The sequence below is a fragment of the Quercus robur genome, chromosome 9 (genome assembly GCF_932294415.1).
Source record: "Quercus robur chromosome 9, dhQueRobu3.1, whole genome shotgun sequence".
Classification (NCBI taxonomy): domain Eukaryota; kingdom Viridiplantae; phylum Streptophyta; class Magnoliopsida; order Fagales; family Fagaceae; genus Quercus; species Quercus robur.
Window position 1 is genome coordinate 5,911,720 of NC_065542.1, and position 71,915 is coordinate 5,983,634.

A 71,915-nucleotide genomic window follows, 5' to 3' on the forward strand; every position below is an offset into this window, starting at 1 on the left:
ACCATCGTCCGGTAACCAAGGCTTAGCCTTTCAAGCCTACGCTCTACAAATTATATTGTTTGGGTCTCTTAACGTTCGAACCCAATATCGTTTTGGGGTCGTTATAAATTGAGTCCTTACAATTATGATTATAAATTATAAATTACAAATTGAATAGATGAAAACCAAATAAAAAGGGACAAAACAAATGGAAATATGTATATTTTTTTGTTAGAGCAATTTCTCTTGATCCACGTGACCATTCACCTTTAGCTTTTAATTACTGCATGATTTATCTAAACAAATTAGGTTAATATTAACTTTTAATTGCGATTGATATCATAGATTATAATAATTTTTAAAAAATCAATTTAAAGTGAAATTATCAAATTAATTAATGAATTATTCTGGCAAAGTATTAGATAGAGAAAAGAAAAAGAAATGACTAACGCTCAAAGTCTAATTAAGTGATGCCCTTAGAGTATTTATTAATAAATCAATTTCAGAAAGTTTGGAATAATTTTTATGAAAAAATATATAAAAAACTATAAAAAATTATTTTTTAAATTTCTCATAAAAAAGTTTTTATAAGAATATTCACATCAATTCATGCTAAAAATTATGTCTATTTTAAATTAAGAGCGGAGTACTTAATTATACATATATATATATATATATATATATATATATTCACTTTTCAAAACATCCCACCATCTATTTTACACTACATTATATTAAAATATCAAATTTCCTAAATTTTTTTACTTTATTTCTCTTTCTTCATACACAATAACCACTATTCAATGTATTCATTATCTTCATTTAGTCTTGAAATACCTAAAAAAAGAATAAAAAAACTATATGCAAATTGAATAATATCGATATAAATTTACATATTTATTATAATAACTTTATAAATTTACATATTTTTAACTTGACTGATGTAGCGATTTTAGGAGTTAAACAGTAAAATTCATACATTTTTCAATTTTGCATTCTATAAATAATTTTTTACTGCGTCGGTTAACGTTTTTATTAGGTAACTTGTACTCCTCAGTCAGACACAGCAAAACCCTCTTCCCGCCATATACACTCTCTCCATCTCTAAACCTTCGTTCGTACTCGATCACTCCCAAACCTCAAAATCAAATCTCCGTCTCTATTAGGGTTCGCAGAGAAAACCCAATCCAAGCCTTAGCCATGGCCGATTTTAGGGTTTCCTCCCGCTCCATTCCCATCCTTCATCGTCGTTCGAGCGCAGGCATTATCAAGAACGTCCGAATGGAGAACTTCATGTGCCATAGCCATCTCCAAATCGAGCTCGGCGAGTGGGTCAATTTCATCACCGGTCAAAATGGAAGTAAGCCTCTCTCTCTCTCTCTCTCTCTCTCTCTCTCTTTCAGTGTTTGTATGTGTTTGTTTCAATTGCGAACTTTCTAGTAAATTATCGTTCTTTGGTTCTGAATTGGGGTTTTTGAATTTTATGTAGTATAATAGCGATAACTATTACTTGTTTGAGTTTTACTTGTTTTTAATGGATTATTTATACAACAACAACAATAATGTGCCTCTGTTTGTTTTGGCGGAAAACGTTTTCTGGAAAAATGAAACCTTTTTTTTTTTCTGGAAAGCTATGTCATTTTTCCTGTGTTTGGTAGTGACCGTGAAAATGAGCTGGAAAATGTTTTCTGGTGTTTGGGAGGTGCAGCAAATTATTAGTATTTTTTGTATAATTCAAAACATGTAACTATGAGAATTAGATTGTTTTCTGGAAAAATAAAAAGTGGTAAACAACCTCTTGAAAATGAGACAACTTTTATGTTTTCATTTGACCCACATTTACTGACGCTACCAAACACTGGAAAACTGTCTTTAAAAAAGGCTTTCTGTCGGAAAAAAAGAGTCCCAAAATTTTAGAGTCATAACTATGGATCATTAATAGACTAGTTAGAGTTGGCCACATGATTCTGTTAATTTACTCTATCTGGAGTTGTAACTCTTTTATCATTTGGGCAAGACTTAGGTACAGTACTTAGGTGCTGTTTCTTAGGTTTCCCCTTTTAAGATTATGCCATGTGGATTTTTTCTCATAGAATGGAAGTGTATTTTTTAGTTAAGTAGCCACATGATTGAATCTTAAGAGGGGAATCTAAGGAACAACACCTAAGGTACTGTACCTAAGTTTATTCATATATTAATTAATTTTTGAGTTTATTAGTGTATGGTTATGTACTAGTTAGGTTGGGGTTATGAATGTTGAGTAAGTGGTGGCATATTATTGGGTTAATTTATGTGTGAAACGTTGTTTGGTTTTTGGGGTTTACAGGTGGTAAGAGTGCAATTTTGACTGCTTTATGTGTTGCATTTGGGTGCCGAGCTAAAGGGACCCAGAGAGCATCTACCTTGAAGGATTTTATAAAAACTGGTTGCAGGTTTGTGAGTTCTGAATTTTTGTTTTTGCTTTTCCGTATTAATTTTTGTTTGGGGTCTTTTTTGCACAATAAAATGAAATATATTCCTTTACTTATTGGAAGTTTAAATCAATACTATAAAATCTGATGTGGATGCTGAAATGGAGAAGGTGATTGATGCTCTACTTGTTACCATTCCTTTGTAACCTCGTTGGGGTTTAATAAGCTCAAAGAGAGATTATAACACCTTATTATACATAATTTTCCAAATTTAGCATACACTCATATACTTGTATATAATACGCATATACACATATACTAAAATGTTTTGATAATGGTGTTGAATGGTCACTTGGTTTCACTTTATGTAAAAGGTGATTAAAATGTATGCAGCCACTTTAAATGGTGATCATTTATTTGTGGAGATGCTAAAAGTCTGAAAAGGAAGGAAAAAGAGAGCCTTTAGAGTCAACAAATGGATCTATGATGTGTTGATTTCCATATTGAGACTAAATTATTTTATCAAGTTCTTAGTTTATCTTCTATTTTTTCTTTGCAGTTACGCTGTTGTTTGCGTGGAAATAAAAAATGAAGGTGAAGATGCCTTTAAGCCAGAAATATATGGCGATACCATAATTTTAGAGCGCAGAATAACTGAATCTGCCAGCACCACTGTTTTAAAGGATCACCAAGGTTTCAATTTTCAGCTTATGCTATGTATTTTATGTTATGAAATACTTCCTCTTTTTTTTTTCAATAAATAGGAAGTTTATTTCTCATGATATATGTTTGATTGGTTGAAAACTTTTATTTATTTCATAATATTGTGAGAACCTTTTTTGATAAGTTGAATTCTGAACTGGTTAGATAAATATCTTTGATGACATGCTTTAGATAGATAATTTGGTGACAATGCCCTTGGTTGGAACAAAGTACGCAAAAGTAGACAAAGTTTATTAAAAGGGGCAGAGTAATTTAAATGATAAATAGAAGATTGTTGAAAGGGAAACTATTGAATGTAATTCATGAGAGTTGCATTAATGTGGCTTGCAGATGCTTTTGATTTTGCTTTTCTATTAGTTTGTAGCTTTGTATGTTCTCTATTGCCCAAAGTAGACAAGGTTTATTTAACATTTTTGGTTATAGCATCTTATGGAAGTTTTAGTTTACCTTGCTTTGTTTTTAACACATTTAACACCTAGAAGTTGATTATATGAGAAGATTGTTATGATGTGTGACTGTTGCTAATTTTCTTTCCAACTGCCTGTCTCTCTCTCACTTTTTTTTTTAAAATATTTTAGAAAATGAAGTTTTAGTATAATCATGCAATTTGTCATTGTTAAGAAGAGATCTGTGATCTTGCATGTCCCTAATTAATTTACTTCATTGAATAAAACATGATTCTAGCTTCCAACACTTTCTTTTTTGGAATTTGATGGTGTAATTTATGTTGCAGTACAAATTTAGAAAACCATTTATGTAATCAAAGTGTCAAGTTGTTTATGTTAAAAAATGTATTAATCTTTAACCCACAAATAAAACCATTATATGTGATGTCTTCTGCAAAGAAATTGTGTTGGTTAGTTTCATACTTCTTTCTGATGAAATTTATTTCTTTCTAATAATCTCTTCTGATTATATTTATTAAAATGATTGGTTGGTGAGGTTGTGGTACTTATTTGATTTTGTTTTCCTTCGGAGGAATTTTGCAGGAAGAAAGGTTGCTAGTCGGAAAGATGACCTTCGTGAGATTGTTGAACATTTTAATGTGAGCATATTAAGAACTCAGAAAAGCGATTTTCATTTTCATTTTTATTTTTTAATGGGTTAATATGCATATACATTGCCCCACCAGGTATTCAAATCAGCATTATTTGATAATTAGTTAATGTTATGTCTTTGCTTTCTAGGTATTTATACATGAGGGGCTTTAGTTTTGATTGCTTAGTTGATGAAAGTAATTAGTAAATACATAATGCACCCGACGCAAAAATTTTCGGGTAAAAAAATTATGCTTCTTTCATATGAATATGTAGAGATTTGGGGTTCGAACTATGCGTACTCCCAAAACCAATTGGTGCTAATGATAAAGAGTAATTATCATGGAGCAAATGTCATAGGTTCAAATTCTATTGTATTAATATTAAAAAAAGTTAGGAATTATAAACTTTGAACCTCATAGTTTCCATTTTTTGACCGAGAATTCATTCATTTATATATTTTGATAATTTAGTGTATTTTGTTCTTTGCTATGTCCTTATGATTTGGGGAGTGGCTATGTCCGACTTAAGTTGTTGTGGAAGCTTGATATTAAATAAGTTAGGATCACCATAAATTGGAAGAATCAGTGGCTAGGATGGAGTATATATCTTGGGAGAGTTCCTTGTTAAGGTAATGTATGTTGGGAGATGTTAAAAAAAATCAAAGAAGAAGCTTGTGATGGAAACCCTTTTGTCTCCTCTTCCCCATATATCCCACTTCATCCCTCTTTATTTACTTTGGCTTCTTCTAGACTTGACTTTCCAATCTGTAGCTGTTTAGAAGTTTGAAAGTCTTTATGATCAGAATTTGCATGTCTGTTTGTTAATGGAAGTCTGCATCAAAGTTGGTGATATCTAGCCTTTATTTTATATTATCCAAACACTTTCACATCTTATGTTTGTTTTCCTTCCTTCTCTCCCCCACCTTTTCTTTGATAGGTTTTTTTCCCTCTTTTCTTTTCTTCCTTCTCTCTAATCTTTTCTTTGATTCTTTATCATATTGTATCACATATTAGTGTTTCTTTATCATTCTATTGTTTCTAGATTCTCTTATTATTTGTACATAGTTTGGTTTTTTACTTTTTTATTTGGGTCCGTTTGGGATTTGCTTATTTTGCTAAAACTGAATACTTTTTGCTGAGAATATTGTAGATAAAAGTAAAAGTTAGCTGAAATAGTACAATGAGATCCATGAATAGTACTAAAAAGTGCAATGGGACCTATAAATAGTAGCAAAAATAAGCTAAATAGTAAAATAAGTTGGCAAAATAATGTTTGCCAAATAGACACATCTTCTATTTTTTTTTTTTTTTTTTGGGTATATAGGTTTTCTTTTGCTATTTCGTTCTCCTTACATGAAGCAGCCTTGTTTAATAAAACTTTTCTTACTAAAAAAAAAAAAAAATGAAGATTCACATTGATATTTAGTATTTACCAAAAATTATTGAAGTACTAGGTTTTTTTTTTTGGGGGGGGGAGGGGATCGTATAGTGGTCTTGGTGTGCATAATGGATGATTGGTGTTTTCCGTACTTATTTGAACTAAAGGCTCATGGTTGCAGATCTGATCTTTGTGCCACTTTCTTGATTTCCTACATATATGGCTTGTAATAACAAGCTTTTAGGCCTAAATACAAGCCTTCATATAGGGATGGAAAAAATCCCTTGCCCTACTCTATCCTGCACAGGTTTTCCTCATGTTGCCTTGTCTGGAATATTTGTACCTATGTTTTTATTTTATTTTTTTAGAAAGTTTGTACACAGTGCTCCTATTTTATATATTTTGTTAATAAGTAATTGAATGTTATTATTCAACATATACAGGAAGTATGCAAAGCTTAAGAAAACAAAAGAAACAATAAAAAAGAAAAGAAAACTATGAGATTAGCAGCATAAGTGCAATGAGTCTAGGAACTTTATCAGAGAAGATGTTGAGAGCGTAAAAGAAAGCGATGCCCACTTGAAAAGGGTTATCAGAAAGAAAAACTTGAGATGTGGCAAAGGTAACTCCTTCCCCTCAAACGTCCGCTGATTCTTTCTCCAAGTGCACCATAGAATGCAAGCTGGACCTGCCCCCCAAATTGCTCCATAACGACATTATCTCAACACTCCAGTCCAAGACTCCAGCACAGTGTTGACAGAATTCGGCATAACCCAAGCAAACCCAATTAAGCAGAAGAAAAAAGTCCACAAATCATAAGCAACAGGACAGTGTACAACAGATGACTTACTGTTTCACCATCTGATTTTCATGTATAGCACCAATCCGCCATGACAATACCCCTTTTATGGAGATTATTTGTGGTCTGAATTTTTCTCACAGCCACCTCCCAAACAAAGAAAACTCTAGGAGGGGATCCATACACACTTCCAATGGAATTGGGGATGCATGGGCTTCTCTAGTACGCAGCACTATAATAGCTTTTGATTTGAAACCCTTTATTGGGGAAAGCAAGACAAACCAATTTATCACAACCAGAAGAAGAATCTATGCAGCATACGAATCGTCCAAAAAACCCGAGCCATAGACTCCCAGTCTTGAGCTTCTCTATTAAAAATAGGTTTCCAGTGCACCTTACCATGTATTCATTCCATATAATCATTGAGCATCTTTGTTTCTCGCAAACCTGAAGAGCTTCAGATATTTATCTTGAAAGGTGCTACTGCCATCCCAATGATTCTTCCAAAACAGCACTTGGGAGCCTTCCCCTACCTCATACTGGATGTATGATGCAAAATGATCCCATACCTTTCTAATATGTTTCCAAAGTCCTGTCCCATATGTCCCATTCACCTCTTTGGGGTACCCCACATATATTTCTGTACCTCCAACCTGTCCTGCCTCCAACCTACCTGCTCCTGCACCATGTGGGTTTTCCTTGCCTCGAAGAGGGGACGGGGCACGCTTGATCCAACCTGCCCTGTTACATTGCCATTCCCACTTTCATAGGGTAAAATATAAAGAGGTTTTAGACAAAAATATTCATTCTCCTCTCCCCCCCCCCCCCCCCCCCCCTTTTGTGAATTTTTTTCTTCTTCTATAATAGCAAATACCTAAACCAATGTAACCCATGCCAACTAACTTGGATCTTTTGTTAATTCAAAACTGAATTGAGCCTACCCAATAAACCTTTGAAATATAACCCAATAAGCTGGTTTGATTGTAGAATTAATATAGATTCCTGAAGTATTTCTACCTAAAAATATAGGAAAACATAAATAAACTCTGAATCTGAAACATTTTGGTCTGGCAAGATGGCCTTTTTAAGACTGGCCGGATGGCAGGTGGTTTCCAAGTGTTAGTTTCAATCTGTTTTTTGTATGAACTTGATGTGTGCAGACTATAATGTAGTGAAATGCAGTAATATATGTTAATTTTTTCCCCTTCCCTTATTTATAAAAAATAAAAAAATTCCCCCTTCCTTTGAATCAGAAGTTGTACATGTTTTTCTTGGAACTTAAACTTTTTCCATAGGTACTTATTGATATCTGCTGTATACTGCAGATTGATGTTGAAAATCCCTGCGTTATAATGAGTCAAGACAAAAGCAGAGAGTTTTTGCATTCGGGGAATGACAAAGACAAATTTAAGGTAATTTTTGCAACTGGGTGGATGTTTAGTACTTTATGGATGCAATACTGACACTTGATACTCAGTTCTTTTACAAGGCCTCACTTCTTCAGCAAGTGAGTGACCTTTTACAAAACATTGATGAACACTTGAAGTCTGCAAATGCCCTTGTTCATGAACTGGAGGAATCAATAAAACCTATGCTAAAGGAGCTTGATGAGCTGCAAGGAAAGATTAAAAACATGGAGCATGTGGAAGAAATCTCTCAACGGGTACAGCAGTTGAAGAAGAAGCTTGCTTGGTCATGGGTATATGATGTAGATAAGCAACTCGAGGAACAAAGAACAAAGATTGGGAGGCTGAAGGATCGTATACCTGCATGCCAAGCTAAAATTGATTTGCAACTAGTGAGTAATGAAATCTTGCTAAGTTAAAAGTTGTTGGCTAATTTTTAATATGATGCTAATTTGTTTCACATCATGTTATTTTCTATTTTGGTGAAAAAGTGTCTTACTACTTCTTGAAGAGATGCTTGAAGAACTAGTGATTATTTGGGAATTTAGGTGGGAAGTTCTGAATTTTAAATGGTCTATACAAAGTTACAAACTTGGTTGGCTGTTTTGAAACTTTTTTTTTTTGGCTTCACAAGAATGCTGATTTATATTCAAAGTATGTCACTTTCCCAAAAATTATGTTGCTTTTGAAAGTATTGACCACAAAATGATTGGTCAGCATCTAGTGAGTTTTGTCACTTTTCAAATAAACATAAAGAACAAGTTTAAATTCTATTTTCCTAAAATGCTACAAAAGGACCAAACATGATTTTATTTTAATTTTTTGATCTAGTGAATTTGGCCCCAAGGGGAAAGAAGGGGGGGGGGGGGGCATGAATCAGTGACTTCATTACATAGGGTGTGGTTCTCAGCTGATTGGGCTACCTTTTGAAACATGACTAAATATGATTTTATTACGGTTAAGTAAGGTTTATTTTTTCTTGGAATCCTTCAAGTCCTGCTTCCTTTTATGTTATGTAAAACCTGATCAGGTGAACTATGTTATAACATTATGTATGTGTATTGACATCTATTGACTTTTACAGAGTGTAGTTGAGGAGCTGATGGAACGGATATCTAAGAAGAAAGCTCAAATTGCATGCATGGTGGAAAATACATCAGAAGTGAGAAGAATGAAGGATGAATTGCAGCAGACACTTTCCTTGGTAAGTTGAAATTTTGATATCTATTCTTTTTGTAAAAGATATAGGACTAGTGGCTTGCTGAAATTATATTATGTGAACTATAAACATGATTAATATTTCTGTATTTTGTTCCCCCCTTTTTTTTAATGTCTCCATATTTTCTCTGGAGTTGTAATATGTAAAAGAATGAGGAAAAGAAAGGGAAGATGTCTCACAGAGAGTGACCAATTCAATCTTTGTGGAACCTACTATGCTTGTGGTAAATGGTAATAAGTAAAGTGAAGTTTGGCTTTACAATGAAATGCTTTGCTTCTAAGCATTGCAGTTGGGAAGTATGCACACTTTGCCAATTAATTTACTCATATAAAAAACACTAATTAGTTTTACCTTGAGAGTTGTTTGTTTATATTAATTTTTTGCATTGCTGTTATCATCCATATTTCTTTGTTTTTTGGCCAGCTTTTGCCTTTATAATAGTCATTTTATTTGCTCTTCAACAATTGCCCTTCATTTGATTATAATAGTTATACTTGATTTGTTTAAATTTCTTAATATTATCTCTTCTTGATGAATTTTTTCTTTTTCTTTCTTAGGCAACAAAAGAGAAGCTTGAGCTAGAAGAAGAATATGGCCGCAAGGGTAACCAACTCCAGAAGATGGTGAAGCATGTTAGATTACTTGAACAACAAATTCAGGATATTCATGAGCAGCATGTTAAAAATACACAGGTTTCTGTTCTCCCGGATATAAATAATAGGTTTCTTGTATTGGTCTTTCCTTGTTCTGTTTTCTCTATCCTGTGTTTTCTGGCTATTACTATGATAACACTTGTAAAAAAATTAAAGATGCTCCTCTTTATTTTGTTACTGAAGTGACACTTCTTTTGCCATCCACCTGCTTTGTTCTTTCTACGATTTTATTTTCCTGTCCAGAATTCTTGCTTTGAATATAACGTGCCACATAACAAGGATCCTTATTTTGATGTCTTTGTTTGACAAGCATGAGTTGTCATACGTGATCATCTCTGAAAATGTGGTTGGCAGTATAACCAATGTTGAATGTTTAAATTTGTGGTTACTCCAATATGATATGGGCTTTATGCCTATTTTGATATACTGCAGGCTGAGGAATCTGAAATAGAGGAGAAGTTGAAGGGGCTTCAATGTGAGGTTGACGCTACTGCTTCAAGTCTTGCAAGGTTTTGAAAATTTTCATTTTATTAGTTTGCATTTTATTTTATTTTATTTTTTACCTTGCTTTCAAGGTAGATTCCACTCACTCCCAGTAAAATCAACAATCTTTCAGTTTGAAGGAAGAAGAGAGTGCCTTATTAGAAAGCCTAAACGATGGATCAAGTGAAATTCGAAGAATTGCTGTTGAGGTGTGGTGATAATTACCATCATTGGATAAATTGATTGTGTAGCATAATTTTTTCCTGTCAACTTTTATCTTTTCGTTTCTCTCTCTCCCCCCTCTAAGATTTTTATCGTTGAATCTGATTCTCTGCCGGCTGTTATTTTTACAAACCTTCGACGTTCTGCAGTACAAATTGTCTTGGACTCAGGCTGTTGGATGTAGTGCCCCCTGAAGTTTGGGCATGTGGATGTGACCATATATGGACGTGTGTAAATTTAGTGAATTGAAAATGATGTTGGTTTTTCTTTTTTTAACATGCACCCAGCTGATCTTTATTTTTTTTTGATAAGTAAGAGAAATTTTGTTAAACAAGGCTACTTCATGCAAGAAGAATGAATTAGCAAAAGAAAACATATATAAAAAAATAAAAACAGAAGAAAAAACCAAACTCTGTACAAAATTGCTTATGGCTGATCTTGAACCTATGACCTCATCCTCCATCCCATTATTATGGGAGGACGGAGTGGCAGCTGAGCTATAGCTCCTTGGCACTGTATATAAAATTTCTTACGGCTGTGTTTATGAATTCCAAGAATTTTGCTTTATGCTTGTTCCAATTCTTAAACCTCTTTCCTAGGTTGGTTATTGAGTCAAATAAATACACTTATATCTCTTCTTTTCACATGCTACTATTATGTATGTCCCTCTAACTGATTATATGGATTCCTGTTTTTTTTTTTTTTTTGTGGAAAAAGTAGGCCTTACTAGTATTCTTGCGCTCTGTTTTCTCCAATACTTTGTTAGTATTCTTGCGCTTTGTATTCTCCAATACTTTGAATTATGTTCTTGTTCTGCCCTGTCTTGATTTCTATCAATTAGGGAATTGATAATGAAATAAGTATTTGCTTAATTGGGGTATTCTACATATTTGATTGTGATCCTTTAAGCTTTGTTATAATGTGTCTGGTCTGCTATGGTGAGCTGAGTTTATCTTGTGCTGTGAATACCTTCTGAAGTTGTTGAGTGAGTGGTATTGACTTATTTTGGTTGACTTGAAGTCAATTTATTTATTCAAAAAAAAGAAAAAATAACTGATCAACTAAATTTATGTTATAAACAGGCGATGCTTATGGAAAAACCTCTTGTTGATGTGCTTTTTAATGTCACTGTTGTGAAATCAATTGTTTTTCAGAATTTTGGCTTGGTCATAAATTACTAAGTTTTGGTAATAATTATTTTGGGCAATCAAGTGCTTATAACTATTTTAATATACTAAATGGCAATAAATTATATCTTCATTTTCTAATTCATGCTTTCCTCTCTTTTGTGCTTGAGATAATTTATTTACTTACTTACGAAAATCTTATTCTGCTTACATGTATGAAGTTTACTCACTGGTTTTTAACTTTGTCGCATCCACCACTCATCCTAGTTGATCATAGTTTTTATTCATCACAAAAGAAGAAAAAGCTTGTTCTGTTTGATTGGATGACCAATGAGATAAAAGACGTAGAAACTTTTGAAGTGGATCAATTATGTTTACAAATTAATGTTTGTTGTTTGAATCTAAACAAGACCGAGCAAAATTGTATCTTAAATTCCATCACCAATTCCTTTCATTATTTTGTTGAAATGGTGACCCTTTTTACCCTGTTGTTGACAGAAATTTATTTTTTGGGATGCACCAGGAGAAAAAAAGAAGGGGGTGGGGGTGTTTCAAAAATTTCTAAAAGGCATTTCTGTAAAAGTTAGCTCCACTTTTTTGAAAGCTTACTGTGCTGGTCACTTAAAACTACAAGCGAAATTTTCTCTCATATTTTCCTGAACTAATATCTTCTAATTCGTGAATATATTCATACACTTTGGTTTCCTTTAGATTGAAGATTTTGAACGGAAACGTCGTGAAATCGAGCATTCCATCCGCGAGATCAATCAACATCAAATCAACAAGGTGCGGAGTACTCTTTGTCTTGCAGTCCTAGATGCATGTAATATTGACAAGGCCTAAGGGCATATGCAGTTGTAGATCCATGTTTACTCCAACCTTCATTTTTTTTTTTAAACAATATGATTGGGTTCATTTTGAGAGCTGACTGTATTGACAATTTTTTCTTTTCTTGACAGGTTACGGCTTTTGGTGGAGATAAAGTTATTAACCTATTACGTGCAATTGAGAGGCATCAAGAGAGGTTCAAGAAGCCGCCTATTGGTCCAATCGGAGCCCATTTGGTGAGTAACAGATGATTGTGTGTCCAAGTTTCAATAATTTCATAGTACTTATATAAATAAATAAATAAAAAACGTGTTGAAAATTTCATAATGTTTTCTAGAAAATTATTATTGTGTGTGGGCATGCTTACATGTTTCTAAGGAAGTTTGTTCTTTTGGGGATATGCAGTTCTGATTCTTTGTGCATCTCTCTTTTTTAAGTTTTTATGTGAAATTTTAGTAAAATGGCATTGAAAATTCTTCCTGATCTGTTATCTGAGATATTATCTTTTTGTGCTTCAAAGTATCTTTTAAATTATAATATACATTATGATACTTTTGCATGCCTTTCTGATTTTATTGTATGGTAGTAGTGCTCATTTTGGGATATATCTTCCATGATTGTCTTCTTCATAATTGGCATCTGCTAAGCTTTTAATCCAAATATAAGTTAGGCTTTGGTCATAGCTGAAGCTGTCTTTTTTGTATGTCTGATCATTGGGGTCTTTGGTTTTGAAATGAATGCTTATCAAACCTTGGGCACAGGATATTGTAAGATAGAAGCTGTTTGGATAATACTGGTGAAGTCTCTCAATTGTGCACACCTTCTGCTGTATTCTCTTTCCTCTATGTGAGAGTTTTGTTTTCCAAAATATTGAAACCCTAACCACCTGTTTTAAGAATTTGTTTGATAAAGATATGGTTTTACAGTTGGGAGCAAGATCTATGATTTTTTTGTTGTTTATATCTTGTATATATATTGATTCTTGAGCTCAATTTTTTTCCCTGCATAATTTTGATAGTATCTTTGCTCTCAAACACTTTTAATTGTATGACTATGTACTTCAGACTTTGGTTAATGGTGATACGTGGGCTTTTGCTGTTGAAAATGCCATTGGGAGGTTGCTTAATACATTCATCGTTGCTAATCATAAAGATGCTCTGGTTCTGAGAGGATGTGCTAGGGAAGCAAGTTATGGCCATGTTCCAATTGTCATATATGACTTTGCAAGACCAAGGTGGATGCATGCCTATTTATTTCGAGTCTCTTCAGGTGCATGCTATCTTGTGTTTGACTGTGTTAGTTCTCTCCTTGATGTACTTCTTACTTTGTGTAGGTTAGATATACGACCTCACATGCTTCCTCAAACAAATCACCCAACCACTCTCTCTGTTCTACACACAGAAAACCACATTGTCTATAATGTGTTGGTCGATATGGTAACACTTCATGCATCTTCCTCCGCTCTTTATGATGTCTATTGATTACTTATTAATTCTTGATCTCATTTCCTATTTTCATTAGCATTTTTTGTTTATCTTTTAAAAAACTTCCCCCCCTTATGCTATACTTTAAAATGGTGCTATTCTACACCTTGTTACAAGTTTGCTTGCATTTCCAGGGTGATGCTGAGAGGCAAGTTCTTGTTAGAGATTATGACATGGGAAAAGCAGTTGCTTTTGAGCAAAGGATCCTGAATTTGAAGGAGGTTCACACTTTAGATGGATATAAAATGTAAGTCAAAATTAGATTATTTATCTCTTTATCATTTTTTTCCTGGTTGATTTTTCACATTTACTCTAAGTAGGCAGTATTAGTGTATTACGAGGAGAATGCAAGGGTGCCAAAGTGCGTCTTATCAACATAAATTAGTAAAATAGATAACAAGTTGTCTGTGGGATTGTTGGAATATAGAAGAATATAGATGCATCTGTTTGAAATATATTGATTCTGCTACTTGCGGAATTTCATCACCAATTAGTTGATTTTGGTCAATGGATATTTATGAAATAGGTTCGAAACAATAATTATTATTTGTAGAAGTCTATCATTTCTCTGTTGTCTTGGTGCAAACATAAAGCACTTATTCTGAAGAATATGGGGTGTGTATGTTATAATGGTAGTTTATGAAAAATATGGGTTTTATAAGTGTTGTTAAAGGCATACTTAAAGCTCAAAGCTTGAAGCCTCAAGGTCTCAACTTTGCCTTACGCATGCTTTTATGGCGCTTTTTGAAGAAGCACAAAGCATGCCTAGGCACGCTTTTTTATTTTTATTTTTGCTAAAAAAGATATGAATCATGAAAATTAATTGCTTGATCTTGAAGGAAATGGCATGGACTAACACACATTTTTTAATTACATTTTTTTGGTATTTAATTTTTAGATGTATGTTGAATGAATCATATACATCATTTGATCATAGCTATCATGATTATATATTTTTATAAAGCACAAGAGAATTATATAAAATGTTATGTTTAAACTTTTAATGACTAGATTACTATGATATTGTCCATTGATACTTGTTTTCAATTTACTATATTAAAATCTTAGGGGGCGTTTGGTTTAAAAAATGGTGTATTCACTTTTCTGTATCCATTTTTAGAATTTGAATACAGAAAAAAGGACCAATTTTTCACATTTATGTTTGTTTGGGGATCTGTTTTGATTACAAAAGACACCCTTATCCAGTTTGGCAATTGTTCCCTATTTTAGGAAAAAGCACCTTTAACCTTTTTTCACTTAATTGAGTAGGACATGTTAGTTGGTGGGTCGCAACCATTTTCAACATTATAACAAAAATGCCACTATATTCATTTTTTGTATTCAAATTCACTTTTTTGGATACTGAAAACAAAAATTGAATACAAATAACAAAACCAAACCAGTTTGTTAGTGGTGGGTCCCACTAAAAACTGAAAATAAAAACAAAATACACCACTTTTTTAACTAAACCGAACAACCCCTTGGTAATTGAAGTAACTTACGTAGAATTCTAACTTACAAACATTATACAATTGCACTTACCCAATAAGTAAATATACAAAATTTGAGTTTATTTTATTTTATTTTAAATGTTACAATATATTTCTATTAGAGGTTATTAGATATTGTATGTGAAAAATGTGCATTTTACTTCAGTCAGGCGTGCGCTTTGTGTTTTGTGCCTAGGCTCTAAGAGGCATGTGCGCATAAGCGCACTTGATGCTTTTACTAACACTGGATTTATTTGACTGCTGCTTCTATTTATTATGTTTGTTTTTTTATTGGTGAGGGTGGGGTAAAAAAAATTGAAGGTCGAAATTTAGTTATGCAGGATTCCAAAGTGCAGTGGCCCTTTTAAATAAGCAAAAGTTCATTGGAATAATTTCATGTTGCTGTTTTTATATATATTTTATGAGTAAATAATTCATTAGAAAAGGGATGCTTTCCAAGTACATGGGGTGAATACAAGGAACAAAAAAAAAAAAAACATTCATAGCATTAAAAAAAAGAATTAATGAAAGCTCAAGGAATCCAGGAACACTAGAAAGTTCGCAACAGAAAATGTAGGAGATATTGAATTCCATTCACTTGGAAGGTTTGTGTTTTTGAAGGGATTTACTCCAACTTATTTACCTCCCCATGTCAAAACTTTATTTCATAAATATAATTCTTTAATTTTGCCATAGATTCTACTTCTCTATCATGTTCTTCTCTTCTCTAATAAATAGAGGATTCTAATAATAATGGTCTTTCTGTACTCTATATAGTTTGCCACTATAGCTTCTCTATCTCTTGCAATTAGAAAAAGATTGTGATATCTCTCATTTAAAGTATTCTCACCATTCCACAAATCACGTCAAAAACAAATTTTAGAGCCATCACTAACATCATATCTGATAATCACGGAAAGCTGTCCCACCCACTTATAATATGCTTCCACAAACTCACCCCAAACGGTCCCCTGACCTTGCCCAACACTAATTCCTCCAAGTAGTGCCATGCTTTAAATCTATTACCCTCCTTCAACTTTCTTCTAACACATATCGCCACAACCACTTTCCCAATAAAGCTTGATTTAAGAGCAATAACTTCTTAATTCCCAATCCTCCATGGCAAACAGGAGTACACGTATTTCATGAACTGAATTGAATCTAAATTTATCACCCAAACTGCCAACCTATTTGCCCCTCCCACAGGCAATGGGAAAATAGATAGAGATAGATGAGCTGTTTTGTATATAATGACAAAGAGGAATCAGATGCATTTAGTTATGAAAGTAGTAACATTTTGTGTTTTTGTTTTTGGTTGTTTAGTCAGGTATTGGGTTGGGCCTTGAGTGTGCCACTCAAACTCTATTATCTGCAACTGTTAATTGTCAAGTTCTGCTTTTGGATTGTTCATTTCTGTTTGTGCAGTTTCCATGCACCCTGTAATCTAATCCCTGTATTACTAGTAAAATGTAAGAATGACTTCTGGAGTAATAGTTGTAATGATTCCTTTCTAGGTTTTCTCGTGGTTCAGTCCAGACGATTCTTCCTCCTAATAGGAAGTTAAGACGCGGCCGTCTTTGTAGTTCTTTTGATGGTCAAATTAACGATCTTCAAAGGGATGCATCACATGTAAATGAAGAAGCTCAACAGCGCAGGAGGAGAAAAAGAGATGCAGAGGGAAGGCTTCAGGATCTTCAGGAGGATCTACAAAGTGTAAAGGTAATAATAGTTTGCAAACTTAGCATTAATGTATGCTTTATACCTTTAATGTTAGTATTTTGCTAGGTAAAGCTGTTGAGGCAATTTGACCCCCAAACATGACCCTCAACTAGGGAGAGAAGTGCCAGTTGGCCTAAATGCTGTTGGCATGTCAGTTTAATTACTTGTCCAAATTTTTTATTAGCTTGACATTTTGATACTATATATTTTTTACTCTCCTCACTTTGTTCATTTACAATCTTCTACTTTTAGCTTTTGTGATAGAGGAGACTTCTTTTGTAATTGGGTTGTGCCTTGGCATTTTTTATTCATTAGCATTGTCTAAAGGCTTCCATTGTAGTTTACTGAGAATTATAGATTTTTTCGATAAATTTTCATTAAAAGCTTGAAGTTTTGTATAGGAGCTCAAATGGACTTGGGCTTTGCTGGTCCCGATTTTGACTTGGCTTAGAAACTTGAATCACATTGCATGTTCATCTATTAATTTTCTTTTGAAATATCCATGTTATAGAAAAACTCAAAAATTTAAATATGAAACTTTGACTGAAGATGACCTTTGTTCTCTTCCTTTGTTGGACATGGTCATCAGGCACATGTCATGTCTGGCATTGTCACACATGTTGAAGCTTCCCTGTGACAGACTAATTTATAGCATTTTAACATGTAATGTTTGAGACTAGGGTTGATTAATCCCTAGGTACAGAAAAGCTTAAAAGCTTTTGTACATGGAAACTCAAATGCTAGGGAAGTGGAAACAATTTCCAAAAAAGATTATATTTTTCAAGTATTCTCATAGACTGAATTTTCTGAATGAAAACTCAATTAGGGAGCATGATCCTACCATTCATGTTGGCTCCAAACCATCTCTCTCTCTCTCTCTCTCACACACACACACACACTGTCATTCATCACTAGTAAGGGTTATATATATATATATATATATTTATATGATAAAGTAGTGAACCTTTTTAAAGAAGAGCCCTTTGGACTTGCCTCAGCCCAAACCTATGGGCAAAAAAAGAGCTACATATTCTACTTTTACTGGAATGTTCGTCATCTGCTGCTTCTGCTGTTTGTGTAGAGGCGGCGTATGAATGCAGAGCGTAACTTAATGTCAAAGAAACTAGCACTGCAAGATGTAAAGAATGCATATAGTGCTGAAGCAAATGCATCTTCTGCATCAAATGTTGACGAGCTTCATCAAGAAATCTCAGTTTGTTCACTAATACTCATAATTCCTTTGATTATTGTGTGGACACACACACACACACACACACATACACGCATATCGGTGTGTGTTCTGATCCATTATCATCTCATTGGAGTATTTTCTAGAAAGTCCATGAGGAGGTACAAGAGAAGAAGATGTTGCTGGAAAAGCTACAAGCTAGAATGAATGAAGCAGAAGCAAAGGCCAACAAGCTTAAAGTGTCATTTGAGAATCTATGTGGTATAGTAACAAGGTTTTTACATTTCATATTTGGTTTTTATTATAAATAATTCCAATTATACATTTTTTTTTGTCTATAATAATATTTTAGAGTCAGCAAAAGGGGAAATTGATGCGTTTGACAAAGCAGAGAATGATCTGATAAAGCTTGAACAAGCACTGCATGATGAAGAAGCGGTCTACCTTCTTTTCCTGGAATCTTCATTTTCCAATGCTTCACTACATTTGATATAATGTTGTTTCTGCAACTGTTTTTAATATTTTAAATTATACTTTTATCACAGAAGAAGGCCCACTATGAAGTAATAATGAATAACAAAGTCCTTTCTCTTATTAAAGAGGCAGAGGAACATTTTCAGGAGCTTGAAAAAAACCGTTTGGTACGTTTGATGCCCTTCCAAAGATATAGTGGTAAATGATTTTAATGATGCTGTGATCATTCTAACCCTCCCACAAAACCGCCCCCCCCCCCCCCCCCAAAAAAAAAAAAAAAAGATACTAGATTTTTAGCACCTACTGTTGCTGGTTACTTGTGTCATGTGTTTTGTAAATGACTAAATGCCAATGGGCAATAGGAATTTTTCTAATGAATTTTAGATAAGTGGGTCATTAGAGGATGTGTATCTCTCTCTTAATTTATAAGAATTTTGTTTAATAGAAATAGGAAGATTTCTATTTTTCTTAATTTATATTCACTCACAATTTAGGAGTGCTAGAAGCTAAAAATGGAATGCCAATATCATTGGCCTTTCTGTTACTGTTACTAATAGCATTTATGCTTTTCTGTATCCTTCTTGCTTTGTGGAAATAATTGTTTAAGACTGTCTGGCATAAATGGATTCGCATAGCTGATCTGTTATACACTGGGTGAAACTACAGGAAAGTTGTAGAAAGGCTTCTATTATTTGTCCTGAGAGCGAAATTGAAGCATTAGGAGGTTGTGAGGGGAGCAACCCAGAGCAACTTAGTGCCCAACTAACTAGACTAAATCAGAGACTTCAGCATGAGAGCCAGCGGTGAGGACATTCTCATCTGTCTTTGTATCACTTGAAGAACAGTAAAGTGCAATTTTTTAGTGAAATATCTTAGTTTTTTTTTTTTTTTTTTCAATGTGCAGATATTCTGAATCGATTGATGACCTTAGGATGTTGTATGAGAAAAAAGAACGTAAGATTTTGAAAAAAAAGAAAACTTACAAAGCATTTCGAGAAAAATTGCATGTAAGTATTATTTCGCCGTATATTAATAATGTTGGGAACAGCAAGCACATTCCATTATTTTAAGCTTATCACGATCTGTTCCTCATATTTGTTTCAGCTTTATTTTATTGGGACCTGTTTCCATTATGTATTCTCATGGCTCCCCCCCCCCCCCCCCCCCCTCTTCGCCCTATGGGGTTTTTTTATTTACTTATATTTTTTAAATGTTCATTTGCAGGCTTGTGAGACAGCGTTAGGATTGCGCCGGGTTAAATTTGATCGGAATGCATCATTTTTGAAGCGCCAATTAACTTGGCAGTATGAATTGCATTGTTTCCAATATAGTCACTTTCTTTAGGAGTGTTTTGTTCTCTTTCTCTCTCTCTCTCTCTCTCTAAAGAACTAGTTTTTTAATATATTTGAATATTTCCATTAATTTGTCCATCTCTTGAATTAGATTTAATCGCCATTTGGGAAAAAAGGGGATCAGTGGAAATATTAAACTTAGTTATGAGGAAAAGACCCTCTCAGTTGAGGTAAGAAATTTACTTTGGATTACTCCCTTCAGATCCAATAATTTTTTTTTTCATTCACTAAACTTCTTTAATTAAACTATTTTCAAATACTTTGCTTCTGGATATCTGGACAATTTTGAGACAACCCTTTTCTCTTTATGCTGTGTATTCTCTTTTTAGGTTAAAATGCCTCAAGATGCTTCAAGCAGCACTGTTCGTGACACTAGAGGACTTTCAGGTTTTATTTTTTTTCCTGCATTGACTTAAAAAATAGATTGTCTAACTTGTTTGTGCTTTTGAAACCATCATGGTTCTACAGATTTCTTTTAACTACAAATAGTTTCATGAATTAATAGAAATGATTTGATATTTACTCAGAATAATTTGGAACTTCTCAGTATTTTCTATCTGATATAGGGCTCTTTTTCACTTTATTTGGGGTATCTTATTAATTTTTTTAGTCAAAGTCAGGTATACCTCAATCCTTTATATGAGAGTAATTTTCCTGATGTTGGTAGTTGATTGATAATTAGGTGGCGAACGCTCTTTTTCAACATTATGCTTTGCATTAGCTCTTCATGAATTGACAGAAGCCCCTTTTCGAGCGATGGATGAGTTTGATGTGTTTATGGTAAGGATTCCTTTTCCTTTCTTTATAAGAACATAGGTCTCTTCTCTTTTTCTGCCTATGGGCATGCAAAATTTGATAATTTTACCTGGCCGGATATGCAGAAAATGAGTTGTGTAGGTTCTCTCTCTCTCTCTCTCTCTCTCTCTCTCTCTCTCTCTCTTATTTTATTTTATATGTATATGTAAGCACCTGGTGAGTCTTGGACCAATGACCTCACCCTCCACCTTTCTAATTGTTGTATTTGAAATGTGAATGAATGCTATTCCCTGTGGAATGTTGACAATTTGGAGAGGAATAGGATTTATGATGGTTTGAGCTTTCTTAGCATGTAATCAAGTCATAATTTTTGAAATCATTGTATGATTGGATGCTGCTTTAGGTAGTGTCCATTTTCTTCTTTGAAGTATTAGATCTTTCAAAATTTGATTCTAATTCTTTTGGAGTAGTTTTGATACGCTCCTCTAAGTTTTCTCCTTTTTATTTTATTAAAAATATTATTGCGAATGAGAATAGGTCATTCTTAAAATTTTAGTGCTTTGCATCTGGTCTTCAGGATGCTGTCAGTCGGAAAATCAGCTTGGACACCCTTGTGGATTTCGCGTTGGCACTGGGATCACAGTGGATACTTATCACCCCTCATGATATCAGGTATTGTATTTGATGTTTGTTTGATGATATAAAAACCATTTGGTGTTACTTTGCACTTTAGATACTAATAATGTGCGTTCTTGCATCCTTCATATCACGTACAGGTTAACAATAAATTATATATTTGGGTCAAATTATCTTTATAGTAAGACCTTGGTTCAAGGCTACTGCTAGTGTGGTTCAGAAAGTTATAGACTTGAATGGCACACATAGAAGCACACACGAACATGTTATTTGTTTGAGTGGTGGTGTTGCAATTTTGCTTGCACTTAACGGTCATATCAATCATGGAGATGGATGGAAGGACCATTTTGAAAACATGATCAAACCTTTTTTTGATACATAAAGAACAAGATCAAACTTGGTGAACCAAAATAAATACAACCCCAAACTTTAAGGGACTAAAGTGTAATTTAGTATATTTATAAGAGATGACTAGAGATGCATTTTCTCTGCCTTCAACTTTGGTGCACCGCTAAACCACAAAATGTATGAACATTCAGTTTCATATTATATTTGAGATAACTAGGTGCACTTAAACCACCTAATTGTTGCTCTCTTTGTTTCCTGTTCTGGTTTGTCTTGGGTTTCATTTGAAGTTTGCATGGTAAATCTTTTGGTAATTCTCGAGGTTTTTATTTCCTTCTGATTGTGTCTTCAGTCAATTTGGATGGGTTAGATCATGGTTTATGCTTGTGTTGATGTTTCCAATACCATAAATGGCCATTAGCTGCTTGAATACAAGAAAATGGTACGATCACCATCTCAGTTTTTGATTTAAAGGGTGGAATATACTGTTCTGTGACATACTAATTTGTCACCAGTATTGGTGACTAAATGATATTTGAGTAATGTCTTTAATGATATATGCATGGTTTTAAACACTGACCTAGATAGAGAATCGAAAAAGGGACTGGTTTCTAGTTTTTGGTCCAACTGGGGTCAGACCAGTCATTAATAGGGGAAAAACACAACAAAAATGAGAGATGATTTACTAGTGCTAGCATAAGTTCCTTGAAGAGCTGGTTTAAATTTCCCTTTTTATAAATAAAATTAACCAATATAAAAGCTGGTTCATGGTTGAACCAATTGGTCTGGTCTGATTTTTAAATCCATAATTTATGAGACCTTTGGACCATGCCACACCTGTCAGAAACGGTTTTGATGCTGGTTGATTTAAGTTTGTATCAAATATCTGGTGGTGGTTATCTAGAAAGCACGGGTGCGGCTCCAGGGTCGCCGCACCCGCACTGGACTCGTCTCGATGCGGCGTTTGACGGGCCGATTTGCTCTTTTTTTTTTTTTTTAATTATTTTTTTTTTCGATTCGCGCTGATTCGGCCCAATTCGTGCCGAAACCAGCTGATTCGGCCTGATTCCGGTGGAAACGGGAGCCGAAACGGCAGAATTGGTCCGATTCCTGCTGAAACGGCCGCCGAAACAGTCCGAAATGGGCAGCTGGCTGCCATTCTTCTGCTTCATGTGGCATTGTGAGAGGAAAAAAAGAAAAAAAAAAAAGAGAAGGAAGAAGAAGATGAGAAGATAAAAAAAATGGTTGGAAGAAGAATAAATGTATATAATAAAAGAATATAAATTAAATAGGTGGAAAAGTCAATTGTTTCATGTGGGTGGGCTTGGGAATTGGAAAATGAGTAAATGAACCTTTTTGAAAGGTGGTTTTTTGTTTACAATTACAAAAAATATTGATTTTATTAAAAACAAATCATAAATAATTGTTTTTTAATAATAAACTCTACCCTTTATTTGAATTTTTTTATATTAAAAATTTTAAATTTACTATATAAAAATATTTTTAATAATTTTTTTAAGTGCCGCAATTGCATCCTACTTTTTCAAAAATTGCCGAGTCCCGCACCTGCACCCACACCCACACCCGCACCCGCACCCAAATCTGGAAATGCACCCGTGCTTCATAGGTGGTTATATTGCCTTGTTCCATGTAGTTTCAGTTCTTGGTGGCAGTCATGAGTTGGACTAAAGAGATGTTCAACAAAATTCAGGTATTAAATCTTATATTCCTTGTGATGCTTTTTTTACAGCATGGTAAAACAAGGGGAGAGGATAAAGAAGCAGCAAATGGCAGCTCCACGTTCTTGATCATCTATTTACATGTTCAGGTAAAAGCTTCAGTAGATGATAATGTTGCTTGTAGATAAGTTATGCGATGAATGTAGTGGAGACTTAATTTTGTACAATGGCAGGCCTTAGAATTCTCTTAATTTTGTATGAAGTTATTGTTCATGGAATACTAACCATGTACCAAAATCTCTCTCTACCTCTCTGTTATTTTGTAAATTCACGCTTTTTTTGGAGGATTTTGGGCCTGACACATACTATGGCACTACTAACTGAACTCTACATCTTATTTATTTATGGGTCAAGCTATTATTATATAGAGCATTGGTTGCCCTTGGTATCAAGCTGGAAAATAATTCAACGTGGAAGGTTTTCTTGCAATTTGAGAAACATAGTTTGAACTTTCCAATAAAGGCCAGCTTGGTCATTCTTATTGCTCAGTTATTCACTTGTGTTGCTCATGCCTTGTCCTACATAACAAATTCCAACATACAACTTTCTTGAGATCCAACAACTTTAGATAACATTATTGTAAGCATAAAATCTTTAGATCTTTCTTTCCTTGTTTTTTAAATTAACTAAACCTCCATTTCAATTTCCTTATCTACTATTTATTTGATTCTTAGTTCACTTGTAAGGATATCTAGTCCAATCGTGCTTTATACTTGTCCTGCTTGATATTCTGACATTATTGAGGATCACTGTCATAAATTTTTATATCAATGATGCTGTTTATCTGCTTTGATCTCATACACTCAAGTCCACAGGAGCTTTAGATTCTAGATCACTTTAAATAATATGATTTCATTCAAGTGGGCATAGGTTGGTCTAGTTGTAAAACAGATTTTCTTGATAGTAAACTGGTAACTTTCATTGAGGATGAAAAAAATTCTATATTGAATTCAAGATATTCAAAGTAGAACACTGTTTGCTTCAAGCTGGATAACCAATCATCTTGTATGAGATGACTACTCCAATAAGGCACCTCTCGCGGCTTGATAATCAATCAGTTTGTCTTGGGTTCTCACTCAAGTGTGAGAAGGCTCCTGATGCTGGATCATCTACTGCCAACCATGAAGTAAGAGACCGATTGACACCTAATTTCATCTCAGGCAGAAGTGTGTCAGTGGGATGATCAAAGCTTTCCCACAACCACCTTCCAATAGAGCCATTGGATTTGGAGTAAACTTGTCTTACTATTAATTTAGTAGAGAAACTCTTGTTTTCAGTTTCACCTCCTTCAGAATGTGTTACAATAGGATCACCTCCACCATTGTACTTGATCATCAACTTTCCCAGGTGGTCGAGGGTAAGAAACCCTCTTGAATCATTTTGAAATAGATCTGTCTTGGTGAACTTTCGTTTGGAAGAAACGAGGTACTGTGAGGAATTAATATTATTGCCTTGCTTAAGCGTGTTGTCTAAGGCTAGAGTAAATTTCTATCTTCTATAAATAAATAAATAAATAAATATAATAATTAATGGTTGATTACGGTAGTTACTAGTTAAGTCTGATGTCCCATAATTTTGGGATTATTGTTTGATTTGTGTTGGCTTTCTTTTTGTTTCTTTCCAGAAGTATTTTTGACGTGATAAATAGGGTGATTTGAATTTCAATAACAAATATCAGATTAGCTTAGGGTTTCCTCAATAAATTTTCCTCAATTAAATGAAGGTAAATCATGCTGGGTTATATATATCAATCATCTTCTCCCTTGTGGGATTGATTTGTCTTTTACACTTTTTATGTAAATATTTAATTTGTAGTTGAAACACATAAATTCAGACCATTAATGGGGTGTGGCACTCCGTAACTATATCCAAAGTAAGTTATGGTGACTCTGCGTCATACTTCATACCCAATTGAATGCCAATGTGAAGGAAGGTAAAAGTTGTGTTATACATGGTTCAAAATCATCATGTATAGAATAAGGTGGTAGTGTAACCAAAACTATTAGAAGTATATTAGGAATGTTAAACAATTCATACCTTGGAATTCACAGCTTTTCATTCTTGTTCATGTTCTATTTGAATTTGAAGATCGAAAAGAAATATCTTTTATTTTATTTTATTTTTTTTCTGCTTGTTCTATTTGACAAGGAAAAATTCCCTTAATTTTAATTCTCACATGGATTTGATTTATGGTAACATAGATTATCATAAAGCATTTTAACTGACTCAAGGACACTACATCAATTTTATTAACAGAAGTGCTCCATGAGATCATAAACAATGTCAAATAACTAGTGCAAATTCCTTGCACAAAAACACTACCAGTATTAAAAATAATTGCATTTTTTTTTCTTCATAATTCGATAGTTACAATAGGAGAGGCAATTTAAACCTTGAATCTCTCCAGTAATTTTTTATTTTATATTATAGATAAATCTTAAATGTCTTTGCTGGAAATATAAAAAAGTATCAATCAGTTGAGTTACAGAACTTTTGACACTTTAACCATATTATTTAAGATCACATGCAGTCGTCAAACAGAAGGCCTTATTTAGTCCCACTATAGTGTAAAATGTCCTAATCTATCGTTAGCAACTGCCAAAAATTCAAATGAAAGAATCCCATTAAACACAAGGCAGCTTCAGCTAAAACCACAGTAAGCCCACGAAAGAGTTAGTTTTAGCTTTCCACAGCAATCTCAGACTTATTAAGAATCATTTGGCTAAGCCATAGCCTTAAATTGAATTTACCAATTGTTGTAAAAAACCAGCTACAGAAATCATGCTCTACAACCTGCTTGCTTGAGGGACTGAAATGGAAGCAATGGGAGGAGAACATGAAGAAGTAGAAGGCTGGAGGTAAATTTTCCCTTTTTATTTCCAGGAATTGGCAGCACCTAATGTGGAATCCCAATGTTTCAACCACAAAAATTGAGTTTCTTCATCACTTTGGCATAAGCTGCAGGGACAATTCCAGGTTGTCTAAGCCTGTGTTTTGATTTCTTTGACTGCATTAACACCAAAATTTTATTAATTACTTCAACTGCATTAAACACCCTAATTGCAATAAATGTCAAATAAATTCAGCATATACATTGTTATGTGTTTTGTATCAGGGATGAGCATTATGAGCATGAAAAGAAATGCAAATTTGCATGCGACGGTAAAACTCATTATTGAATAGTGAATTGTTAATAAACTATATTAAGAAAGTTTTGACATTATTTTCATGGAAAATATAAAACTGACAACATAATTAATTGTTTCTAAAAATAGTTTCTAAACTATTCCCCTTAGGGCATTCTTTAACATTTCCCCTTAACTTATTTAATTGCATCTTGGGACCTGCACTTTTTCATTCCTTCCACCTTTGCACAAGAAGCTACCTCAACCATTCTTATTGATCCTGTAGTTCTGCTCATCACTATTACTCCTCCATAACCTTTCATCTTCATTTCAGACTACCATTACCTTTTATTTAGGACTATTTTCACTTTCCAAGTGAGAATAAGATCTAGTGCCCCCAATCCTCACCGTTTTCAGTTTTCCCCTTTGCATAAGAACGTCCTACCAACCAGTCTGACAGAACTATTTTCCTCCATATCAAATACAAATAGTCTTTAGTAACTTTACCCAGACATCCTAATAAGAAATTTCACTACCCCTTCTAACAAGTAGCTTGAATTCGGGTGAGTTTGGTTCAGCTTTTTGTAAAACTGCATAATGAAAAAGTGGAGTTTTCTTAAAAGTGCATAATGAAAAAGTGGAGTTTCAAAAAGCTGAGTGTTTGGCTAGCACTTATAAAAGTGGCAGTTTGAGGGATAAATTACCAAAAAGGACAATGTATATATAAGAGAATTTATTTCATACTTTTTTTTTTAATTTTTTTTATTGTTTTATGTGAGTTTGTTTCATACTTAAATCAATTACTTCATCATATTTAAATCAAATTTTCTCTTTCTAAAAAAATTATTTTTTTCTCACCAATATTAGCTAATAATAACCTACCACTTAAGATTTATTATAAAAGTATTGTGAAAATATTGTGATAAAAATTGATACTAATTTTAATTTTAACATACTATTAAAATTATTTTTTTCTCTTTCTAAAAAAATTATTTTTTTCTCACCAATATTAGCTAATAATAACCTACCTTAAGATTTATTGTAAAAATATTATGATATAATTTTTTTTCTCTCTTTTTTTCTCTCCACACACACACGTGGGCTCTCCTTCCCTTTTTTTTTTTTTTTTTTTTTTCCCCTCTTTTTTTCTCCTCCACCCACGTACCCACACTCTTTTCTTTTGTTTTTTCCTTCGTTCCTCTTTTATTCCTACCACACCAGCACTATCCAGAACATTCATTCCACAGCTCTTTCTTTTTTCTTTTTTTTTCCTCTTAGCACTTCAGTCCAGAACAGTCGCTCTCCTTCTTCTTCTTTTTTTTCCCCCTCTTAGCACTTCAGGCTAGAACAGTCGCTCTCCTTTTTTTTTTTTTTTTTTTTCTTAGCACTTCAAAACGAAGGAAGGAACCAGCTCTCCTTCTTCTTTTTCTATTTTTTTTTTCTTGTTCTTGGATGATCGGGAAGATTGGATGGTCGGTAAATCTCTCCCCCCCCCCTTTTTTTTCGTCAGTCTTCTTGATCCGCCAGAGGGTCTTGATCTGCTGTTGTTCTAATTTTCTTGTTGTTGTTGTTGTTGTTGTTGTTGATTTGCTGTTGATCCGAAAGAGTTGTTGCTCTAAATTTTTTTTTTGTTCTTGATCTGCTGTTTCCGAAAGAGTTGTTCTATTTATTTATTTATTTATTTTTTCTGTTCTTGATCTACTGTTTCCAAAAGAGTTGATGTTCTAATTGAATGGGTATTTCCGTAATTCTACCGTAGCAACGGTAACCCATCTAAAACGCGCACTACGCGTTTTCATTTATGGACCCTCAGAGGTCCATAAAAATTTTCGCGTTTGTCCGCGTTTTTGCTCTATGCCCAAAACGCAACTTTTATCAAAAAGTTGCGTTTTGGGCTTAACCAAACGCAAATTTAGGACTGACTTTTTTCAAAAAGTCCTTTTTGAGCTCAAAATGTGGAAACAAACGGGCACTTCTACTGCCACATGAACAACTTCTCATGTTTCTCCTCAAATTTCCGTGCTGATTGTCTCACACTCCCCTTATACACTTTCCATTCACATCATGTGTCACTGTGTTCATTTTTTAACACTCGCTCTCTGCTTTTAAAAAAAAAAATCAAAATCAAGATCAAAATTGGGTAGGGTTCGATACTTGTAACTCAATAGGGCTAGGAAAGAAAACTTGGCACTAAGTTGGGTTCGAGCATTATGTTGGGAAAAAAGTATTTTTTGTATCACATGATACCACGTCATTCATATCAAAATCCAACAAACAAGAGATATGGTATGCAAAAATAATTACTCATTAATACATGTTTTTTATTTGTTAGTGGGTAGTTATTTTTTATAGAAATTTTTCTCATTTATTGGATTTTGATACTGCTGACTTGGTATCATTCAATACCCAATACCTTCTCTAGGGACATTAAAATCATGTTCGGATCATGTTTAAATAAACTTGCCCTGTACCCGACCCAAGCCATCTCAACCCAACAACAAGAAACCATCTAGAAATTCTCTCTCAAGTCTTTATCTCTTCCCCTTTTATGATTTATATATCCTTCATCTCCATCAATTGAACGACACAACAGTTTGTATTACTTTTATACCGATTCTTGCTCCATCGTGTGTGCTTACAACAAGCGTAAAACACGAATTCCAAATCGATTTCACTCACAAATTAAGGGGGAATGTAAGGACTGGTTTGCATTTCCTTTGAATTTATTTTTATAATATTTAATTCCTTTAATTTTTATCATATTTTAAAAGGGATAAAAATGTGTAACTATATAGAAATGCATAGTCATGGAAAGTAACTATGGTTGTACTGTTATCATAAACACCGAGCTCCGCCTTATCGTGTAGACCATCAGGACCCATATGTTTAAAGAATCCAGACATAAAACCGAACGTTTGGTTATAACTCCTGCAGTTTGGTTGAGCCCATTCCTCGCATCCTTCTTTTTCCTTACCGTAACCATAACAAAAATCCATTGTCATCATTGCTATATCCCATTCAAACATTTGGCCCATGCAATCTAACCGCCATGACCATTTTCCTCATCCTCTGCGTCTAAATATAATTCTTGATTAGCATCAGCAGAATACATGAAGTAATCCCCGCCCGCGTCTGTAAAATTATTGATAATGTATTCATGACCTTTATTGAAGGCAAGGTATTCTAGGTAGAAGACTATATGCTCCGAGCTTGATAACGAATCGGCTTGTATGAGACGTCAGACGAGTACTCCAATAAGGTACCCCTCGCCGCTTGATAACCAATCGGCTCGTCTTGGCTTCCCACTCAAGTGTGAAGGGTCCTGATGTTGGATCATATAGTGACAACGATGAAGTAAGAGACCAATTACGCCCAGTTTTGTGATTGACACCAAATTTCATCCCAGGCAGAAGTGTGTCAGTGGGATGATCAAAGCTTTTTCACTGGTGGCGATTTCAGGAATTTTTCCTAGGATATTCATTTAAAAGCATAAATTACACAATCTAATAAAAAGAGAAATTCATATATTGACAACAACAACAATCAAAATACACGCAAATATATAAAGTTTATAATTGCCTTCTATGAGTTTTTATATTTTAAAATCATTGCATGATAGTCTCATTATCAATGCTAGAAGTTACATCTCTTTCAATATACACAATCAAGCAACCATTCATCTACAAATCTCCATTTCGATTGTGCAGTTCATTCTTTATATATTTCATTGCTAAAAAACTTTTTTCTAATGTTGCATGATAGCGTCATTCATTTGAAATATTAGTAAAATTATTAATTATTGTTGTTTAGTTGTTTCATTAATTTGTTTGTCTTTTATATATAAACTATAATTTGTTATATTGTTGTTTCATTAATTATAAAATTATTAATTGTTGTTTAGCCTAATATAATTTAATTTGTTTGTCTTTTATGATGTATTGGTTAATTAAATTATTAATTATTGTTTATTAGTTGCTTCCCCCAATTAATTATTAGTTAATTAAATTATTGTTTATTAGTTGCACTAGCACACACCCCAGGTGCATTTACTTCCCCCAATTCAAATATCCCACCCCGGCCCCATGCCCCCATCCACCCCCCACTCAACATACAAGCCCCATGGCCCCCAATCACAAGAGTCAATCAGATAAATTCACAATCACAAATCACAATATACTAAAAGGCAATTAATTGTATCTCACCAACACCAACAGATAAAGCCAAAAACAGGGGTAAATATTAATAAAGTTATAAAGTAAAGCTAAGCAAAAGCAATCAGCTAATCATAGTTCAAAGAGAAATAGAGAATCAAATAAAGTCTTAAAGAGAGAGAGAGAGAGAGTCTTATTTCATTTCACTTTCATTCTTCAGATAAAGAGAGAGAGACTGAGATAGAGAGAAACCCATTAACCCAAATCCAATAACCCATATATGTAAGAGAGAAAAAGAGAGAGAAGTTAAGTGTAAAAATGAAATACCTTGAGGTTGAGGGAGCAGGGAGGCCTGAGACTGAGGGGCAGTGCCGTCAGGCAGCACGTCGAGGCAAGGAAGACCGATCTCTGATCCGATGTGTTCTACTGTTCTGGAGCTCGAGTTTGAGGCCTGATCTTTGTCCGTTGATTGTTGTTGTCTGTTGGTTTCTGATTTCAGTATATTGATGTGGGGTCAAAGAATTTGACAACCCCGGCCCACCTTATACTAAGCCCAAGGCCTATGCCGAGGAGGAAGGAATGGCCGAGGACGAAAAAAGAAAGCCCAAGTGGCCCAGAAACATTGCCAAGGACAATTCTGTCCTTGGCCAACCCAGATCCTAGTAGGGAAGAATGGCCCGCCATCAACGGCAGCCTCCCAGAGCGTCCCAAGAAAAATGACAAGTACTGTAGGATAGCCACGAGAGCATGATATAGGAACAGTTCAAGGAGAAACTGTCACCTTCGCATTAAATGCCCACAACTAACGTTCTGGCCGCATTAATGAAGAAATGACCCCTGAACAGTGCGGTCTTAGTTGTTGCAACTCACTGAAGGTTTGGGAAGGTAGCTGATGAGACAGGCACTCGAGTAGTGACCTGCATGATCAACGGATGGAGGGCCAAAATCAATTGGAGGGGGATATATAATGTGAGAAATCCTCCAGGAAAGGGGGCAGAAAAAAGAAAGGAGAATACGGTAGCAATTTGCATGATCTTGGAAACCTTTGTGACCTAGCACTGAAGAAAGAATAAGAATACTAAGTTCCTCGGATGAAATGCCCGAGGACATAATTTCATACTTTAGTCCATATCGTTGTTATTCAATCCATTCATAACCGTGTCTAGTTGTTGTAATCCTCACTAAGACCTAGTTTTTAAACCTACTCTCTATAAATTTATTGTATTGGGCTAGTTAGGCTGAAGTCCACTCATCTAGTAGCAGAAGTGCTCAAACCCAGTCCCTACAATTGAGTTAGGTTTTTTTTCTTTAGGTTAGGTTTCTTTCAACATCTATTAGTGTTTGGTTGCGCTGTCCGTTGGTTTCTAATTTCAGTATATTGAGTTTTGGTTTGTTTGTTTGTTTGTTTTTTTTTTTTTTTTTGAGAATACGTGGGTTTGCTACCATCTATAATCTGTTGGGTTTGCTTTACCTTTTTTTTTTTTCTTTAGATTGGGTTTGCTTAACCATTGTTGTTTAAGATTGATGTTGGGCTTTTTTTCCTTGGTGGGCTTGCTCTGTTACAATTTTTATTTTTTATTTTTATTTATTTATTTATTTTTCAGATTTTAGTTCAAAATTTTTTTTGGGCTTTTTTTTTTTTTTTTTTTTTTTTTTGTGTGCTTGAAAGTAGAACAAATAAATTTTTATTTATTTATTTGAGGGTGTTCCTATTTTTTTTTCAGGTCAGAGTGTTCCCAAGAACACCCTGGACTGAACGTGACGTCGCCACTGTTTCCCACAACGAACTTCCAATAGAGCCATCAGAGTTCACTTCTCTTACTACTAAGTTGCCAGTATCTAGTAGAGTAACAACACTTGTGTTTTGAGTTTCACCTCCACCAGAATATATTACAAAAGGATCTCCTCCAAATCCAGTGGAATTAATCATCAACTTTCCCAGGTGATCAAGGGTAAGAAACAGTCTTGAACTATTTGAAATAGGTCCGTCTCGGTTGGAGAGCCATACTGAGCGGTTGCCCCTATAATTTGTGTACCAAATGCTCAAGTAGTTTTTGCTGCTGTCCTGATCATAAGTGGGGTTGAAGAATCGCAAGGTGAACTTTCGTTTGGCAGAAACAAGGTACTGGGAGGAATTAAGAACATCGCCTTGCTTAAGCGTGTCTTCTGAAGCTGCTGACAACAACGATGACATGATAATTATAAGCAAGAAAGTTGGATAGAAGTGCCTTTCCTCTCTACCCATTGTTGTACACAGGCACAGCCTAGCGCTAAACCTTGGAACATATTAAAGGGAATAAATATTATTGGTGATATGAACCCGTACATTATACTAAATTCAATGGCCAAGCTGATGATGAGACTTGGCACGGGCAGACCCGGGCTTGCCCTCTCACCTCGCCCCTCGAGTTTTACTGACTTCTCGAGTTGACTGGCTTAATTCCTTTAATTAATGCAGGCCTAGGCGCTGCTTCGACGTTGAGGTGAGGTGAGGTCAGGGGCGGAAAAAATACAATATGTATGATAAACGTGGAGTCCACTCTCATGGAGGGCCTAGGGCTTGTTTGGTTTTTGTCAAGGTTTGTATTCATTTTTTATACTTGAATTTTGTACTCATTTTTTGTTTCTATCTATTTTTTTGTTTGATATTAGAGAGAGAAAGAGAGAGAGAGAGAGAGAGAGAGAGTGTTCTTTGATGTAACAAGTTAGTGATAGTGGGATCTATAGATTTGATTATTATTTTTTTTTTTTTTAACGAAAATCTCACTGTATTCATTTTCAAGAAAATGAAATTACCAAAAAGTTGTATTCATTTTTTATATTCAAATCCTATTTTTTATACTAAAAACAAAAACTAAATACAAATACAAAACCAAACAACTTTTTTTTGTGGTGGGTCCCATACAAAATTGAAAATAAATATAAAATACACTTTTTTTTGCTCAAACCAAATAGACTCTTATGCATCCGATACATAATACACCTTCTTGAGATGGGGGTTGAAGTTGAACACGTAACACGTTAGGACTGGCTTGATGCATTTGAGAGTCTTAGGTGAAAATTGAACTGAGATCTTTTATATATTTATATACGAAATTTATATATATATATATACACTACTTAAACTTTATTATTTTGTTTTAGATACAAAATTATTAATTAATAACCTAGATTTTTTTTGTTAAAAAATCTATAGACACACAAAATGAAAGAAGATCAAAGATCAATGTGGAAGATTTTCCGGCAATTAAAGAAGATCAAACAATAGTTAATTTGAACTTTCCAATGAAGGCCAGCTAAGAAGAATGGTTGGTCATTCTTATTGCTAAGTTATTCACTTGCGTTGCTCATGCCGTGTCCTGCGTAACAAATTCCAACATACAACTTTAGATAAGATTATTGTAAGCATAAAATATTTATTGAAGATCGAGGTAGTACCCAAGCATAAAATATTTAGGTCTTTCTTTTCTTGTTTTTTAAATTAACTAAACCTCCATTTCAATTTCCTTCTCTCCTATTTAAATAAATTTATTTGATTCTTAATTCATTTGTAAGGATATTTAGTCCAATCGTGCTTTATACTTGTACTGCTTGATCTTTTCTGACATTAATAGTCCCTAAAATTATTGAGGATTGCTGTCATAAAAAACGATGCTGTTTATTTGCTTTGATTTCATACACTTAGGTCCATAGGAGTGAAACCATTCAAACTCTTCATATATTTTTTATATTAAGTATAAATTTTGAAAATCTAACTGTTGGTTATATGTTTAGATTATATTCTTTCGTGTTTGCAAAATTTCAAGAAGATCAAAAATTAATTTCTATGTTGTCAAACAAATGTTAAAATTTCAAGTTTTTATAATCTAAATCTGTGTATAAAAAATAAGTTTATTAATTGAATAATAAATGGCATCTGATTTGAACGAAATTTGATATGCATGTTAAAAACAGTGGCGGCTCCAAAAATTTTTTTTTAAGGGGGTCAATTTTGACAATTTATTGGTCTTTATCATTATATTAACCATAGGGTTTTGAATTCTGTTCTAGTGAATATTCTGAGTTGACTGATGGAATGGAATATTCGAGTAATCGTGTATATACCGATACACCGTTTTAATATATATATATTAAACTTATTATCTAATCAAAAGTATTAAAAAATACCTCCTTATTTTCTCTTAAATCTTTCAATACTTCTATCAATGGCTTTAAAAATTAGATTGGTGGATCAAAAAATTAGAATAGAAAAGAAAAAGAAGAGTGATTCCTGGTTAGATGACATTATAATAGTTATTTAGTAATTTAATAATTTATAATTATACATTTACTATACATATTTCCTTCTAAAAAATTTACAAATATTAATTTAGTTGGTTATCTCTCTCTCTCTCTCTCTCTCTCTCTCTCTCTCTCTCTCTCTCTCTCTCTCTCTCTCTCTCTCTCTCTCTCTCTCTCTCTCTCTCTCTGGAGATCGCCAGCACGCCATAGCCCATAAGTGTCGTTTCCACTGCCATTTACAACTAGCATGGCCACCACTACAAGCCACCGTGATAGAGGGACCTCCTCTGTTGCAAAGCTGCGAAAAAATGATCTCCTCCATTGCAAAATGAACATTTCTCTAATCCTGTGTTGTGAATTTTTCTATATTGTCATCTTCATCTTCTTCTTTTTATTAGGTTAGAGTGTTCAAATTTATATTTTAGGGGGTTAAAACAAAAAAATTTTAAAATACACTATATAATTTTTTTTTTCTCTTCAGGTCAAGGGGTTTAGTTGAATCCCTGTCCTCAATGCAGCGTTGCCCCTGGTTAAGAACATAAGGAACATGAAATTTAATAGTTAGATTTTTAAAATTTACACTAAATAAAATATAAGAAGTTTGAATAATTTATCTCCAAATTAGTTTAGAGAAACTTTGTTCGTGAGTCCCATAATTTTTATAAGACATAGAACTAGGGGTATAGGTTGGTCGGGTTCAAAAAAGCAATCCTTAAGCACTCAATTACCATATGGTTAGTGGTTAAGGGCAGATCAGACACTAGTGGGGAGTGTGCTGTGTGTTATGCATAGAGTAGAAGATCAGGATTTCTCTCTTTCTCTCTCTCTCTCTTCTGAACAAATATGGAAGCAGCAAGTTAAGGTTCTAGACAATGGATGACCAAACGACAATCTGTACAATTATGCTTTCTGCAATAGTGTATTGTCTATGGGAGGAGAAAACCACTTGAAAATTTCAATAGCAAGGTGATGTGTCCAGTGTTTATGATGAGGGTGGAATAGTTCAAATTGCTTACGACGAATTTACGGTCATGTGTAATTAAAAAATTTATGAGTACTTAGACATGGCAAAACGGGCGAGTCGGGTCGGGTTCGGGTCGGGTCACGGGTCAAAAACGGGTCATTTTAAGCGGGTTGAAAACAGGTTCGGGTCAATCGGGTTGCGGGTCGGGTCGGGTTGACCCGTATTTTTCACATGAAATTTTTTATTTTTAATTTTTTTATTTTTATTATAAAGAAAACAATATGTATTTGCCATTTGGATAGTTATGCAACATATTACTTGATGTAAAATGCATTATTTTGAATTCACTACTTATATCATGAATAAACTCAGTTAAACTTATTAATACTTATTCAATAATTTTAAAATTATACAAATCCTAACATTGCTATCTAAAACAAAACAACACAAAGATAAGTAAAACAAATATACAAGTATTATTTTTACACAATATCAACATTCCCAAAAAAAAAAAAAATTACAAATGACTTATTGGATAACTCATTTGATAAAGAATAAAAACATATAAGAAAGTTACAATTTTAAAAATTAATTTTATAATCTATTATCAATTGTGGTTGACACTCTATTTCAATTTGAGATATACATTAAAGTTTGATTGCTTACTTATTTATACCTAGTCTCTTTTATGAAGATCGTATCATTGTTAAGCAGCACACACTCTAGGAAATATCATAATTTATTTTGAAAAGCCGTTTATTTTGAACATAAATTGTTAAAAAATAGATCTAAGCATTCATAATTTATGCTAATTTGATACTTTGGCTTTACTATTTTCACACTTGTGAATGTGTCTCACACATATTTACAATTTTAAATCTGTTTTTAACTTTATTGTAACCAGATTATCTTGGCATGTACTTTGCTATTTGATAGCTAAAAATCTTTACTCATTACAGAATGCTCAATCATTTATTTTTCAATTAATTTGCATGCAGTTATGTAAATGTATCAATTGTTTCCTTAAAACTCACAATAAACAATTAAACCAATATTGTCTTAATTTCACTATTTTTTTTTTACCAAAAAAAAAAGTTTAAAAAAAATGGTTCGGGTTCGGGTCGGGTCGCGGGTCGGGTCGGGTTGACCCGTACAAAACACGGGGTCGGGTCACGGGTCAACCCGTTTTTGCTTCGGGTCAAAAAATCGGGTTCGGGTCGGGTATTTTTCGGGTCGGGTCGGGTCGGGTCAGAAAATTCTGACCCGTTTTGCCATGTCAGAGTACTATCGCTTGTTGGTTGGGTTTACGCTCTCTCAAATGGGCCTCTATTAAGTGTATGGTTGGGTTATTCGTTTATCGTTCAATTGCTTCATCAAAAAAGTTACCGTCCCCCTTGTAAGTCTAGTTTTGAATCATGGCACGGCTATCTTAACGGCTATTTTGGTGGGACACTCTCTTTACCATCTTTAGCTATGAAAAAAAAGAAAAAGAAAAAAAAAGAGAAGAAGAGTGGCACCAGTGGACCACCCAAACAGCTAAATTCGGATACAATGAAACTATTATAATAAGGGAAATGTTAGTGCTGCTTGAGGATAATTTATTGTGGGGTTTACCTAATAAAAATTTGGTATAAATTAATAGGGTGACTAAAATAGTACTAAAGTGACAAATGAAATTAGAAAAGTTAGCTTTATTAGCTCTACACCGTATAAAGTTGGTCAAAAACCTGACATAAAACAAAATAACTTGACATAATAAATTAAGGCGAATCTGAGTCACATATCGTATGTGTATTCTAAAAAGCTTTTAATTGAAAAACATTGTGATTCATGTTTATTTAGTAATGTAAACTTCATGTCATTGTTAGCATATTTTGCTGATAGTTATCTAATTTGAAGAGAGTTTAAATTGAATTAATACACCTTGTTTGAGTTGGAAATTTTGTAAATCTAAGTAGGTATAATACATGTTTGATCTCACTTTGATTGTAGAAGAATGTTGTTTAATTTGTTTAATATTACTTTATATGTGGGAGAGTGTTCCTAACATGAGTTTCTTGAAATTGAAATTGTCTTTTTCAGGACATTTTACTCTCAAAAGTAGAGTTAATAGTATGGGTATTTTAGTAATTTGATATTATGAAAGAGAGAGAGAGAGAGAGAGAGAGAGAGAGAGAGAAGGGTGTAAAAGTTGAAAAGTTACCCTTTTAATTTGAAATATTGCGAGTGTATGTACAAAAATATTCCTTTTTTTTTTCTTTCTCTACTTTGACACCAATAATTTTTTTAATATAAACAATATAATTTTTTTTTTGACAAACTATAAATAATATAATTTGAACCTATAATGATCATCCTGCTATGACTATTCTTTATACTTTTCTTCCATCAAGTCAAAATATATTCACTTTTCTCCATTTTTAACAAAAACCACACTATTTTTACTTTAATTAAGTTGTGTAAAATCATAATTGCTTATAAAGGAAGTGATTTTTTTTTTTAAAGTTATAAATAACTCTTAGATATTAAATATAAATTGGCATTTTATAGTAAAAACTTACACCAAAATAAAAAATAAAAACTTTTTTTTATATATACAAATTGACATTTTCGTTGGTTGGTAAGAACTTTAGACTTTTAGAGTAAAAGATTAAGATTAAATAATACCTTAACAAACTGATCACTCATAGTAAGCTATTTAATTAATGATTCACTTGGTTTTTAATAAATAAAAAAAAATTAATGTTTCACTCATAAATACATAAATCAAAGTTAGAAGTAACCTCTCTATTACCTTTTCTTGCATAGTAAAATATTCAAACAAAATATCAGTCTCTCATAATCTTTTATTAAAAAAAAAATCAGACTCTCAAATTATAGATTTTCTTGTGTTTTATAGTTCGTTTAGCAAGCCCAAAAAATCAATTTTCTTTGTTGGGCTTTCTCTTTTTTCCCAATAACTTTTTTAAAAACGCCACGTAGGCGTAGCCCCCCCAAAATTCAAATTGTGAGGTAACAACAAAAAAGCGCCCCAACCAAGAAAATGATTGTTGGGAAACGTTCAAATCTCATTTTCCCCCATCAATTCCAATTCCGTTGTCCTAATAACCAGATAAGTCTTTCCCACTCCCACACACACAGAAAACGAAAGAATAGACCAGAGGAAATCTCTTTCACTCAACCAAACATTTTCAAGAAAATATCCCCACACACATTCACACTCTCACAGTAAACCCACACAGAGACTTTGAAAATCCAAGAGAGTTTAGGGAATGGAAAGAAAGAATATTAGCAGTCTTTGAGTTTCAAATCTGAGAAAACGATGTCGTTTGCACCAGAGAAACCTGAAAACCCTAGCCCAAAAAAACGACCACCAAGCTGGTCAGACCTGTGGCTCAAAAACACTAAGCCTCTCAAGCATGTTATCTTCACAATGCAACTCCAATCTCTCTCTTCTCCTATCACTCCCACCACTAAAAACAACAACAACAACAATAAAAACACCAAATCTCCCAAAATCCCCAAAACCCAAATCCCCATTTCCAATTTCCCCAAATTCCCAAACCCTAATTTCAGTTACCCGAAATCCGAGTCCGACCCGACCCGGAAACTCTCCGACCAAACCCTGCTCCAAATCCTCTCCAAACTCCCAGATTCCAATCACAACTCGATCTCCCTTGTTTGCAAACGCTGGCTTAACCTCCAAGGCCGTTTAGTTCGGTCTCTAAAGCTCTTATCTTGGCACTTTCTCGAATCGGGTCGGTTGGTTTTTCGGTTCCCAAATCTGACCCATGTGGATTTGGTATCTGGGTGTTTCTTCTCTCCTCGGAATTCTGGGATTTTGTTGACGAATAGGGTGTTTTCGATGCATTTGGGATCCGGGTTTTCGACGAAATGGAATGAGCTTTGTGAGGATAGTTTGTTTCCTGTGGAGGTTATTGATAGAGGGTTGAAAATGCTTGCTTGTGGTTGTCCTAACTTGCGTAAGGTTTCGGTTATAGGAGCTAGTGAGTTAGGGGTTTTGAGTTTGGCTGAGGAGTGCATGACATTACAAGAGTTGGAATTGCATATGTGTAATGATGATGTTTTGCGTGGCATTGCTGCGTGTACTAATTTGCAAGTGTTGAGGTTGGTGGGGAATGTGGATGGATTTTATGGGTCATTGGTTTCGGATATTGGATTGACTATATTGGCACAAGGGTGTAAGAGGTTGGTGAAGCTTGAGCTCTATAGTTGTGAGGGGAGTTTTGATGGGATTAAGGCTATTGGGCAGTGTTGTCAAATGTTGGAGGAGTTGAGTATTTGTGATCATAGGATGGATGATGGGTGGTTGGCGGGGTTGTCGTATTGTGAGAATTTGAAGACTTTGAGGTTTCAGTCATGTAAGAGGATTGATCCGAGTCCCGGGCCGGAAGATTATTTGGGTTGTTGCCCGGCTCTTGAACGGTTGCATTTGCACAAATGTCACTTGAGGGATAAGAAGAGTGTGGGAGCGATGTTTATGCTGTGTATGGCTGTGAGGGAGATGGTACTTCAGGATTGTTGGGGATTGGATAATGACATGTTCAGCTTAGCTAGTTGTTGCAGGTAATGGGTTCTTTTACTCTTCTTCTGAAAAAAGGGGGTTCTTTTACTCTGTTTTCTTTTGTTGCTACATAAAGCTACAAGGCAAATGAATTTATACTAGTGGTTGAAATTTTAGTATTTATAGTGTTTATTCACATTTGTAATGTTGTGTAAAGTTGATTCACTTGTTTACACAAACTATTTGAACCATGACATCCATGTGTCTTTTAGCTTCTAATCAATTTTATGCATAACATGCTGAATTACACTAATAATGATGTTAGGTTGTGGATTTTGCTATGGGCTCAACTGAATATAGGAATAACTATGTTTAGAGTTTCTTCCACTGACCTATGACTTGCCAATATAACGTGTAATTATCTGGTTAACATTTATTAAGATTACATATTAAATATCTGCATGAAGTGTTCTTCAATAGTAAGAATAATGGATCTTGTTTTTCTAACAGGAGGGTGGAGTTCTTGTCTTTAGAGGGATGCTCATTGCTAACTACCGAAGGTCTGGAGTCTGTAATTCTTTCCTGGAAGGAGCTTCAAAGCCTTAGAGTTGAATCCTGTAAGAATATAAAGGATAGTGAAATCTCTCCTTCACTCTCAACTTTGTTCTCTGTTTTTAAAGAGTTGCAATGGAGGCCAGATACAAAGTCTCTTCGTCCATCTAGTGTATTGGGGATTGTAATGGGAAAGAAAGGTGGTAAATTTTTCAAGAGGGAGCGTCTCTTCGTCCACTGATTCTTGTGGAGACTGGAATAGGAAAGAAAGGCAGTAAATCTTTCTAGAGAGTGGGAGACATGAAGTTGCACTTGAAAGCCAGAATCTGCAGCTTGAGCTTGCATAAGAGTTCTTGACTTCTTGTCGTGAAGGCTGTAACAATATTCTGTACTCATTATGGTAGTTTGATGGTTAGAATAGATGCAGATGTTAACACAGGAAGATTGTAAACACAGTACATTTTGCCTTACACCCGTCTTATAGCTCATGTTTGGGTGCCCTTTTCAACACAATTTTGATTTGCCACAGTGCAAATCTTCTAGTTCATGTCTATTCTCAAGTCGACAATGCTTTAATTGCTTATTACATTATCAAACAACCTTTTTCTCTAATAAATGCATCCCTCTCAGAAGTCGGTTTGTATTTACTAGATAAAAAGGTAGTATAAGAATTTAAAAAAAAAAAAAAAAACCATGATCAAATATCCTTGTTATATGTCTTGTTGCAGTTTATTATCTATCCAGGAGGCTTTTAAGCATGACAGACCTATATGCTAATAATAAATTAACCATAGCTGAAGATTGGTTTTTGGAGGTAGGAAATCCATGGTGCTTTATTGCAAGTAATGCTGCATTAGGTTATTATGGTTTTGATTTATGACATGGTCATGTTTTGTTTTAAGAATCAGCAAATTTGAGGGAGGCGAATTGAAAAGAGTGATGCTTATTTACTTCTCAAAAGAGATAAGAGATAAGAGTCAGGAGTAAAGAACCCTGGCTTTGCTAGAATGCAGGGCGGAGGCACATGTAACGTTGGGGGGCGATCCCCCCCCCCCCACCCACTACTTTGAAATCCCTTTATAATAATGGGAAATGCTAATTAGTGTCCTTAGGACACTGGTTAATAATTCATTTTAGGGAAGTTTTGATACCATTTTTATGGGAAATGAAAAAAATTGTCAAAATATTAATTACTTATTTCCCTATAATAATATATTAAAATAGGCTGGGTTCTTAAAATTGTAATGATTGGCTCCCACAAAAATTTCATAGATCCAGTCTACATGAGTTTGCCTATTCTTTCCTTTAAAATCAAACGATGACCCTTTTAGTTAGTTCGCTCTTCTGTTAGTTTATCAAGTAGACTCACCCAATTAAAGCATAAACTTTTACCAAAGCCTAACAAATGCCTAGATACCATGTGTCCTTTCTTTTTTATAAGTATATAAAAGTGCAGTGTATTGTGTTTCTTGCATCCAAAAGTGCACTGTATTGTTACCCAAAAAAAAAAGTGCACTGTGTTCCTTAGTATATTTTATGCATTGGCAGTACAAACTTATGAGTTTTTTTCTTCACAAATTTGATCTTTTCGTCATCATCTCATATTTTCCCTAGCTAATATTATTTTTTAATTTTAGTTTTAGATGCATTGATTTGAGTTTAGAAATGATATTATTATATTTTAAATTTGATCATTTTGTATACCATATATTTATAAATTTAACATAGGAATATATAATTTGGCCCCTCAAGCAAAATATCCTGGCTACGCCCTTGGTAGAATAGTGTTGAGATTGTAATTAACAATTTGATTGATTTGAGTACTGGAAGTGCAAAACTGCTTTTTATCTCATCCATTTAGTATGACTTTATTGGAGAGAACCGCTGGAACTAAATGTTTTTTTTACTCTTTTACAAATCTATACTAATTATTAATAATAACTAAATTATAGTTGAAATTATATTATTTAAGTTAATTACATATATTAATTTTCATTTATGAAATTATAAAAATTAGTTTTACTAATCTTGTATTGTTTAAAACTATATATAAGTGATTTCAAATAATAATTTAATATATCTTATGAACTTATATATTAATTTCACTTAAAAAAAACTAATTTCATTAACTTAATCTTAAGTTTATATAAGTATATTTTTTCGTATATATACACATATATATATTTTTTGTTAAACATTTATATTCACATAATTAGCTTATTTACAAACGCGTTATTATATTTGAGTTTAAGTTTGTTTTTAAATAAAAAATAGAATTTTTTCAAGGAAAAAGAAAAAAGGAAAAAAAAAAAGCTGTTCATTAACAAAATTTTTTGAGTGTAAAACGACGCTGGCTCTAAAGGTCAAAAATAACCGACCGAAACCATTATAAGTCCTTCTCTTCCCTCATTACTCTCAGATTTCACTCGCATCCGAGAACGGCGCGTCTCTTCCAATAAACCACCAAGAAAACGACGTCGTCAAAAATAGAAAAAAATTGTTAGGTCAGAAAAAACCGAACCCAATTTGCTCCATCGACAACCCAAGGTGATTCTTTTTAAGCTTTTTAAGGAGATGGTGAAGTTAGCCAATCATTATTTGTATCATATTTGTCTTTGGAATTTAACTTTAATTGCAAAATAGGTTCAATACCCAATTTTTATTCTTCCACTTGTAGAGCTAAAAAATATGGGTGCTCTTGGTATGGTTTAAGCATGTATGTTTGGAAAAAAATGTTAATTAAAGAGAAGTAATTTAGACCCAACTGAGGCAAGTACTAGACATATTGTGAATTGGATTAATTTTTCAACTTTAGAGATGAATCATTGGAAAATTATCGATTTTTTTGATAAATTATGCCAAAAAGGCAAAAATCGGTTGCCGGGTAATCCAAGGGCATTCACCTGTGACGGGCTAAGCAGTTTATGCTTATGCCCATGAGCTAAATTATTGATTTTTTTGATAATGTATGCCAAAACGGCAAAAATCAGTTGCCGGGTAATTCAAGGGCATTCACCCCTGATGGGCTAAGCAGTTTATGCTCACGCCCATGAGCTAAATTATTGATTTTTTTGATAACTTATGCCAAAAAGGCAAAAACCAGTTGCGTTGTTGGATAATCCAAGGGCATTCACCCCAGACGGGCTAAGCAGTTTATGCTCGTGCCTAGATGCTAAATTATTGATTTTTTATTGTTAATCATTGATCAATGTTGTTTGGTCACTAATAGTTGTGTAGCGTGTCAAGAGCCTTGTAGTTCAGTTGACACCTCTTGGTGTGTATAGTGGAACCGTCCAAGGTTTGTATGGAGGAATTGGTTGGGGAATTTTTCTTCAAATGTTTGGAATATGGTACCGGCTTGTCTTATGTGGCTTATTTGGCAAGAATGCAACTCTCGTATGTTTGAAGACATTGGGAGATCTGTAGATCTTTTAGAGTCTTTGCTAACTGGGACTTTGTTTGATTAGTCTCGTATTTGGGGTTTTACGTATTATATTACCGTGTCTGGTTTCTTAATTTCTGTTAGCTCTTCTATTTGATTTGTTTGTATTCATCTCAAGTGCAGTGGGTTTACTATCGTAAACACATTATACTTTTCTAATCAATAAAACTTCTATTACCTATAAAAAAGGTTCGAATTCCCCCTCCTCCAACTATTGAATTATCAAAAAATAGTTGTGTAGTGTGGTTGTTGGGAACTCAGTTTCTTAGTTGTGCTCTGTTCTTCATATGCTGCACATGTTTTTGCATTAGGCCATTGGAAGGTTTGACGTATAACGTAGGTAGACTATTGAAACTTTGTTGTTTATAGTTAGATTTACAGCAGGGCATGTTGATTTAACTCTGGGTCTGTGATAAGAAGTTTTAAACATTTAGTATGTAAACATCCTCATCACTTTCACTTCTTTCTGTTAGAAGAAATTGGAATTTGGGAATTGCTTATGTTTCCAGTAGACATATTCTTGCTTATGTGTTGTATGAAGTTTTTTAGTAACTTATTTTCTTGATTACTAGCTGTTTATTCTTCCTGAATTTTACATGTTATGACTCAAGTATTTAATTTTTGGAGTCATTGAGATGATTTAGTCTTCACTTTAATGCTGACCAAGTTTACAATCTTGCACTTAAAAGCCCTTTATCATATCTTTACTTTTTATTGGCGGGTTTGAACAGCCTAAAAGCAAATATTTTTATTTCTAGATGGCATTACAAGAGAAATTAGATAGATTCAAGAAGCAGCAAGAGAAGTGCCAATCGACCCTCACAAGTATTGCTGCATCTAACAAGGCCACAACACATAAATCCGTGCCAGTACCAGCAGCATCTTCAGTCGCAAGAGCCCCTGGTCCTGCAGTCAAATTTTCAAATGATACAGAGAGACTTCAGCATATCAATAGTATCCGGAAAGCCCCTGTAGGGGCCCAAATGAAGCGTGTTATAAATCTTCTACTGGAGGTTCATACCCAACTATCTTATCCTTCATTAATTTGTATGTGTTCCTTGATGCAATTATTTGTGTTGCCGTTTGATTTACAATGCTGAATGCTCTTAATGGATGGTGTTTATTGCTGACTTGAGTTGGGGAAAATTCAGATCCTAATGTGTCTTATTTTGTGCAGTTGTCAGGTCAATGTTAAGTTGGAAAAGAGCGAGATGGTCTAGTGTAGAATTGTGTTATTATCTTTGATTTATATTGATCTTTTTAAAGAGTAATTATATTATTATGCGCATTCACTTAACTGGCCTACTTTTTCTTCCTCAATTAATTGGGATGGGAAACTTGAAACCTTGTTTGTATGACATTGATTTCATGGGAAACCCAATACTACTTAATTGACTGATGTGCTTCCAATTGAAGGTAATTATAAATTATATAGATGCATGGTGGAAATTTGTAGTTGTATTTTTAGTTTACTGTAATAATGGGGTATGTCACTTGTCCCCCTTCTCCTGACTTTTGTGACATTATTAGGAGAAGGCACATGGCATTTCCGTTGCATGCAGCATTACAATCACAGTTTGTGGGCCGCACACACTGTGAGTGTGATGCTCAATGTAGTGGAAACATAATCTACTTTTTCCATCGTTAGAGGTCAATGCGAGTTACAGTAGATAGGACCAGGTGAATGCTATTAAGCACTAGTTTAATGCTCCTTGTGTTTGCAGACAAGGCAAGCCTTTACCCCGGAACAAATTAATGAAGTCACTTATGTTGATATCAATGCCAACAAAGCTGTATTTGATAGTTTGAGGAATAACCTGAAAGTCAACTATGATGGGAAGCGTTTCTCTTACAAGGTAACTTTAAAGTTATGTAGCTGCAGATCTTCATGGGCTGATAACTTTTAAGTTGCACTCAGCCTTTTTCTTTATACCTTTTTCATGGTAGATGACTTTTTGACTTTCCTTTGTCCACAGTCCAAGCATGATTTGAGGGACAAGGAACAACTTCTTTACTTAATAAGGAAATTCGTATGGGGCATTGCTGTCATTGATCTTAAGGACGCATACCCTACTGTGATGGAAGACTTGCAGGTAATGCAATATGTGTTGATAATACCATGAGAAATTTGTTTATATTAATCTCTGAAAAGAACTGCTGGCTCTTCTAGCCTAGCATGTGCTTCCTCCATTTTGTAAAACAAGAGAAAAGAGAAAGGGGGGGGGGGGGTGTCTCAGGGACCAGTGGGAGGTGAAAGGCTATTTGATGCAGCACACAATTTCTAAGGGATTGAGAATCAATAAGAACAGGGGAAAGAAAGTTAAAAAAAAAGGTTGGCCTTGGAGATCCAGGCAGAGTTTCCTTGTTTTTGAAAGAAGCCATTGAAGTATTTGTGTGTTTTTTGACGTTGGATGCTTAGATTAGTTTTCTCAAAAGTTGATTTTCCTTGCAAAAGCAGGAGTGGCAGCTTTTGAGGTGTATTTGAGGAGTGTGATTTCTCAATGGTTGTATTTTGATTTTTGTAATTTTGTTTGCCCCTTTATTCTGTGACTTTGTTTTCTTCCTTTTTTTTTTATCAGCTTTCTCTCTCTTGCTTGCTCTTTGTTTTAGCATTGAGGAAAGTCTTTTCCTTCTAATGATTATCTCGTATCTTGTAAGTGAAAACTATCAGCATCTTCATTTTTCAATAAAAAGTTTCGTGGTGGTCATGTGTCAGTTGTCTGTGTAGTGTAATTATATTTAGACATTGATACTAAGTGAGAATACAGTCACTTACCCGTTCCCTCTTGCCATAAAAGTTTGTGAATTCATTCTTCTTTAGGCTTTGAAAGCTGCGGGTCAGATATGGCTGCTATCAAACTTCGATTCACAGGAAGACATTGCTTACCCAAATGACCCCAGGGTGCCCATCAAAGTGGATGATGACCTTAAGCAGCTATTTCTGGGGATTGAATTGCCTCGTGATATGATTGACATCGAGAGGGATCTTCAGAAGAATGGGATGAAGCCTGCCACCAACACTGCTCAGAGGAGGGCCAGTTCAGAGGTTCAAGGCATGTCCTCCACGCCCAAGCCAAAGAAGAAGAAGCACGAGATCACCAAGAGGACAAAGCTGACTAATGCCCATCTTCCAGAGCTTTTCCGACACCTAGATAAAAAATCTTGATGTATTGAACAACAGATTGAAGCTCAATTGTAGGATGGATACAACATGCTCTTATGCTAGTTGCATGGGTTATGTAGAAGGGAAGTGTTCCTAGCAGCTTAACTCTAAATTGATGGCTCTTGCTAGAGTTGTACACAACAGTTCATTGCTGTTTTATACGTCTGTTCTTGTATTATTATTATTATTCAAGCCCAATAACAAAGGAATTTATTGCCTGGTTCTGAAGTTAAATTTGGAAAAATCAAAATACAAGTACATATATGCATGGCAAGGAAATGGAAAAATTAAAAGAAGTGCAGCAACTAACGAGACCTGTAATAGAAAGAAAGACGATGACTTACCTGTCCAAGACCACCTTCATTAGAATCATTGCAATTAGTGTTACTGTGAGCCATACATGCTTTATCTTTGAATCCGCTTGGAGTGTGGTACATCATTATAGCAACCTTCATCACTAGGTCTAGCCTCATCATATTCATCACAGCTTCGCTTAAGTTTGCAATCTTCTCTTACCACTGTTGAATTGTTAAGATCATATTCATGAGTAAAACCAACACCCTCATAATGAGGGATGCAGCTACTCTTGCAGCTTTGACCCATCATTTCTCCGATATCTTCAATGTCTTGCTTGTATACCATACGAAACCCACATTTCTTAACATCAAAGCAAGGGTTGTGAGGCTTTGGAATTCTAACCCCCATTTGAATCAATTCATTCTCATCAGTTTGACTCAATACTGCTCTCGCATTCTCATAAAAACAATGAGAGGGAAAATAAAGCATCCAAAGGTGAAGTGAGTCAATATGACCAAAAGTATTTACAAAATAAGCCGACTCTCTTGCACCTTCTTGTTTATTGACTTCAATATAACAATCAAAACAACAAAGACTGTTTGGATGAAGATCGTGGAATGACAAAATAGAGCACACAGCCATTCCCATCCACTCTTTTGAATGAGTAACTTGTGCATTCACTATATTCCCCACACTTTGATGGCTAAACCATTTTGAAATTTCACTTCCAGGTATAAGAAGTCTACAGGTAGCCCGAGGTCTTTTATTTTTAGGTGCACTGTAGAGTCCCTGAAACATACAAGCTTTTGATGTTTAGAATTTAGCAAGTTACACCTAATTTAACTTTAAGGCCTAAATTTTATACATGTTTCTGATTAAATACAAGATTTTTAATATGGGTAAATTGCACCACCTTCCCTTGAAGTTTTACCAAATCACACTTCACCTTTTGAGGTTTGAAACTTTGTATAAATAGTTAAATACAACTTTATTAGGTTTTTACAAATGGAATTGAGAGGACTTGGATTTAATTGTTGCATTTATGCAATCAAATGGGAGAATTTCATTATACAAAAGTTTGGGAGAGTGTCATTTTAAAAACCTCAAAGGAGAATGATATAATTTACCCTTTTAGTTTTGTCAATTAAAGTCCAAGTGTATGAACTCTTTTCAACATAAGTCATGTCCATCTCATTATTAATTTTTGTTATTTTGGACAATAACAAAGCAGATAGAAGTAGGAAATCATTTTTTAAACTTTGTATTTCACCCATGGTTTGTTGATAAATAAATTTGGCATTCATTGAATTGAGAAAATAGAGAACGAAAGCTTTGCTTGTAGTAAGAAAGTGATTCCCACAAAATCAAAATTGATTACCTAGATAAAATAAATAAATAAATAAATTTCAACAATTTCCCCTTTTTCCTCTTCTGCATTATTGCCTAGATTAAGGTATATGAATAATAGATATGGAAATATGCAACAAATTGAAACAGTTTCATATATTTAGGACTTTATTTGATAAAATTAAAACCTAGTACGTAATATGAAACAAACAATGTATAATCTCTTAGCCTTTTATATAATTTCCCCTTTATAATATATATATATATATATATATATATATAGAGAGAGAGAGAGAGAGAGAGAGAGAGAGACCTGAGCATCTGCTGAGAGCATTCTAAAGAACACGTTGCTTTGGTGTTGAATGTCAGCCAATTTGAAGCAATTGGAGAGAATTAGAGATGGTGGGTATAGTTTGTCTTGTGTTGATCTATTTGGTAATGTTTCCAATGAGGTACAATTTTCTGCAACAACAACTGAAGTGCTTGATGGAAGTTGTGGCAATGAACGAAGCCTCGTGCAATGCGTCAAATAAATATTCTTCAACTTAGATAATTGAATGATGCTTTCAGGAAGACAATCAAAATTATTTCCACTTAGATTTAAAACTTCTAAAGAGTATAAACAGCCACAAACATTAGGGATTGTCTGAAGATTGCAGTCACTTATATCCAATCTTGTTAAAAAACACAAACATGACAGGGAAGGCAACAACATGCTCACAGGATTTGGGATTCTTCTTGGCATTAAATTAAAAGAGAAAAGCTTGTTCCAGAGTTTAGGTGATGACGCTTTGCATCCTTGAAGAGATAGTACCTTAAGATTTTTCAAAAGAACAATAGAGAAAGGCGGCTCTCTAAAAGTAACCCCGCTCACATTAAGCTCTTCTAGACTTTTGACATTCAATAGGCTCTGTGCCAAATTGTCAAGTTTCAAGCATCCACCCACATTGATATCTTTAAGCGACTTGAAGCTACAAATTATGGTAGGAAGACATACAAGATTTTTACAATCTCTTAAATGCAATGAAGCAAGGTTAGTCAAATGTTCAATTGAAGAGGGAAATTTCGTAATAGTAGTGCCATCTAAGTGAAGTTTTGTTAAGCGTTCCATATTTCTCGCAAATTCTGGAATTCTCTTGATTTTTGAACAATCAGAAAGAATAAGATTCTCAAGACACTCCATTTCAAAATTTCTTGGAAGATTGTTAAGGTTTTTGCAGCCTTCAAGATTAAGAAGAGTAAGCTTTTTATGAGCCATAATAGATGGGTGAACCTCTCGTAAATTTATACAACCTTTAGCAACCAATTTCTCTAGATTGGGTACTCCAGTGAAGTCAGGGGTTGCAATAAGGTTTAAAGAATCATTCAATTCGATGGACTTCAACTTGTCAAAATGCTGTTAAAATCCAAATACAATAAATTAGAAATAGTGTATTAGGTGTCACAAAAATGGGAATTTATTGATTACACACACACACATATATAAAGAGTATCTAAATAACAATTGTACCTTTATTCCTTTCCAAAGTCTTTCAATTTTGCTATGGCACATGTGAAGTTCAACAAGTTCATTTGGCTGAAAACTTGATGGCAAAGATTTTGAAGGATATAAACTCCAATCAAGAAATCTTAAGCTATTAGAAAGATGTCTGGGGCCATGTAATAGGTGAACACCATGAATTATAAGCAATTTGAGATTAGACATCTTTGAAAAGACTTCAAGGTTCCAATGTGCCTTTTTGAATTCAACAAATTTAGGCAACCAAGGAAGCTCTAGGACTAGGCCTTGAATTGCTTCTGTTCCCTGATAATCAAGAAAATGGGATGGGTGATTTGCAAGATATATGATAACAAAGCTGTTCAAGCTCTAACTTTGTTAAATAATATGATAAGCTATATGCTCAAATTCAATAAATGATCTATTACCGTATTTGTCATCAGCACATGATCAATGTCCTTATATAGCCACAATTTGCTATGCTTTCCAGGTTCTTGAGGACAATCTTGACGAACTATATCTTGACCCATTTTTTGTAGTAGTTCATGCATCCAAAATTTATTTTCATATTCTTTTAAGAGAGACTTTTCAACGAGAATCCTTAATCCAATGCAAGGATATAGGCCAAGACAATCTAGTATTTTTAACACATAGTTTTTATCCTTCATATTAAAGAAACATGCAATATATAGAAATATTTCCTTCTCTGTTTCTTGAAGTCCATCAAAACTTGTTTGAAGTACTTTGATAATTTTTCTTTCAGGAAATTCTTTGAGTCTATCTAATGCACTATCCCATTCCTCCTTACTTCTATTGAACAAAAAAGAACCCAAAACTCCAATTGCTAGAGGAAGACCATTAGCATAATTTACAAATTGTTTTGACAACTTTAGATAATCTTCAGCAGGATGACTGTTGTTAAAAGCTTTCAAACTAAAAAGATAAAGAGCATCATCATCATTCAATCCTTTAACCTCATATATTCCATTTACATTATGTCTTATCAACAAATGCTTATCTCGTGTTGTGATGATAACTCTACTACCTGAACCAAACCAATTATGCTCTCTAGCTAACTTTTCTAATTGGTCAAATTGGTTTACATCATCAAGAACAAGAAGAATCCTTTTATGATACAACCTATTCTTGATCATAAGGACTCCATCATCAACATCCCATATATTGATGCTTTTCTCCATCAAAATTTCACTAATAAGTTTTTGTTGTGAAGGAAGCAAACCATATTTTTCAGATACTTCCCTAATATTAGTGATAAAACTACCACCTTCAAATTCATTAAAAACCATCTGATAAACAACTCTAGCAAGAGTTGTCTTACCAATCCCCCCCATCCCCCAAACACCTATAATGCGAACATCGTTTGATCCTATAGCTAAAAGTGACATCAATTCCTCCACTCTAGAATCTATTCCTACTAAATCTTTGGTATCTCTTGGGAATGCATAACTTAATTTTTGCAATATCACTTCCACAATATCCTGGATAAATTCTGATTCAGGCCTGCAAAAAAGAGAGACAATCAACAAATGTGAATGCACCATCCCTAACACCCCCTACCCTGTGTGTGTGTATATATATATATATATAGTTTTAAGGTTTGTTATGAATTTCCCTCAAATTCTAGCAAATCCCGCATAGAGAAGTGGAGAACTAAATAGATGCAAAAATTCCTATACGAGTGTAGTATCTAGTAATTCCATATTACTCGAAATTGAGTAATGATTTACTGTTGTAGCCATACATTCAATTCTACAAGGGTTTGATGGCTAATAGCTTTGGTTCAAATACGGACTTAAGCTTGCAGTGGCCTTCCCATATGGGGAATAATAAGGTTGAAAGACGTTCACGTTCAAATATACACATAGTACATATAGTATGATTGTGTTTGGACTTTGGAAACTGAAAGACACGACAGTTTTTGGGAAAAATAATTAAAAAGCAAAGTGTGTGATTTTTTTTTTTTTTTTTTGAGATAATATAGATAAAAGACACAGAGGATGAGAAAAATTATACTCTAAGTACAATACTTAAGAGTTTGCGAATGTCATTTGTAAGAGTAAATGATGTGATTGTAATTTTGTATTGTTGATAATTGATTTTAGATAATGTTATTTAAAGATGTTGACCTGGAGCTTTTCGAGTTACACTATATGTATCATTGCATTGAGTAGATAATTGATTTTAATATTGGGTTAAAATCAAATTGATCACTTGTTCTTTTAATTTGAAATGATAAGTCCCTGAATTTTGAGAAATGTTTAAATTGATCAATTTGTTATTATTCTGTCAACGGGAATGAATGGAAAACACATCATGTGAGGAGAAAGTGTTTCCTTTAAATATAATATTCACTTCAAAGTAAAATTTATTTGAATTTGTTAACTATATTATGACAGAATGATCAATTTAGACATTTTTCAAAGTTGAAGAACTTATTATTTCAAATTAAAAGAACAAGAGGCCAGTTTAATTTTGACTCCAAGTTCAAGAGGATCTTTATGTATTTTTCTTTTCAATATATTCAGTGAAATAATGTTACTCATTGAAATTACCTGTCTTGTAAAGACCATCCAGAAAGATTGGCCACTTCTCTCAAAGTAGCTCTCCACTTGTGAACCTTCTTCATGTTCTCTTTGAAATGTTTTTCATGTTCAACAAATGCTTGTGCATAAATTTTTGTCTGTTTGCGAACTTCAGATGGATTCACATCATAAAAAATGGGTAGAATTATAAGCCCCATCTTTTCTTTGCATTCCACAATTTTTACAAGTTCATCCAAACACCATGGCGATGATGCATAGTTTTTTGAGAGAATGACAATAGCAAACATTGATTCTTCTATTGCTTTTAAAAGCTCAAGTGAAATGAGTTTTCCTCTCTCAAGTTTTTCATCGTCCTTGAATGTGAAAATGCCCTTTTGCTTCAAAGCAGCGTATAAATGGTCTGTAAAACTCTTACGAGTATCTTCACCTCTAAAACTTAGAAAGACATGGTATTTCCACTGATGGCTAGAAGAGAAAGATGGGCTTTTTGTATCCATGACAGCCAATCTAAGTTTACAAGTAAATCTGGAATATAGAATTATAGATAAGAAATGGTATGTATGCATGAAAAAAAAAATCATTCAATTAGATTTTGAGGAAAAAAAACAAAACAATTTAGTAATAAAAGTGAAACTACGAGCCTGTTTGGATGGAAGGGGAAAGGAGGGGGAGTGGAGGGGAGTAAAGTAAAATTAGCTAAAAAGAGGCTAATTTTGGACCAAATCTACTCTACTTTACTCTACTTCCCCTCCCTCCCCTCAATCCAAACCAACCATAAGGGGGAGAGAGATAAAATAAAAGGATGTGCATGACAAATCAAAACTTACAGATTTTGGAGAAGGATGCTCACAAGTCATAGCTTATACAGATTTTGGAGAATTGTAGTGTTAGTAAAGAACCATGCAATTGATGGTTAAATAGGAAGAATAAGGTTTGGGTATAATACTATTGTGCATTGGATTTGACACGATGTGTGAACATGACATTTTTTAGACACGTGTATAGGTCTAATATATTAGAGTAATACACTCAAACCGTATTCAATTAGGAATGTGTGAAGCAATTGTAGTTATATTGACACTTCCTTTTCTTGTTAGTCTTAGGTGAAACTAAAAATATAAATCCTACTACCGTGCACCCTTGGTGTGGTGGTCACTCCACAAGTATAAATGCTTATGGAGTGTGGAGGGCAAAGGTCAAGGTTCAAGTCTTCAGGAGGGAGCTTCATATACATATACACTTAGATTAGGTTAGAGTATAAATTCTATTTTGTATCAATATATATATATATATATATATATATGAGTTGGGTTCAAGTTACACCTGGTGTAACTCTAAGCAATGTTACATCACTTAATTTTTTTAATTGAGTGCAAATTTTGACAAATCTACCGTTAAATTACATTATCTTTGTATATTCTCAATGCTTGCAAAATTTCAAGGTGATAAAAAATTAATAGGCATGTCATCAATCAATTATTTTAATTCAAATTTTTGTAGTTTAAAATGATGCATAAAAAATGAGTTTGTGGATCAAATGGTAAATTACATTCAATTGGCATGAAAATTGGCATGCATGTTAAGAACATATAGAATATGTAATTCAACAGTTGGATTTTCAAAATATGAATTTTATAACAAGTTATTGGATGGTGTAACATTACTTAGAATTACACCAGATGTAACTTGAACCCAACTCATATATATATATATATATATATATATATATATTTATATATATAAATCCTACCATTTGCCCAATCCTTTTCTCGTGAATGTCATACTCCAAAGTCCAAATATTAACGAAATTCCAGATCTCCTCTAACAAATCCCAAATCACCACTATATTTATAAAATAAAATAAAAAACATATCTGTCTACACCATCGTGGAGCTGCCTTGCCATGCTGTCTGCCAATCTTTCGCTCAACTCCACTCCTAAACCAATCCAACCAGTGGTACATCTCTCTCAAGCTATCACTCTCACTTTATTTCTCTGTCTACTAATAACACTGCTGTAAAGTAGTTTACAAAACAAATGACACTGGCTTATTTGGCCAAGCAAAAGTAAAAGTAAAAGTTGGCTGCAACATGTGTCAATTTGGAAATAACTTATTTAGTTAAAATTGAAATTTTTTTACTGAAAGTATTGTAAATAAAGCTTAAATGTAGCTGTAGTTTCCAGTTAGCTCAACTGGTAAAGTCTCTGATGGTTGTATAAGAGATTTGGGGTTCAATCTCTTACACTAAAAACTGATTGGTGTCTTGGTCTGATAATAAAGAACTATTATCAGGAGTGAATGTCATAGGTTGAAACTCTCTAAAAAAAAGCACATATTATAATTACACCAAAAACTAATTAGTTTTTTTTTTTTTGAGAAATAATTACAACATGCTGCTAACCCTGCAACTTGAACCATTTCTCCCTTAGACTCCCAAGCACTTTGGGTATGGGGAGGTGCCAATTTAGCTACAAGGCCTTTGACTCTGATTAGTGTCTTGGTTTAAATAAAGAACTATTATTAAGAGCGAATGTCATAGGTTGAAAATCTCTAAAAAAAGCACATATTATATAAAAAAAAACAAACACTAAATAAACTTTTAAAAAAGAGCACGTATTATAATTACACAAAAAACTTATTGGTGTCTTAATCTGATACTAAAGAACTATTATCAGAAGCGAATGTCATAAGTTGAAATTCTCTAAAAAAAACTGATTAGTGTCTTGATCTGATAATAAAGAACTATTATCAGGAGCGAATGTCATAGGTTGAAACTCTAAAAAAAAAAACATTTATTATAAATAAAAAAAACACTAAATGAACTTTAAAAAAAAGCACATATTATAATTACACTAAAAACTGATTAGTGTCTTTGTCTGATAATAAAGAACTATTATCATGAGTGAATGTTATAGGTTAAAAAACAAACACTAAATAAACTTTCAGCAAAATAAGCGAATAAGCGAATCTTTGAAACTCTCTAAAAAAAAGCACATATTATTAAAAAAAATAAACACTAAATAATCTTTTAGCAAAATAAGCAAATCTCAAACAAACATGTAAAAGAAATTGGGTTTTCACGCCAATGCCAAAGTCAACCATTTTGTAAATTGTGATTGTGAACTGCTGTGCAGCTGTACAGCATTTCACATATTATATTATATATAAAAGCATATAATAGTTTTGTTTTTGTTTTATACAATAGTAATAATTTTATATACTATCAAATAATATAATTCGAGTCCCAAAAAAAAAAACAGTATAACGTTATCTATTTATGTTTGGTGGGAAAGATTCTATAGAAGTTAAGTTTAAGATTATTAAATAATTTTTTAAGTGATTGTTTAAAAAATTATTATAAAACTTAGTTCAAAACCAAACATAAATAGTTTTAATACAATGAAATAAATTAAGATATAATTTTATTGAGTCAGAGTTCATTTATGAAATAAACTATTTGGTTTGGGTCATGGATTTTTTTTTTCTTCTACTTAAGAATTTTGGTTCCTCCACTAATTTTAGTATTTCTACTTTCCTAATAATTATTTAAATTTTTAGTAAATATTATTAGTTATAAACTAATAATGAATTTTATTTATTTAATTATAATTATGAATTAAATTCTCCAAGAAATTAGTGGTTTGGCCATTAATCCAACCTTAATTGAAACAAAAAATCGGGTATTTTCCAATTCCTTTTCAGACCTGATTTTTAAAAACAGAGATGAAGCCACAAAAATCTTATAATGTGCTAGGGTAGCAATTAATGCAAGCCTAATTATTAAAATACTTGTTAAAAGTCCAAAAACTTCGAACATGAAAATCTTGTCCATTCTTAAAATAACTTATCCAGGCTTAATGAAGCCTTTTTGTCTAGAGTCAATATGCCTTGTTGAAAGTCCAAAAACTTTGAACATAACCTCCAAAATGGTGTTAGAACTCATTTTCCTCTCCCATGTGTGTGTGCGCTTGTTTCTAAAAAAATTAAAAAAAAAAAAATGACCTCCAAAATGACCCAGGGGTTGGAAGCTATCACTTTTCAAGATTTGTTAGAGTAGCAATTTCCAACTAATATAGCCCTAAACTCAATTAGGGATTATATTGGAAACTAGAAAAATTTGGTGACTGAATGTTTTTAAACATTAGCGATCATGGCATTTAATCTCGAATAGACTTTGATTTTTCTTTAGTTGTGATCAAGCATATACATATGTACTCAATTGATGGACTAAACAAATGCACACACTCAAAAATTATCATAACTTTTGATAGAGTTTAGAGCATGTTTTGTGCTAAAATCTCATTTCTCTCTCCTATGTGTGTTTGTTTCTTGAAAAAAAGGAAAAAAGTTAGTAGACAAAAGATCAAGGGCCTTGTAATTAACTCGATAACATACCTAAATATTTTCAATTAGGATGGTCCATCAACCCAACCCACCTGTCCGATCCGGTCAGACCCGAAGACCAACGGGTGGATCCGACTGCCAAAACGGGTCAGTTGCGGGTCAGTTAGAGATAAATTTTCGGGTTTTCGGTTTGGTTTCAGGTTCCACAACTCATAATCCGTAGAAACCGACCCGACCCGTAAGAAGTTTAAAAATAAGGCAAAAAAACCCAACCCGTGAGAAGTTTTCATTTTTCAAATTTTTACGCTCTCTCTCCTTCAGTTTCATATTTTCACGCTCTCTCCTTCTCTGATATCTCTCTCTCTCAAATCCCTAACCCTATCCCTTCTTACAGCCGCCGCCATGGTCAAGTTTTCCTATTGCCACTGCCGCTGTCATCAAGCTGCTCAAACCCGTCTCGAAGCCTCGTCTAATTTGCTTGAAATATCCTTTGATCATGTGCATTTGATGGTGGGTCAGTAAAAAATGTAATTTTTTTTTAGATTTCGCACTGATCTTGTGATGATATGGTGATGATGGTGAGGGGTGTGGTGGTGGTGCTGGTTTAGTGTGATATCTCTCTTTCTTTCTTCATTTCAATCCATAGATCTAAGTTCTTGTTTGTGCTATGTGATTTTTGCAGTTTGTGTTTGGGTTTATGTCCTTTGGGTTTTGATTTCTCTGTCCTTTTTGGGTTTTTACTTTTGTGTTCTTTTGGCTTGATTTCTCTATGTCCTTTGGTGTCGATTCTGTGTTTTTGGCTTGATTTCTCCATGTCTGTGTTCATTTGGCTTTTGATTTCTATATTGTTTGGGTTGTGATTTCTCTGTTTTCTTCTTTTGTTTCAAACCCAATATTACCCGACGGATCTAAACCAGTCAACCGATGACCCGAGCTAGTTTCATCCGAACATATGGTTGGTTGCGGGTTCATTTTATGTTCACCCGAGCCAATCGGGTCGGGTGCGGATCAACCCCAAACCCGATCCGACCTGACCCATGGACAGCCAAAGATGTCCTTAATTTGAATTTGCCCTCCCTCACTTAAAAAAGTGTATTTAAAAAACAAAATAAAATAAACTGGACCAAGAATTTATCTTTAGTGGACCAAGTCAAAACTATTATTATTATTGATGGTGCACTACAAATTAACTCCAAACTCGTCCATGATGGTCGTCCAAGGCAAGAATGAAAAAAGTGACCTCAACTAAAGTGCTCGTCCAGATAAGGTCGTCCATCCAAAAGGTTGTTTAGACGACCTCCATACGTCCCAAAGCATGTTGCTCTTTGTATATGCTTTGGATGACCTTATTGCGAAACACAAAAGTCAAGGTTCATTATTGCCAAACGCTCCCAATAGCGGTTATGAGAAATAAGACCAGAAAATATGACTTCCATGGCAGTTATAGAGGTTAACTCCGAATTTTTCGAACTCCACAAATGTGGGGGAAGTTACGAGACAAGTAACCGCTTCCATGGCATTATATAAGCCGTTATCTCCCAACAAAGAGAGGTAAGTTTTTCCAGATACAATCATGAGAAGTTTGGAATTCCATTTATCAGAAGAGAGAAACTAAATCAGAAGAGAGAAACTAACTTCACCATCGGAGGGTTTGTGGCCGGTGAACCCCGGTCTTCTCTGACCTTTTGTTTCTTCTTTTTCAAGCCCTTGAATCATCAGAGCCCGCGCCATCCAGTCTACTGATTTTTTGAGTATTATCAATTATTATTATACATGTACACTATATATATATATATATATATTATGATAAATAGTAGTATAAAAAATTATAAATATAGTTCTAGACATGAAAGAAGAAGAAGCTATTTGTGTGCTATAGTAGACTCAAATGAGAAAACAGATCACAAATTTTAAATCTACTATAAAACTTAAGTGGGAAAGCAATTGATTTGAGTAAAGAAAGGTCATTTGAAAAATAAACTCAAAATCTGATAGAGATCGTTTGATGGAAAGTGTGTCACATTCGGTCTACGGAAATTAACAGGGCATGAACGCAGTCGGGAGAATGTTTTGTAGTACGGAATTTATTTGAGGTAACCAAGACGAGTATGCAACATTTCAAAAAGTTGGGCCAAAGGGCCATACCCCCTTAATTCATGCAAATCCGTCCCTATCTAGGGCACCGACATTAAAAAAATTTCTATAATTTTGTTGAATGCATGTCTATGGAAATTATTATTGACGCATAATGGGTGTCATCTTACTTCCGTCAAAGAGAAATTTATTGGGTCCAACTATATTGGAATGCAACAAAAGCATATAAATAAATACCTTTTTTTTTGAGAAAAATATAAATAAATACTAAATGCCTTGAATTCAATAAAACCATTAAAACCCCTAGTCCTAATGACCTACATGCAGGTTTTTTTTTTAATCGTTTGTGGATGATTGTGGGAGATTTTGTAAAAGTGGAGGTCAAAAATATCTTTGCTAATAAATGCATCCCCTAGTATCTAAATAAAACCTTAATCTATCTAATCCCAAAAGTAAATAGCCCGAAACCATTAACCTATACCACCCCATAAGCCTTTTTAACACAATATGTAAAATTGTGTCCAACATTTTGTTTTAAGATTAAGAGAAAAATTAATGGATGTCCTAAGGGCATTAATTTAGGAAATATTTTTAGAAATTTTTTATGAGAAATAAAAGAAAAAAAAAAAACCAATTTTTTTGACAACTTTTTATATTTCACATCACAAGGGTAAAATTGTAATTTTGATCATTTGATTTTTAATTGGACTGCATGAGATAAATCTTGAAGTTGTCTAGGGAGAAAAAAAAAGTGAGAATTTAACCTAAACTCCAAGTCAAGGGAGAGAAACAAAAAGAGAGAGAACTTAACTAGGAACCCCAATGGATACACACACATACATACATATATTTATATATATATATATATATATATATATATATATACTCATTTATTTAATTCCAACGAAAACTAAAACACCTAAAGCTACAGCAGTTTTAATTAAACCTCACTAAACGACACCTTTGGGTTTCTTTTCTTTTACTTATGAACTTTGATAACTCAATATGAAACTTGAAATTTGCAACTTATTAAATCATATATATTTTGTAAGGATTGGGTTCAAGTTACACCTAGTGTAACTTTAAATAATATTACACCATCTAATAATTTTTAATTAGATATGAATTTTGATAAATCCATTACTGGATTACATTATCCTCGTATATTCTCCTTGCTTACAAAATTTAAAGATGATCAAAGATTAAGTTTTTGTAGTTTAAAATAATGCATAAAAGATGAGTTTATGGATTGAATGGTAAATTACATCCGATTGGCATGAAAATTGGCACGCATGTTAAGAACATATAAAACATGTGATTCAACAGTTGAATATTCAAAATATGAATTCAATAACAAGTTATTGGGTGGTGTAACATTGTTTAGAGTTATACCAATTGTAACTTTTTTTTGAGAAACTATACTAGTTGTATCTTGAACCTAACTTGACGTTATAAATTTAATACTAATTTGCTTGTTTATGTCTTATTATTTACTATTATACTTTGGTGGAAGGAGTATTATTTTTGTAATATCAATTAATCTAGTTATATTTTAGTATGGGAGACGTTTTGCTGCATAATGGGTTATATGGTAACAAAAGAAAGCAACAAGTGTCCAAAGGTCATGTGCAATGCACATGATCAAGTGGATCCTTAGACACTTGTCACTTTCTTTTTGCTACCACATTACCCATTATGCAGCAATTGTTGCATACAAGTATGCAACAAAACCTTTCCCTTTTAGTATTTCTACTTTCATTATAATATATCATATAAATTTTTAGGAAGTATTATTAGTTATAAACTTGTCATTAATTTTATTTATTTAATTATAATTATGAATTAAAATCTTCATGCAATTGATCCAACCCTAATTGAAACAGAAAATTGGGCCTTTCCCAATTCTTTTTCAAACCTGATTTTTGAAAACAAGCCTGATGAAGCCACAAAAATCTTATAATGTGCATTGTGTCAAATACTTGTCAATTCTTAAAATAAATTATCCCGACTTAATGGTGGTTTTTTGGCTAGAGTCAATATGCCTTGTTAAAACTCCAAAAACTTCGGACATAACCCCCAAAATGACCTGGGGGGTTGGAAGCTTTCAGTTTTTTTTTTTTTTTTTTGGGCGCTGGAAGCTTTCAGTTTTCAAGTTTTGTCAGAGTAGCAATTAATGTGAGCGTAATTATTTATAAACCAATTTCCAACTAATATGGCCTTAAAGTCAATTAGGGTTTGTACCGGAAACTAGAATAATTTCATAACTGAATGTTTTTAAACATTAGCCATCGTGACATTTAATCTCGTATAGACTTTGATATTTCTTTAGTTGTGAGCAAGCATATACTCGGTGGACTAAACAAACACACACCCACACACATTAAAAAATTATCACAACTTTTTGGTAGAGTTTATGGTGTGCTTTGTGTTAAAATCTCATCCCTCTCCCTTGTGTGTGTTTATTTCTTGAAAAAAAAAAAGTTGGTGGACTAAAGACCAAGAGCCTTATAATTAACTCAATGACATACCCTAATATTTTCAATGGAAATGGCCATAATTTGAATATGCCCTCCCTCACTTAAAAAATGTGTATTTAAAAAAAAAAAAAAAAAAACTGAACCAAGAATTTTTCTTTAATGGACCAAGTCAAAACTATTATTATTACTTGATAATTTTCCATGCAATGCATGAATACTTTGCAAATGAATTTAAAACAATTTTTATGTTTTTTAAGACCTATTTATAATACTCATTTTGCTATATAATATTTATGTTTTACCAGAATATTGTTAAATACTTTGAAACTCAATTTTCTTAATTCATATTTTATATAATAAAAAATTGTCATAGAATATGTTCCAAATATTGAGTGGAATTGCTCTACTAATCTAAAATTTTGAGATTGGATCAGTAAAGTTTTTCAGCATTTGTAGGAGACTAATATATTATATTATTTGTAGAATTTACTTTTTAAATCGATTAAATGATTTTAAAATTTGAATTTTAGAAATTTAAATTCAAAGCATAAAATCCTTTCATATCCTAAAGTTACAAAAAATCAAGCAACCTCCCAAATACTTCCTCAACTACTCCAAAAAATCAAGAGATGTAAGAATATTCTGAGACTTGACTCCTAAAAACTTGGAACTTCATTCCTGTGAGACTAACTTTGCCATCGGAGGGGGTTTGGCCGGTCTTCTCCGGTCCCCTTTTTGACAGCGTTTGCTTTTTGTAGGTCTTCCACCGTTCAGTAGTCCACCGAAGCCAGAGCATCCACCTTACTGATTCAGAGCAATATCACAAACTATCTATGAAAAACCGAGCAGTTTTGTATTGAGGTCCAAAGTTTGAACTGTCGCTTAACACAGCAGTGGATGCAGCCATTCTGAGTACAGATTTAGTTTTGCCAATTTTAAAGCAACTATACCTTTTGTAGGCACAGTCATGCTTCCGCATATATATATGCATCTTTATGCAGGAAGCATAAAACTAATGAATTTCAACATTTTAACCAACAATGTCTAGTATTTCAACATTTTAACCAACAATGTCTAGTATTTCAACATTTTAACCAACAATGTCTAGTAACTGACTAACCAATTTTGCTTATGAATCATGGTTCAGGAAAATGGACAGTAACTGTACGGCTGAAATAAAGCTTCTAAGACTATCTGTGAAAACCGAGCAGTTTTGTAGAGAGGTTTAAAGTTTGAACTACCGCTTAACACAGCAGTGGATGTAGCAATAGCTTCTCCAGCTTTAACAAAAGTAGAGATTATCACTGACCTCATTAATAATAGACACCCAAAATCACTTTGAGTTGCGAGAAATACTTCATTGTTAGTCTACTAAAAAAGCATACACCCAAATCCTATTTTCCCTAGGATGTTGATAAATTATTTGATTAGTTGAAAAATATACGTGTGTAAGGGAATTATATATAACATAAGCAAATTGAAGATGACATGGGAAATTGTGCATATTTAAGATCACTTGTAACATCTGCCATAAAGCAATTAATTCATTGTATTGGAATCCTATATACCCCTTAAGAGATTAAGATGAAATATGAGAGAGTTCCAATTACCCTTAACAGAACAGACAAATCATGAGAAAAGCTTTATACTATTCGTCAGATATAGCACCTGAAGCAGTCCACAAAATAGGGCAAAAGACACTAATGTACACAGGGTGTATACAACAGATACCCACAAATTAAACATGAAAAGTACAACACTTTATTGATTTTCATAAAATATAGCATCAAATTAAAACATATAATTAGGGTAGTAGGAACCCAAAAAATGATGTCATTAAAGCAAAAATATCCTAAATCTTGCAAGATATTAAAATATTTGGTTGGGTATACAGACTGTAGTGAAAAAAGAAAAAAGAGAAATAGAAAAGAGAAAAATCTTTGAAAGGTCAACTTTAGTCAAACATATCAATACTTCTTCTCATGAAATCTATTTTCACAGTCATTTCTTTTTTATTTCATACTTCATTTTTTAATCCAAAAAAATCCTTTATGACTTCTAACTTTTTCATAATGATGTCCAACTTCTAGTTTATTATTGGCCTATCTATAGAAGAATTTTAATTACTCTTATATTTCATGGATACAGCATAAATATGGTATGATACAACACAAACACAGTGTAACATGGCATAGATATGACATGGCTATAGCAAGTATATGTTTGGGAGTAATAAACTGAATTCTTACCCAAAAAGAGGGGCTTAATTATATATTAATTAGGACACATTGCACACATCCATGCACTTATTATTTTTTTCATAAAATTCTTACTACTGTGAAAAGGGGGGTTTAAATGTAAAAGATGGGATCTTGTGGCTAGAAGAACTTCAATATTCCAAATCTCTATAAATGTCAAACATGGATTATGAGTTATGTTCTTATGGGTTGTTTTGTTATTTATAACTTCAAAAACCAGATATTAGCACACTTTTTTAAATTAAAAAGAAATTAACTATGTATCAACAATTAAGGCCAATTACACAAAAAAGCTTTGCATAAAGGTGTAATATATGCCTTTTGATTTCTCAAGAATAATGCTGTAAGAAATTGCAAACGCATCCATATATCAGTAATCCACTTTCTCATATGCTTTGACACCTAATGGTCTTAATTAACTTAATTCCACATCACTAACCCAATGCAAGTTCACCAAAGACCACAAAATATGTATATGAAAATTAATAGTTTTAATACTTTACATAGATCATAACAATAACTTTGAGCAATTTTTTAAAACTTGAGCAATTTTTTAGAAACCTACTAATATGAACTCAAGCACAATAAACATAAATATTGTGGTAAACTTATATAATCTCTCAAATTAAACCCTCCAAAATATAATTAAACCACACTCCGAATAACCATCAAACACCAACCATTTGATTTAGTCCTGCAACTTAAAGATCTGATTCCAGCTACTCTTTGCCCTCAAGAGCCAATCTTTCAAAATCCAAATCACTTTTTAGACTAGTTCATCCAATCACTTGAATCTTCATTGCTTATAACCACTAAAACCTTGTCATAGTTCTTTTCTTTTAATGTGAGCTAAAAAAACCCACAGAAGAAAGATTTTAGAGAAGGGGAAATTTGAAACAATAAAAAGTAGTCCTTTCTCATAATAATAAAAAAAAAAATAATAATAATACTCTATCAATACTGACTTTAGACTGATCAAGCTTGCGGATTGGGTAGAGATGTTCTTTAGTAGACCACTTCTTTGCCAAGTTACCGTCATCTATCAAATATAGATAGGTCAAAAAATAGTTAGCTGACTAACCACCAGGGATTGTTGAACCACCATGCTGTCCTCAGCAATGGAATTGAACGTGTGGTGACCCACTATGCTTTAACAGATAAACAAAGCCATTCATCAACCCAAAAAAAAAAAAAAAACGAATTTTGAATTTTGAATTTTTTTTCATTATTGCATCAATACAAAATAAAACCAAGTCTAACCCAAATGCAAACCAAAATCTAACCACCAAACCTTTAAAACAAGCCAACCAAAATATCTTGTAAAAAAAAATCCAACAAAAATACCCATAAAACAATTAAAACACATGGTTAAAATACTGTTTTAACAAAAGGGTCTACCGTTTGGTTTTCAACCATTTCAATATTAATAAAACACAAACAAAACAGCATGAACAAACAAAAATTGATCGAAGGGCAGGGGTAAAACGAAAAAAAAAAGAAAAAAGGAAAACCAAAGAATCCATATTCCTTATGGCGTAGAGAGAACAGATAAAAATACCACCAGACTACCATCACTGTCAAGCAATTGAAATCATTAGAGGAAAAAAAAAGGTTGCACAGTAGTTGAATTGGAAAAGAGTATACCATACTTACCTTCCTATAATTGCAGAGAAGGGATGGGCACTGTTGCAGTTAGAACGAATATTGAAATGATGGAGTGAAACTTATTTTCTTGGTTGGTTTGTATTTAGTTCCGATGAACTTTGTGTCTTTAACACCGTATCAAGCCTTCCCAACGTATTTTAAGATTTAACCGGTTAGTTTTCCTTTTATATTGAGAGGCTATTAAATAGTATTCTTTTTTCTTTTTCTTTTTTGGATACATATTAAAAAGTGTTCTAGTGTTTTTTTATTTTTTTATTTTTTTTATACAAGATAGAATTTCTATTCTAATATAATCTAAGTGTATATGTGTGTGAAACTCATTCCTGGAGACTTGAACTCCGGCCCTTGCCCCCCCACACTCCACAAGCACTTATACTTGCGGAGTGACTATTGCACCAAGGGTATGCATTGGTGGTGTTCTAGTGTTGTTGAAACAGTATAATGTTTCACTTTTTAATTGTGAACGTGGCAAATTTTTAGATGTGTTTTTTCCTATATGTCACAACATCCTTAATTGTAGTCAAAATTCAGAGGAAAACGAAAAAAAAAATACAAATCTAACAAAAAAACTGCCAAATAAAAACCAAATGTAACTTAAATAAAAAAATCAACAAAACATAAACCAATTCAAATTTTAGGGGCAAACGAAAAAGTACAAATCTATCAAAAATCTTCCAAACAAAAACAAAATCTAACCAATACAATAGTCGACAAAACAGAACTCAAGAAATTGAAAAAAAAAAGGGAAATTAGGGTAATAGGTAGCCAAAACTTTACCCTTGATTGAGTAATTCTTTTGGCGGAAGATGGAATATAATTATGTCAAAACACTACCATGTTTAGTGTAGTTGCACGATTTTCCTGGCTCAACTTCTGTTGATCAGGCCTTGGCCCAAAGCGCAACCCACAATAAATATTTGTAGAGGATGGGTCAAAGAACTTAGCCTCAGTGAACCTATTCGGTCTAATGCATGGACAGTATTGTTTGCAAAAAGAAATAAAAACACAAGAATGGATCTCTCTCCTCTGATTCTATTTCTTTAGTTCCTTATACAGTTTTTTCCGTCCCCTTCTTTGAGGGACTCCACTACATTATATAGTTCTCCTCCTCTCATCTCAACCTTACACCTGTTGATCATCTAAGCATCTACTTGAGCACCTGTCACATCAGCCACCCTCATCACTCCCTTTGTGAGTTGCAGAGGCCAAGGTGGTACTGTTCAGGGGTCTTTTCCTCATTAATGCGGCCAAGAGGGTAGTTGGGGCGCAATTAATGTGGTGGTAGCTCTCCATGAGATATTTTGGATTTTATTCATTTTATATGTTGGGAGGATGAACTGGAATGGCTGGGGAGAGTTCCTCGTCTGGGATTCGTGATGTCCGAGGAGGAGTTACTCCTCGGACAGGTTTCCTTGGCGTTATTGGGATTGAGTAATGCTTCATATGTGGTTTCCCTTCGGACAGGACGCTCCTCGGACGGGCCTGAATTTGGAATAGCCCATTATTTTTGGGCCGGGCCCCACAATAGCCCCTCAAAATTCCGATTTTTATCTCCTTCCGAGGAGAAAAGCGGGGTTTTGATGTTTGTGAAAGGATGGAAATAAGGAGATCGTGTGACGCGCGTGCGGACGGTTACTTTTGACGCGCTACAATTTACGAGGCGCGGCCATTAACTTCTGGAGGCGTTATGTTCCCTTTATCCAACGGCGTGGCGTGGATCGAACGGCCATCGTTTTTTCTCGTATTTTTAGACAGGAGCGATCTTTTCTCTCTCCTCCCGGCTATATAAGACGTCAGAGGGGTTCAGTTCCTTCTTTTTATCTGTATTTCATAAACCTCAGAGGACTCCAGAGAACTCCATCGAATCCCAGAGATATACGATCACTTGCGTCCGTTGCGCCGCCGTAGCCGTTCTTCGTGAAGCGTTTCGTCCAAGAGAGATTTCCAGGCGTCCCATTGAGCGTTTTGTGCAGGTACCAGTACATTTCGTTCTTTTCGCCGTTTCAATTTCCTCCTCGGATTCTACTTTTCTTCTTGGTCTTTACTTTCATTTCCCCATTTCAGTTCAGATGGGTAGATTCGAAAAATTAGTAAAAACTCCAGCCGCTATGGAGGCCTTTAGGGCTAAATACCACATTCCCCCTGGGGTTGGGCTGCGGTACTGTCCTCTGGAAGGAGTATTGACAGATAGAGGTGAGGGAGAAGTCGTTATCCCCATGATTGCTTTCATAGAGGGAGGGATGACACTTCCCATGCGTAGGATCACAAGGGAATACCTGTTCAACCATAGGTTGACGCCGTATCAATGTGCCCCGAATATGTTCAAGATACTAGGCTGTGTAGATGTCTTAGACGAGCGGATGAATCTAGGCCTTACTTGGCACGATGTGGCTTATCTGTACGAATGTCACCGTCTCGGGGATGATGGGTATTATCTTAAATCCCGGAACGAGGACGTTAGGTTGATCTCTTGTCTTCCAGTATCAAATAAGACCGTGAAGAATGACTTCCTCATTGCTTATGGGGAGTGGTTCGACGGTATTCATTGTCCAACTCGGGCAGGAAACCCAGGTGCGGCGCTTTTAGGATTGGTCATTTTTGGGAAAGGATTTAGTGTTGAGGGGTTATTTTTCTTGCTTTCTTTGCAATTGGAAAATTTCATGGTCTAACCTCACTTTTCTTGGTTTGTTTGCAGACAAAGTTCACGTTGCTCCTCGGATAAACTTTGTGAACGTGCCAGCGTTGAACTATCTCCTCAGGTCGGAGATTTACGTCGCCGAGGACGGACAGTTGCGTGCGGCCCATCTGGTTCTGGGCTATCAACCTCTGAGCAGCGCTTTCCAGGCAATCGGTCACGCTATAAGGGCTGGCAGTCCGAGGCTGGCTAGGATTGACGTGTCCAAGGACGGGTTCCTAGCTGACCACGATCTGCCACCAGTTGTGTTGCCTGGTGTCAGAAATCCCTACTTAGCAGAGCAGCTACCTCCGGTAAACGAGCCTGGCGCTGCTGTTTTGGTTGAGGAAGAGGCTGAATCATCTCGTCTTTCCCTTGAGGAAGAGATAGATAAGTTTTACTTCGAGGAGGAAATTCAGCAAAACCCCTTGGTGAAACTTTCTAATCCCGAAGCAGAGCAGGACCAACATTCCGCAGTTGGTGTTCCCTCAATCGTTATCTGCTCGGACGATACTTCAGACGAGGAGGTAGAGCCCATGGCAGGAAAGGGGAAGTCTCTAAAGGAGCTGATGTCCTCCCGAGGGAAAGGTCAGTCATCGAAGGGTCAGTCATCGAAGGGACCAACTCCATCACAGGTCAAAACCCTTCCCCCTGTGGTCCCTCAGGACGTCTCGGACCCTGGCCTTAAGGTTAATCCGGACCTGAAGAAGAAGAGGCCGGCTAACACTCCTGAGGAAGGGGAGGTGATTGCCCAGCCGACCAAGCAGCAAAAAACCACACGGGCGCCAAGGAGCAGAAAGGGTAACTCCTCGGAGAGCCGGGATGAGGAGAACCTTGCTGAAGTGCGCGCCATCATCCGTGCATGGAACCCCAAGTTGGAGCTGGATGGGGTTGCCATCCCTTTCAATGCTTCGGTCCGAGAGTATAACCGAGGCCGGGCAGGGTACGTGGCGGATGCCTTAGAGCAACCCCTACTCCTTCCTCGGGACATGGAGGCCTATAGGCGGTTCTCTCAGCCCGAGATCTTCCTATCCCTTAAAAGGGATCTCACGCTGGTAAGTAATCCTTTTACTGTTTTATTGATTTACTTACCCCTGTTAGATTAGATTTTTTTTTTTTTTTTTTTTTTTTTTAAAAAACAATCTTGTTTCGTTCGTAGATTACTCAGCAGGTGTTCGTGGTTGAGGAGTTTTGCCGTGATAGCCGTAGTCGGGCTGAGGCTGAGACCTAGGCTCGGACGGAGATGGAGAAGGCCTTGGGGTCCCTCAAAAACGATCACCTTAAACTTACGGACGAGTTCAAGGTGTCGGAGAACCGGCGCAAAAGTGCAGAGGCTGGTTTAAAGAGTGCCAAGACCCAGGCGGAGGACCAGCGCAAAGAGCCGTACTCGACACAGATTAACCTCGCCACTAAGAGGCAGGCAGTGCAGGACCTCAAGACTGCCCTGCAAAAAGTTGAGGATGAGCTGAGGCAGGCCAAAGAGGAGGCCCAGCTGATCCGAGAGGCTACTGAGGCCGAGAAGAATGCTGCTCGCCAGCTCGGGGCTGAAGAGACGGAAGTCAGGCTATCCGAGGAGATCCCCGAGGTGTGCAGGGATTACTGCAGTATTTCATAGGCTCATGCTCTCGATGCTGCAGGAGTTCCTGCGGATTCGGCACTAAGACTGCCCGAGAGCATCTTCTATCCTCAGGAGATCCGAGATAATCCTGATGACGCCCAAGTTGCTTCAGAGCAAGACCTGGCGGTGCCTGATGCCGTCCTTGTGCCTGATATGGTGAAGGATCTCGCCACAGACTCTACCATTGAGGTTCCTCCTCCTCAGCCCGAGCAGAAAGAAGATCCTCCTGCTAAGGCTTAGCCTTTTAGGCTTTTGATCTTTGTACCCCCCGTTTTTTTTTTTTTTTTTTTGAATGAGAGTCGTCTTATTTTTCCATTCTTTTGTAAGGACCTCTCTTTCTAATGTACTCGGACTATTGATATAAAATGTTCGTTTTGCTTACTATGGATGTATGTCAGTAGCGCTCTTTTTTGAACATTTGCAACGATGTAGATACAGGTAAACGGTCAAAATAAAAATGGGTTTTTGGGTTGCGTATTTGAGGGTTGCGATGGTGCTAGATTGTGCGCATGCATTAAAATGATTTCCTTTAAGTAATAATCTCCCAATCTATCATAAGTAATAATTTCCCCTAAGTCTGTGGTCCGAGGGACCATGCAGGACTTAGGTTCTGCTTAAGACTTATGAATAGTTGCCTTAAGTATTAATTTCCCCCAAGTCTGTGGTCCGAGGAGCCATGCAGGACTTAGGTTCTGTTTAAGACTTATGGCTTTTCTTGTGTACTTGGTTTCCCCATAGGCTTGAGTCCGAGGACCATGCAAGGCTTTGGTTCTGTCCAAAACTTATGGTTTTTCTTTTGTGTATTTGGTTTCCCCATAGGCTTGAGTCCGAGGACCATGCAAGGCCTTGGTTCTGTCCAAAACTTATGGTTTTTCTCTCGTGTATTTGGTTTCCCCATAGGCTTGAGTCCGAGGACCATGCAAGGCCTTGGTTCTGTCCAAAACTTATGGTTTTTCTCCCGTGTATTTGGTTTCCCCATAGGCTTGAGTCCGAGGACCATGCAAGGCCTTGGTTCTGTCCAAAACTTATGGTTTTTCTCTCGTGTATTTGGTTTCCCCATAGGCTTGAGTCCGAGGACCATGCAAGGCCTTGGTTCTGTCCAAAACTTATGGTTTTTCTTGTGTACTTGGTTTCCCCATAGGCTTGAGTCCGAGGACCATGCAAGGCCTTGGTTCTGTCCAAAACTTATGAATAGTTGCCTTAAGAATTAATTTCCCCTAAGTCTGTGGTCCGAGGAGCCATGCAGGACTTAGGTTCTGTTTAAAACTTATAAAGATTGTCAATGGACCAGCAAGCAGCGGATAGTCATGAAAGAAAACGTATGCTAAGCCATTCTCATTAATAACAATATCTTCTGAGATTATTTACATTCCATGGTCGAGGTACAGCTTTTTCATCCAAATCTTCTAGGTAGTAGGCGCCTA

At 34.5% G+C, this 71,915-nt stretch overlaps 4 protein-coding genes and 1 long non-coding RNA gene across 6 annotated transcripts; 3 read left to right on the top strand and 2 right to left on the bottom strand.

Moving 5' to 3' along the window:
• Nucleotides 1-1,020: 1,020 nt before the first annotated feature.
• Nucleotides 1,021-23,818, top strand: LOC126698838 (structural maintenance of chromosomes protein 6B-like). The gene is made up of 28 exons (XM_050396330.1): nt 1,021-1,339; nt 2,306-2,411; nt 2,950-3,083; nt 4,103-4,158; nt 7,655-7,741; nt 7,807-8,127; nt 8,820-8,939; nt 9,512-9,646; nt 10,040-10,116; nt 10,224-10,299; nt 12,151-12,225; nt 12,399-12,503; nt 13,332-13,501; nt 13,601-13,703; nt 13,886-13,998; nt 16,756-16,960; nt 18,042-18,173; nt 18,296-18,410; nt 18,502-18,587; nt 18,695-18,790; nt 19,290-19,426; nt 19,528-19,630; nt 19,848-19,927; nt 20,067-20,145; nt 20,305-20,362; nt 20,658-20,755; nt 21,309-21,403; nt 23,463-23,818. Exons 1-28 carry the CDS (start codon nt 1,180-1,182, stop codon nt 23,518-23,520), a joined length of 3,180 nt encoding a protein of 1,059 aa, XP_050252287.1. The 5' UTR covers nt 1,021-1,179; the 3' UTR covers nt 23,521-23,818.
• A 15,233-nt stretch (nt 23,819-39,051) lies between these two features.
• LOC126699299 (F-box protein At5g51370) lies at nt 39,052-41,596 on the top strand. Its single transcript, XM_050397026.1, has 2 exons — nt 39,052-40,559; nt 41,008-41,596. The coding sequence occupies exons 1-2, from the start codon at nt 39,295-39,297 to the stop codon at nt 41,288-41,290; spliced, it is 1,548 nt and encodes a 515-aa protein (XP_050252983.1). The 5' UTR covers nt 39,052-39,294; the 3' UTR covers nt 41,291-41,596.
• Nucleotides 41,597-43,396: 1,800 nt separating this feature from the next.
• LOC126699336 (uncharacterized) lies at nt 43,397-47,888 on the top strand. 2 transcript variants are annotated; one of them, XM_050397092.1, is made up of 5 exons: nt 43,397-43,596; nt 45,223-45,504; nt 46,216-46,347; nt 46,468-46,584; nt 47,313-47,888. In XM_050397092.1, the coding sequence occupies exons 2-5, from the start codon at nt 45,250-45,252 to the stop codon at nt 47,655-47,657; spliced, it is 849 nt and encodes a 282-aa protein (XP_050253049.1). In that variant the 5' UTR covers nt 43,397-43,596; nt 45,223-45,249; the 3' UTR covers nt 47,658-47,888. The 2 variants fall into 2 exon arrangements, with proteins under 2 accessions (XP_050253049.1, XP_050253048.1); XM_050397091.1 differs by having other exon boundaries at nt 43,399-43,596; nt 45,250-45,504.
• A 171-nt stretch (nt 47,889-48,059) lies between these two features.
• Nucleotides 48,060-53,857, bottom strand: LOC126700632 (disease resistance protein Roq1-like). The gene is made up of 5 exons (XM_050398847.1): nt 53,370-53,857; nt 51,225-52,317; nt 50,809-51,102; nt 50,113-50,694; nt 48,060-48,740 (listed from the first exon to the last, which is right to left on the bottom strand). The coding sequence occupies exons 1-5, from the start codon at nt 53,855-53,857 to the stop codon at nt 48,060-48,062; spliced, it is 3,138 nt and encodes a 1,045-aa protein (XP_050254804.1).
• Nucleotides 53,858-63,436: 9,579 nt separating this feature from the next.
• On the bottom strand, nt 63,437-66,322 carry LOC126699292 (uncharacterized). The gene is made up of 3 exons (XR_007646767.1): nt 66,188-66,322; nt 65,500-65,573; nt 63,437-65,383 (listed from the first exon to the last, which is right to left on the bottom strand). It is a non-coding gene; the product is annotated as an uncharacterized LOC126699292 (long non-coding RNA).
• Between the last annotated feature and the right edge of the window lie 5,593 nt (nt 66,323-71,915).

Coding starts and splice junctions, on each gene's coding strand:
- LOC126700632 (XM_050398847.1), bottom strand. CDS start 53,857: ATGGATACAAAAAGCCCATCTTTCTCTTCTAGCCATCAGTGGAAATAC. Junction 52,318..53,369: donor GGATGGTCTTTACAAGACAG/GTAATTTCAATG, acceptor TCTTTTTTGCAG/GCCTGAATCAGAATTTATCC. Junction 48,741..50,112: donor TTCTTTTGAAAAATCTTAAG/GTACTATCTCTT, acceptor TGTATGTTTCAG/GGACTCTACAGTGCACCTAA.
- LOC126699336 (XM_050397092.1), top strand. CDS start 45,250: ATGGCATTACAAGAGAAATTAGATAGATTCAAGAAGCAGCAAGAGAAG. Junction 45,505..46,215: donor TTATAAATCTTCTACTGGAG/GTTCATACCCAA, acceptor TTGTGTTTGCAG/ACAAGGCAAGCCTTTACCCC. Junction 46,348..46,467: donor GGAAGCGTTTCTCTTACAAG/GTAACTTTAAAG, acceptor CTTTGTCCACAG/TCCAAGCATGATTTGAGGGA.
- LOC126699299 (XM_050397026.1), top strand. CDS start 39,295: ATGTCGTTTGCACCAGAGAAACCTGAAAACCCTAGCCCAAAAAAACGA. Junction 40,560..41,007: donor AGCTTAGCTAGTTGTTGCAG/GTAATGGGTTCT, acceptor TTTTTCTAACAG/GAGGGTGGAGTTCTTGTCTT.
- LOC126698838 (XM_050396330.1), top strand. CDS start 1,180: ATGGCCGATTTTAGGGTTTCCTCCCGCTCCATTCCCATCCTTCATCGT. Junction 1,340..2,305: donor CATCACCGGTCAAAATGGAA/GTAAGCCTCTCT, acceptor TGGGGTTTACAG/GTGGTAAGAGTGCAATTTTG. Junction 13,999..16,755: donor ACTTTAGATGGATATAAAAT/GTAAGTCAAAAT, acceptor ATTCCTTTCTAG/GTTTTCTCGTGGTTCAGTCC.